The sequence below is a fragment of the Pteropus vampyrus genome, unplaced genomic scaffold (assembly GCF_000151845.1).
Source record: "Pteropus vampyrus isolate Shadow unplaced genomic scaffold, Pvam_2.0 Scaffold453, whole genome shotgun sequence".
In the NCBI taxonomy this organism is placed as follows: Eukaryota; Metazoa; Chordata; class Mammalia; order Chiroptera; family Pteropodidae; genus Pteropus; species Pteropus vampyrus.
The window spans coordinates 25,264-97,352 of NW_011889234.1; the positions used below are offsets into that span (position 1 = coordinate 25,264).

At 41.1% G+C, this 72,089-nt stretch overlaps 1 protein-coding gene and 1 pseudogene across 1 annotated transcript; both read left to right on the forward strand.

Moving 5' to 3' along the window:
- The first annotated feature begins 28,076 nt into the window (after positions 1-28,076).
- SPRED2 (sprouty related EVH1 domain containing 2) lies at positions 28,077-58,916 on the forward strand. Its single transcript, XM_011381851.2, has 5 exons — positions 28,077-28,328; positions 36,038-36,206; positions 38,310-38,374; positions 53,461-53,610; positions 55,701-58,916. Exons 1-5 carry the CDS (start codon positions 28,092-28,094, stop codon positions 56,364-56,366), a joined length of 1,287 nt encoding a protein of 428 aa, XP_011380153.1. The 5' UTR covers positions 28,077-28,091; the 3' UTR covers positions 56,367-58,916.
- Positions 58,917-61,213: 2,297 nt separating this feature from the next.
- On the forward strand, positions 61,214-61,332 carry LOC111732397 (annotated as a pseudogene).
- The last annotated feature ends 10,757 nt before the right edge of the window (positions 61,333-72,089 follow it).

The window sequence follows — 72,089 nt, forward strand, 5'->3', positions numbered from 1 at the left end:
GGAGGAGGATAAGGATGGAGTGTGGCAAACCTAAATAATTCAACTCTGTGTCACTCCTCCACAAATATCTATTAAAGTGTCTACCCTGTATGCGTCATACCAAATCAAAATCTCTAAAGCAAAAAACCATATTTTTGCTTTAGAAGGGCTTTGTCCTGATTTCAGATGGAATTGCAGTTGCAAGGTTTTCTTCTTTATTTGATGTCAGTAAACAAGTATCTTGATATATAAAGGCAACTGGGATATATAAAGTTGTGTATCACAATTGTTTTCAATAGCAAAAGGTTCAGAAAATGTTCATAAATGTTCATTAATAAGGGACTGGCTAAGTAAATCATGCTACAGTCTCTGAGTGGAATATTGTACAGATATGAAAAGGGAATGAATTAGTTGTCTATTCCAATATGGAAAGATCTCAGGGATAAAAAGCAAGGTCCAGAACATGTGAATAACATACTACCTTTTTTGTGACAGGTTGAGAGGAGAATGCATATTTATATTTGCATAAACTGTAGAGAGATGAGAGATACACACAAAACTTTTAAAAGATGGTTATTGTTGATTGACTTATTGATTAAAGAGAGAAGGAACAGGACAGATGGGATGTGGTAGGAGTATACCTTGAGTGGAAAAGAGGAGGGCAAGAGAATCTTTGGGCAGACTTGAAACAAAAAGCATGTGGGAATGACCATATTTAAAAGTTTTCTGAAAGACGAAATTCAAGGGCACTCAGGACCTATTCTTGGTTCTGCCACAAATGTACCTTTTATATTTTATTTGTTTGTGTATTTGGAGCTTACACTTTGGTTTTTAGTCAATAAAATAGGTGGAGCCCACATTCATTGTCTATTCCCCCCACTGTTCCCTCTTAGCCATCTGATACTTTAGTGAAATTTGAAGGCTGTCCATTTAAGTGGCAACTAAGAAGAGAATGGGTAAGCCCAACCTTCCTTAGTCCCTTCTTGTCCTTGCATGAGGACTACAGTGAGTACTGCTCTAGGGGTGAGTCCTGGCCAGATTGAGGTGTGATCAGGGACTTGTTATCTCTCCCACAGGTGTCTTCCTCTTTTGAGTAGAGCTGTACATACGATGAAAATTTCATGTGGTTGTAATTACCCTTGACAGTTCTGTTGGAGGCCAGCATACAATTTTTCACCTCTTCCTCCAGTCTTGGGAAGAATTACTGTTTTCATGGTGGAACACCAAATGAGGTAGTTGGCTAGCACTTAGAGTTCATGTTGAAAGATGAACATGTACTGCATCTTTAAATGCTAAAGTCACATTAAGGATGGCAAGGAACCAGGAGAGGCACATAGACAGTGGGTCCTCAAATCTCAGCCAACTCCAGCAGATGATTATCAGGAAAGAGCCTCTTCTCTCTTTAAATGGACTCAGACTCTTGCTTCCCTTCACTTGCAGAGCAGGTAATGTTGAATTTGGAAGGTTAATAGTGCATCTGTGAGACTTCTCTGTAAGGTACTACCATGAAGAGCAAGGTTCTTTTCTTGGTGAAGTACTTGGGGTTATCCCCTTTCTTCCCTTCTCCCTGCAAATTTTACTATGACCACTCTTGGGGGTCCCTGAGATGGGGAGATTCTTGAAGCAAGTAGGATGCCCCCAGCTGTGCCTTCAGATGAACCAAGGGGAGGAAGTTGACGCCAAAGTCAGATATCTGTAAGCCTTATCTGATAGTTTATCTATTGACACACGAGCCCTAACTTAACTTCACTGGCGCATTTTTAAAATTTTTGATAGAACTAAAATGTTTACGGCAAAGTCAGAAACGATGTTCAGAGTAACGAGGGACTTTGGTTGCCCTTCTGATGACTTATTTAATCTGGTGCCTGAGCATTTACTTTTCTTGTTCTAGAATCATGCTTTTCAGAAACCAAAAGTTAACTGTGTAACAGAATTTAAAGGTCATTTTGGTTTTAGCTAAGTAGGTAATTCTTAGTAAGGAACAATGGACTTGGAGTCAAAAGTCTTGGGCCCAGTTCTGGCTCCTACTACTAAATTTAAGCAAGAAACTTGACCACTGGCCTGAGTTTCCTCATCTGTAGAGTGTGGTTGGTCTAGAACTAGTTATTTCTGAGCTTCATTTTAAAATTCTAGGCCGTGCTCCTAATTTTTTTTAGTTACTCTCTAAGGTCCATAAGGTGTGAAACCCATAAATTATTTATTTGCTCCTCTTTGGTGCTGAACTAAAGCAAGGGAAAAAACATCTTGCTAAGCCCTACACATATTACCTTTTGTTTTTTATCAGAAATCAATAAATAGGATAATACTTTCCAATTATTTTTTAATGAGATTCAGGCAGTGGCAAATATATTAAATTAGCAAGCATGCATCAGGTAACTAGGGTACCTGTAATGTTAGATTCTACAACCTACATGGCGTTTCAAGTAACTTTTTCTTCGCATTTCCTAAGTATTCTATAATAAACGTATCACTTTTTATAATGAAGAAAAAAAAATACACATTAACAAGTTTTCTACTACCTTTCTGTCATTTCCTCCCTTCATTTAATCTTCATCTCTGTACCCTATTTAAGCCAATAAAGATTAATCTGTGTTTGTTGACTGAATGAAAGAAACTCAGTCTGCCAAGAATTTACCATTAGCCGGACACTGACCTACAAAAGTAAAAAAGGATAAAGAAAACCTTTTCTTGAGAATCTCGAGTCCAATGGCAAAGGTGACATGCAAGTCATAACAAAATACTGTAATTGTGGTATTTATTGCCACAAAGATGGAAGAGGATGTGCTGCACCCCGTTTCTCTGTCTCCTGTCTTTGAGATAAAAGTCCTGTGAGATTGTAAGCACAGTGCTTGCATATGATACAACCATGTGTTGACATTAGCTGCTACTATTGACTAATGGTTGTAAGGAAAAGCCAGTTTTAACTTTGGGGTATGATCTGCATCTTTTTAAACTGGTGTTAGTTTTAAGCTGACCTCTTAGATCCAAGGTCAGGAGCATAGCTTTGCCCCTAGTCTTGATCCACCAGCATTGCCCAGCTTTCTTTCCACTTTTCTCTTTCCTGTCTACTTGTATTATTAACAGTTTTCTCATTTAGCTGTTGCCAGTCCATTCCCTAGGAATTTTGAAGCTTCAGGGACTGAACTAGTTTGAGCCCTACATTTTCTAGACAAGGAAATTGAGGCACTAAGAAGATAAGTGACTCTGCCCAAGGTCATATAACTAGTGGCAAAGCCAGGCCGAAGTTACTGCCTCCCAAGAGAATGAATTTGCAGGATTTCTAACTCCAATAATGTGTGCTGTTTACATAAGTGAATGATTAAAGAGTATTATGATTTCTCAGAAGAGATTTCTGTATCCACAGCTGGATATCTGCATAGCCATCTGTCAAACAGAGGTAGCTTCCATGTGGAAGGTTTGCCTAGCTAGGAAGCTACCATTGTCTTGGATAAGTTTTTTTGTGATCAACATCAAGGTGAATAATAGATTTCTCTTCCAAAGAGTATTCGTAGAATTATACAGCCTTTGAGCAACTTCAGGGCTAATTCTGGCTTGAAGTTAGGAAAACAACAGAATGGGCTGTGCTAGGCTGATGGCAGATTTGAGTCTAGCATGCTCAATCTGTGCAGTGATATTCATGACATGAATGTACCTTGAGCAGACTTCAAACACAGACTTCGCTTTTCAGCCTGACAAATAGTAAATATACTAAATGGTCATCCCTATATTCCTACTTCAGGTCTCCAGGCAGACTCATCCCCTGAACTTAAAATTTCACCCTTAGAACCAGGTTTGGTTTTTATCTGCAGCCCAAATCTCTAAGGTCAGGCTCTGTTGCCCTGTTTGCTCTCTCGGCTTGGAGGGTAGAGTGGTCTTGTAATGTCCACCCAGGCTCCAACTCAATGATGTATAGGCAGTCCTCGGAGATATTGCAGATTCGGTTTCAGACCACCACAATAAAGCGAGAATCGCAGTAAAATGAGTCATCATCTTTTTGCTGGTGGAAGGTCTTGCCTTTGACTTCTTTATAAAAAACAAAAAACGCAACATCTATGAAGCACAGTAAAGTGAATTGCAGTAAATTAAAGCACAATAAAACGACGTAAGCCTGTACGCAGAACTCTGAATGCTCTTACCTTTTCCTTGCTAATCAAAGTCTTGGCTCCTTCCATAATTTCCCAGAGTAGCTTTCCCATATTTCTGATATATTTTGAATTCCTTCTTCCTCTTTTATCAGTTCTGCCCTGTTTGTTTAGCATCCCGTGCTTAAGGGATTCATACTATCGAGACTAAATCGACCCGGTAATTCAGCCACCTTGTTTTCCTCCACACAATCCAGGAATAAAATTGTGGGTGCATTGCTAGAACCATACGGAGCACCCCACGCAAGTGGTTCCTCGGTGAATGTGAGTTCCCCTTCACCTTTCTCTAAAGAAACCTGGTTCAGTCTACAAGCATAGCTCTGAAAGGTCTTCACATTATAGGGTCTCTTATTTATTTTTTAAAAATCTGCTTAGCATAATAACCCATGTGTGTTTAATCAGTGCAGGTCTTCTGACTCTGGCCAAGCTGAGCATCTCCAAATTAACCATGAGCTTTGGAGAGACCTTTATTTTACAAACCCTATGCCAGCCCCATTACACTTTAAGGGGACATGGCTGAAAGCTGACTTGACTTTACATGAGATTTCTGTACCTCTCTGAAATCTTGCTCTCATAGGTAACAGTAGAAATCATCTGCCTCCCTGCTCTTCCTTGATAAGCCCGGCCCTCGTCATTCACTCTAGTATTTCACTTAAAACAGACAATTTCCTATTGGTTTGACTTTGCAAAGATGTCGATATTTGCCAGTGAGACAACAAATGACCACCAAAAAGATACTATATGTCTAAGTAAACTCCAGATTTAATCTCTGTGCGAACAGCTGGCTAAGACTTTTTGGGGGTTGGGGTGGGTAAGAAAACTAACTGAAGACAGTTAGAATGGTTTCTTTTGTTCAAATTTCCTCTCAGAGACCAGTCCCAGGAGTCCCTTCACCTGCATTATCCATTAATGCTGTTGGGTTCATTTTCCCCAAATAAACAAGTTTTCCTGCCAAAGAAAATAGGCAGCACAATTGGATTCAGGGATGTGTCTTGGGACCTGCATTTGAGGCGTGTTCTTCATTTTTCTGGGTTGGCCCCCAGTCTTATTACTCTGGGCTCTTGTTGGCAGTGATGGTGTTGTAGCAGCCCTCATTTCTGAAGGCCCCTCGTGCTATATTAACCCTGCCCATAGCTGTCCAGCCCTCTTGAAAGCATACTTCATTTCTGTTTGCTCAGTTTCATGAATGTCTCTTCCAGATCATCTTTCACCTCTTGCTTCAAGCTCTGGGGACACATGTGGTTTCAACATAATGCACAGATGTGACTTGGGGGAGGGGAGGCGTAGCTGTGGACTCACACACAAAAGCTGGGGTCACTGGACTCAAATAGGGGAGGTCATCCTCTTGAATGAGCAGGTCAGAATGAGGGGAAGCAGAAAGACCAGCAGACAGCGATAGGCTCTGTAGATTTCTCACCATGAGACAGCGCTGTGGTGTATGTTTTGTGTTGTGAGGGAAGCATGAGCTGCAGCTTATGTGGACCACATCACCATAAATAATGTTCGTGTATCTGATTCTAAATTGAGACATTAAGCAGAATAAGGGACCAAAACTTCTATAGGGAAAAGTACTAGTTCTTTATCTACCCAGATGTTGATCACCAGTGGTCTATAGACTTTTCTATAAAGGTCTTGATAGTAAATATTTTCAGCTTTAGGGACCATATGATTTCTGTTGCAGTTGCTTAACTCTGTCTTTGTAGCTCTAAACTAAACCATCTATAGATGATATGTAAACATACTGGTGTGGTGGCTGGCCATAATTTGCCCACCCCTGACAGTCTAAGTTCATAAAACTTACAGACATCCTTATTGCTATTTGCATGAGTTAATGAGTACTCTGTACATGGTCAGGCCCTATACCAAATACTGTGAATGATCACATTTATCCCATACAGAACAATTATCTGAAGTAATTAATAGCATTGTACCCATTTTATAAACGAAGAGGCTTAGAGAAGTTAAATAACTAACATAAGGGTCAGGCCAGGTTTTGAACCAAAACAGCCTGACCCCAGGCTCATGCTGTTTACCATTACACAGTACAGCCTATAGTCCATCACTGGTATCCATGTTTGCTTTTAGATCTTCACATTAGCTATAATTTGGACTTTAGCCCAAGAAAGCATACAGACAGATAATTGCTTTAAAAACAAAACAAAACAAAACAAAAAAACCCTTGTACAAATTAATACATGGCAAGAAGTTTTAAAATAAGAGTCCATTTACGAGTTAAAAGAAATTGGAAGCTGTATTCTCCTGTGCTTCCAGGCTCGTTTTGCTTAACCCCCAAGGATCAGTGCTAGGAGATTGGCCTGGAGAGCATAGAGGCCAAAGATATTGGGCTGGTTTCCAGGTTCCAAGACCCAGTGCTCTGAAAATAGTAAGGTGGAGCTGGGCCTGGAGTATACTACTGCTCCTAGGGATGGCCTCGCCCACAGCCATCTGCCTCTTAACAGAACAGCCAGCACCAGCATGCGCTGTCCACCCATTGTACACACAGGTGCAAGCTCCTTGGCTGCCATTGATGGTGGCATAGGCCACTTCAGCGTGGGCAGGGAAGACTGATTAATCACATAATACAAGTTGTTTGCTGATCTACCAGTGGTCCTAGTATGCAAGGCAACCAAATATAAGTGTCTTTTAAAGATAGCAGAAACCAAGTTTGGATGTCTTTTGTTGTGATAGTAAATAAAGTGTATTCTGAAGAAAACTTAGAAAGAATGAAAAATCAGAAAAAAAAAAAAAAGATATCCTGTATTTCATCACCTACATTTCCCAAAGTGCTTTCTTTAGCTCACCGGGACAGTAATAGAAGTGAGAGTTCCTGTGGTCAAATAAATTTGTGAAATGCAAGACTAAACAAATTTAAACAATATTCTCAAAGATATAGCATGTTTTTTTCCCAAAATGTTTGGGATTTTTGTTTTGCTTTTGGAAAATCTTTTATAAAATTGCAAGGAATACCATTTTGAGAAACCATAACCCAGAGGCATTTCTCAGTGTTTACATTTTGGTAAATTTCCTTATGGTCCAAGATTTTTTGTGTAAATGGGTGATGGTGGCAGCAGCAACAACCATGGTGGTTATTAAACCATAAAAGGTTTTTTTTTGGTAGCAGGAATTATGTATTTGCTTATTTTGAAATATTTTAGCTTATGGATAAGTTGCAAGAATAGTACAAAGGGCTCCTCTGTACCCATTTCGCCATTTAACATTTTACCACATTGACCTTATTCTCATTCCTTATATGTGTGTATGTTTGTACATGCACATCGTTGCTATTACTTTCGTAATCATTGCTATTTTTTTTATGAACTATGGATTTATTTCCTGAAAATATCTACAGACCATTTCATTGCAATGTATAAATGGTGCCCCACTCACACGTATGGCAGGTTCATACCTGACTAGAAAAGTGCCTTGTTTGGGTACAAATTAGATAGTAGGGGCTGAAAATACTTATTTCTGTAAAGAAACTCAAACTAGACTAGAAGTTTAATTCCCCTATTTGTACCTGTTGCATTAGGTACATTATGCTTTGCAAGTGTGTGAAAGGTTATTGTTAAATTGCCAGAGAACATTTTGATAAGCCTGTAGCTTGCAGTCTTAAGAGGGAAGAATTTGTCAGAACCAAGAAAGGCTTCACTTCAGGCCCACACATCGTTGAAAACTCTGAATTTGTGAGGTTGTCATTTGATGTTGTGTAGGGACTGCCATACCATTTGCAGCTTGGTTTGCAGTCCTCTTGGGCAGTGTCCTTCAAGAATTGGGCTTGGCTTTTGGCTGAGGCAGAAGCCTTGGCCTGACACACCCTCCTGTCCTTTAGTTTCAGAACAAAAGGAAGCAGTCCAGAGGACCTAGGCTTTAGAGAGACCTTTGTATTTCAGGTGTTGTTCTATGGCAAGTTGTCATGCTTTCAGAACACATCAGCATAATATCAACACAGATTTTTTTTTTTTTTAAATGACATCTAGTTTCAAGAGTGGTTTCATTTAACATATACTGGAACTTCCATATCTAGGTTTTTTCCGGCCATGATATCAAAGCTTTCTTCCTCCTACATGAGTTTTAAGTAACCCAGTTTGAACATAAAGTGAGTCGTGCAAACACTGTACCACCTTACGAAGAGATTTGTTGGTGTAAGGGGATTGTGGATGTGACTTACATAACCTCTCATGGAGCATTTCCAGAACCATATAAGGAAGCTGGAAATAGTTATCTCCTTCTGGTTATGTCAATATTGAGCTCACGAATGAGGCTGGGGCTTATGTCCTCAAAGAAAGTAAAAGGAACAACCACCAGACAATCTTGGGAGGAGAAGGCATCAAGCATTTGTTTGTGGGGGTGGGTACAGCCCTCACAGTGGCCTTAGGACACATATCATAACTTCAAGCTGGATGCTCCCACATCCTCAGGGCTACTTGATTGCACTGTGTAAACAGTGTTCCATTCACAGACATGGCAGGTTCATACTCAACTAGAAAAGTGCCTTCTTTGGGTTCAAATTTGACTGGAGGGACTGAAAATATTTTTATTTTGAAGAAACATTTTATTACGAAAAGTTTCAAAGATACAAAAGAACAATACAGCCAATCCTTATATACTCACCACACAGATGCAACATTTATCAAGATTTTACCATATTTACATTTATCCCTCACCCCCACCTTTTTTTGCTAAAATATTTCACAACAAATTCCCAAAACCCTTAACATGATGCCACTATGCCACCTCAGAAAATTAATCCAAGGACCAAAATTTTGATGTGTAGTTTTTACAAAGCTTCTGCAACTAGGTAACCTTACAAAATAAGAATTGAAGGCCGTGCCTATTCTGATTCACTAATAGCTTGAAAGAGGGATGTCCTTGATCTCAACTCAGAACAAAATTATTTGGATTGGGGATGAGGACAGGTGAACAGTTTGCACTTGTGGTTCTACAGACTATAACCTCAGATATTGAGCTGTGCCATTTGCTTCCTGGGCATTTCGTAGTATCATTAATGATTGATAATTGTAACTTACAGGAATTTTTTTAAACAATATTTTAATTGGAAAAAGCATCTGTCAGCTGTCAGGCTTCCAGCTCCCACTTTTGAGAAGCAGGATGTTGGATGTGAGTAATGACACAACAGGCCTATAAAATGCGGACTAGCCCTCGGATGACTCATCCAGCACGATGCAGTAATTTGTCAAGGAGACTGAATCATATATGGGGGAAACCACTTCTCAGGCAGCCAGCTGGTTCTCAGGTCCGCAAGAGAGGATCCATTTTTATCGGAAGCTTTATAGTAGCAATAATGCTAATACCCAGCACTTGGGCTGTACAATGTAGAGGAAATGGCGCCGCCCAGCAGGTATGTGCTTACTGTTTACATGAACTTTATTTTCTCCTTCTGCTTAACCTTTCCAGTGTTTGCTTTCAACAGTTTTTAAGAGAGGAAAAATATTCTGATGTAAAGAACTGAAGTGCGTGTGTTTGTGTATGTATGCCCACGTGCAAGGACACATAGGTAACCGTGATCTTTTGATGGACACAATTCTTGTCCACTCATCCCTCTTTCTGAAAACAAATTTGCCCTTAGATATTCAGATAAAGATGGTCTTAACTCATTCCCTTTATTAAGCCCTGAGTTTAAAGATGCTGCCTGGAAAACAGCTTGCAGAGGTGGTGTACATTTTGGGGGGCTAGCTTAAAACTTAAAAAAATGAACTAAGCAGAGGTGAGCTAAAGAAAAATGGTCTAATTATAACTATTATATTTGTTATGTTTGATTTTTTTCAATATTGTGCTTTTCCTACCCTTCAAGATGCATGATTTAATGCAAGAAAGCTTTATTCCCCTACAGAGTGAATACTCAGTATTTTTTTTTTTTTTTTACAAATTATAATTTGCTCATACTAAATTCATGCATTAACTTTTTCTAGGTAGGGGAAGGGGGAGTGGGGGTTTGGTATCAACATTTAATTATAGCTTTCACGTGATCTGAAGGATTGTTCTGCATAATTGGTAGGCTGTGTTGCCTGTCTGACCCTCTCTCTTTCTTCACTCACTAAATTTAAACAATGCCTGGCTAGTTAAGGCACATATCTTGTTTATTTGAGTATATTAAACATTCCTCTGTGTGTTGACAGCCCATTCAGTGTCTCATTTTTTAAAAATACTTTTTGTATCCTATTTATTAGGGACAGAAGCATTACTATTTATGCTTTTCTGGTTTGTCTGTCCAGAATGGCTGGCTCAGGACCTATAACACAACTGCCCATAATTTCGCCTAAGGTTTAGTATTTGTGAAGCAGCCCCATCTATGGTGGTAAATTCTGTATCATTCAGACAGAATTAAACAAATCTGAGGTTACCAAGCTGGAAAAATAGGCAGTCTGTTTCTCTTCCCCTTTCTTGCAAAGCTCATCTGTATTTTAAATTGTCAGTAAATGTATTAAATTTACTTGGTTAAATACATTTAGAAATTCAGATAATATGGAAAGCCAGTATGAAGGGAGTTTGTTTGGTTCTTTTGTTTAGTAGATTAAGGAGTACACTTTTTTTTTTAGAATGGCCAATTTGTTTTTTGGAGACAGGACCATCTCCAAATTTCATTAATTTTGCATTCTATAAATGAAAGCCACCTGTTATGCTGTAACATTGCTAATTATGGTAGAGGACAGTAATGAGGAAGAATAGTATTTGAAATATGTGGGGGTTTTGCTAAGAATTTTCCTGCCCACATCTGTAGTGCTTATTTTTATATGCGCGTATACATACATAGTACATATTTAATAATGACATTTGGTGATATTAAAAAATACTTCAGATTCAAAGTCAGGGCCCTTTTTTTTCCCATCTCAATAACATTTTTAAGTTGCAAAGGAAAAGCTACTTAAAATGTTAACTTGAAATAAAGTATGCATTTTGTGACATAGTAAATGGAGTTAACTATTGAAGCTTTGGTGACTGCCACACTCAACTCAGGGTTCACTTTGTCAAAAGTTATCAGAAAAATAATCTGACTTTATAATGTGGACTAAAGGCAGAATAGCTAATTTGCTCTGATTTTGCTGAAATATTAGGCTCCATTATATATTTTTTCTCTTGAAGCCTACAGAAGATGACTACAGGCAAGTATATAAAAACATGGCTTTTAAAGTTCTCTGTTGATGTTTTCTGTGAAAATGCTTTGCTTTCCTGTGATTTCTGTAGTCGAGACTATCTCAGATCCTGTCTGGATTATTTCAGGGCAGCATAGATTTTGTTCAGCTTTGGTTACATTACACACTCAAGACATATTGATCATTGCAATTCGGCAATGATAATCACCTCTACGGTTGGGGCCATGGCTCCTCAAAGGCCCCTTTGCTGTTAAGCACCATGAGCCATCAATCCAGAGTGACCACGTGGTTTTTACATTCCTTCTTTTCCTTTTGAGGGAAAAGGAATACAGAGCCACAGCCAGTACCAAGGGTCTCGTATTATTCATCTTGGAAGCAATCAATAGATGTTGACTGAGACGCTGCCTATGTTCAGAGCTTCGTGCTGCATAGTGTTAAATTAAAAAATGCTTGCAATCCAGGCCCAGCCCTGTCCTTGCATTAATTCCCTCTTCAGCGGGGATTTATCGTTATTGGCGATAGATTCGTCCTGGGTTTTCTTTTATTCATAGATTTACTGGAGTCTATAATCTGAAGCCACGAATTGCTCTGTGTAGAAGTAACTTTAGCTATTCCCTTTTGGTTCTCCTTACTAACTCTTCTTGGGTGGATATCAAGAAAGAACCAGCTTGCTCAAAAATTCATTTGATGGTTTTGGTGGCCATGTTTTCTGAGCTAAGTAGAGTAACACAACCTTGGACAAAGGATTTTTTTTTTCCTCTTCTTCCTTAAGGGGTGTGGCAGGCAGGAGGAGAGAGCATTTGAATTCTCAAAGCTTAGGGAGTCCAGGATATTTAGTAAAACAGATTAGTAAGCATCAAGGATAGTTTTTCCCAACCTTCGAGGTTTGAAGACCTTCCCCGCCTCTTTAGCATCTATTGAAATTACATTCTAATGACACAAAGCTATAATAAATTCAGTAACCATTTAATGAAAACAGGTTTACTGGAATATTACTTAGGTTGTCTATCAACATTTAAAAATACTTATTTGTATTTAAAGAGACCTGTTTAATGAGTCCATAGTCTATTCTTGCTGTTACCGGTGGATGATTTATGGATGTGTGGTAACTATAGCCCCCTGGGGGAGGGCTGGACCTGTCCATAGCCTCTTGTCCATTGCTCACTGTTCTGCTGTTACAGTGTCCTCCCCACATCCTGGGCTTATGGTCACTCTTCCTACACAGTGGGTGGGATTAATAGCACTCATAGATAAATCTTGTAGCATTATCTGGAAATATCGACTTTCGTGTATAGCTCAGAAAAGCCAGAAGTACAGGACAGCCTTCTTAGGGCATAAACCCACTCTTAAGAATACATAAATAGGGTGAATGACCACTCTCTTGTCAAACCAGAATAGACTTTTATTAGTCCTGAGCATTCTTCCAGATATGTTTGCTGACAGCTTGTTTGCATTGACATCTGTGCCCAGATTGTCTTAGGGCACATGTGAGACAGTTGAGGAAGCTGTGCCCATTTCCAGTTGGATTCTTAATCACCAGAGTTTCTTCATGACTAATGACCACCATAGAGAGAGCAAATGCTTCAGAAACAGGCTGGCACTTAAGCCCTCTTAGAAAGAGCTTTTGGCTGGCGTGATAGTCTATACCTTCCTTGCTACACACTCTGAGAGCAGCTCAGAGAGTTAGCTGCATCATCTTCATGGAGCTCGATGTGCAAGGAACCACAACAAGATACTATCTCTTTCCAGATTTCAACCCAAGAGATGACTTTCAGCTTTCAGTGTTAATTCATAGTTGTAAAGATTTTCAGATTAGAGGTGTCCAAGCTGGGTTGGCTTTTTTGTGGTTTTCTTTTAAACACATGTTCCTTGTACCCATCCAGTGGAAGAGAGGAGTTGCTCTGACCCCTTGGGGCCCGCTGTTTGACTGGGCCTCTTGAATTCCATTAAATGGAGTGCAGACAGCATGTGTCATAAAGGCTGCTTGGGAAGGGTGAAGAGCAAAATTAGTGTCTGTGGGTGGGCATGTGTTCTCATCACATCGCCAAAGAACTGCAATGTGCAAAATCTGGCAGGAACTTGTTCCAAAGAAAAATAAAACGGCCCCTTTTTCCTGCTTTGAGAAATATGGAAAAAACATTACTGACCCCCATGTTGAAGAAATAGAACTGCTAGAAAATCTTTGTGATTTGTTTTTTAAATCTTAAAACTGAAGTCAGAATAGAAAAAAATAAAAGGGACTAATCATAAAAATATTTTTAGGGATTCTGTTGCCTATAATGTAAACATGATAAGCATTCTATTAGAATATAATTAGCTACGGGTTAGAGGAATTTTTAGAGCTAACAATTAGGAGAAAGTCTATTATGCTTAACTTATGTTCTTTAAGATGATTTTGTAAGAAAAGCCATTTTTATCTTGGTAAAACCCATTACAAAGGAAATATTTGTTTTTCATAGATGCAATTTGTCTTGTATTCGAAAGAACAGAGCCTAGGACACATTTAAAGCACAAGGTCTCCCTTTTATAGATACCTTAAAAAGATCTTGCAAATTTTAAATTGTTTCTTAGAATGTAGAGGAATATTTCTTAGCTTAGTGGGGAGAGTTTTGTGGAATTTTAAAGTGATAAAGTTTACTTCTTAGGACTGTGGAAATGTTCTTTTGTCAAAGCCCAAACTTTATGAAGTTGGGGTCCTTGAGTATACCTATTTGGCCCCTTTTTCTCAAGTTGTTTTTTGTGCATGTGCATATGGCAGAAAACACATAACATAAAATTTGCCATCTTAACCATTTTTAAGTGTACAGTACATTAGCATCCTCTGTATGTATATTGTCATGAACAGATCTCTAGAACCTCTTCGGCTTGCAAAACTGAAACTCTACACCCATTACACTCCCCATGTCCTCTTACCCCAGCCCTTCACAACCACCATTCATTCTACTTTCTGTTTCTGTGATTTTGACTATTTTAGATAGCACAATTTAAAAGTGAAATCTTTTAAATCTTTTTGTCTTTTTGTGACCGGCTTATTTCACTTAGCATAATGTCCTGAGGGCTCATCCATATTGTAGCATGTGAAAGGATTTCTCTCTTTTTTAAAGCTGAAAGGTTCTATTGTATGTATTTTCTTTATCCATTCATCCTTCAGTGAATATTTAGGTTGTTACCACCTCTTTGCTATTGAACGTGGATGTGAAATTAATTGTCTTTTGAGATAGGAGTTGACTTTCAATGAATGTTAGGGTAATTCCCTATATGCAAACACACAAGAAAAAGTGCCATCATGTCATAGCATCTTGTATTTATCTAGCCTTTTCAGTTTATACAAGGGCTTCCCTATACCAAGTTACTCACTGTAGGAAATGGCTAGGTATATAGCAATTTTCAGTCCAGGTTGTTGTATTTATGATACCTTCAGAGATCACGACTTTCCTAGAGGAGAACTTAGTCCTGAGAAGTGGCCGGAGCACACTGGTGAGTGAAATGGACTGTGTTCCTCTTGATCATACAATAGGACAAGGCCCTTTTATTCTTTCTTCTAATACCAAATGGCAGCCTACAGTGACAGCATGGTTTCAGAGTAGTGTAATTGCATCTGTTTGGCCATACAGACTGCCACCTGGTCAGTAAAGCTCTCTGGTGGGAGAAGTTGGCTGTGGCTACTTGGTTGTCCTGCCTTGAGCAGTGGGCAGTGGTCTTTAGCCACTGTTGAATGTGCGACCTAAAGCTTGGTTGGACTCCATGGTGCAAGTGTGTTGGTGGTGGGCAGGAAAGCCCAATTTGGTCAGCCCCCAAGGGTCTCAATTATCTGTGAAGACCAGTAGTCTTGAAATCAGATGGCTTCTAGTCCTTCCGCAAGCTGGCAGGCTTCATTATGTGGGGCTAGGTCTAGTGTTCCCTGGAAGCTCTCTTTGAAATCAAGCTAGAATACTCTCCTACAAATGAAACAGTATTTTGAGAATATCATGTTAAACTGTGAGTAAGCTAGTTGGCCTACACATTCTCCATACTATTCAGCTCTTATGGCAGAGAAGTCACTTAATGGAAGCACATGTACCACGTGGATAGCTCTGTTTTGTAATAACTCAGAAGGAAATTGCCCTCGTAAGTCAAATCCTGTTCTTCTGTGTAGTCAAGAACTAGTCAAGAACCCACTGCTACCTGATTATCCTGTGAGCCTGAACCTTGCCTTGTTCCTGCCCTTCTAATTGCTCGCCACTAGTTGATGCCACCACAGAACAATTTCCTCAGTAACACTTACTTAGGGCTCCTAACTGATAGCATCAGTACTGATACCATTGCCTTAACTTAGTGGTTTGCTTGCTTGCTTAGGTGTAAAGATTTCTAAACCTCATTAGGAGATCATCATCAGGTTGACTCTTTTTAGAACTATTCAAGATCCAGTGGTGCCAAATTTCAGGGACCCCAAAATGAAGCCTACCTTGGGAGTTTAAGAATTCTTCCTTGCTTACTGACCCCACACCCAGGTAGGAAAACTCCTAGCCATAGCTGATTAGAACTGGCTGTTCCCACTGGAGGCGGGAGGGAAGCTTCTGTTAAGGAGACTGTCAGTGAGCAGTAAAAACCATTTAGGAATAGATCTGTGATTCAAGTATTTTAGGAATTGATTAGGCTTTCATGGTCTGGATTGGGAATCCTGCTGCTCACCATTTTATGCATTTCCTGTGGGTAAAATACATTCCAGTTTCAAACAATTGATTTACAAAAAAACTTTTGGACCTGAACTCTCATTTGTGACATTGAAGCAGCCTAGACCCAATATGAAACTAGAAACGCAGAGTTGCTTTATCACAGGTCTGCAAGTAAATGTCTCTACCCACTTTTTTTTTAAGTCAAGTAATTGCTTCATTACCTTTTCCTAACAGTTTTCTCTTTTCTCTCTGAATGTAGTGAAGATTGGTACAACCTGGAGTGGCTGTCTTGAGTCAACTTGTACAGCATTTAGGGTGAACTATTTGGGAGAAAAAAGGAATATCCCTCTTCTCTTTGCCTGCTTTTGCTCCATAAATATGTCTTGGGGATTTTCTTCCATGTGGCTGAAAAGACTCTCACATTTCTGGGTGCGTAAACCCAGCTGGATGGCTAGCTCGTACCTGTTTTATTCAAAGGACCTTATTAAATGTATCACAACTCAATTTTCATCATTTTGTTTTTTTTTTCAAAATACTTTGATAGATCATTTTCACCCCTAGGAACTTCATAATTGCATAATAACACTTGGACTGAGAGAACATATCTGTTAGTTTGTCATGGCTTCAGGTCTTTGTGGTTTGGGGTTTTTTTTCTATTCAAAAGATGTTTTCAGTTGCATTTTACTGCTGAAAGTTTTCTGGTCTGCTTTTGTAGAATATTTGGGTGGCTTAAGTTTGCTAAGTCCTCTGGCACAGCTAAAGGACGTTAAGGGCATGTTGTTTTTTTGTTTGTTTGTTTGTTTTTAACACACAGTTTAAAAAAGGCCTTCAAAGGTCATCTGGCCCCTACCCCTCATTTTATGTACGAAGAAATTGAGGCTGGCTAGCAGAGTCTGGGGTGCCACAACCAGTACTGAGAAGGAGATGTGCCATAGAGTTTTAAGTCTGGTAACTTATGACACAACTTACACTGATGGATCCCCAAATGAGACCTTTCTTGGTGGGAAACTTTGCCGAGCTGAGCAAGACTTCCCAGCCCCAGCATTTTTTTTATGTGGCTGTGTTATTGGGGATACCTTCTGGATTTTTCCTTATGATTTCTTTGACAATTGGTTGCCCATCCAGTAAATTTTAAGAGAATAACTTCTCATATCCTCTAGATCACCTAGCTTAGATATGGGGACGCTTGCCACAACACAGGACACCTTTAAAACAAAGTGTCAGGGGAAGGGACAGTTTAAAGAGAGACTGAGTGCTCGCTTTGGCAGCACATATACTAAAGAGAGACTGAATCTTAGTCCTTTATTTGTCCCCGATGCCAGTGACCTTGAACAAATCTCTCTTCCAGTCTGAATTTTAATTCTTCCAACTAAGTGAGGGACCTACTATTCTAGCTTAAAAAGTTGTATAGCTAATTTGTTTGGGTAGTTCATCACTAGTCCTAATTGAAGACCTAAATTCCACCTGCAGGCCTACCTCTGTTCCCGTCGCTACCTGGGAAATAAAGAGATTAGAATTCTGCAGGGAGAACAAACGCGTCACCTGTACTTTATTTGTTTGTGTGTTAAGCTTTTCATCTCTGATGAAGGAGGAGGCAGAATCCTAGAAGAAAAAGAACTAAATGAATTGGTAATTTTTGCCAGCTGAAAGGACATCCACGTCCGGTGGATCTGTCAGGAATATAAGTAAGCAGGCTCTTAAAATTCAGTCAGCCTATTGCTAGCACAACATGCTGACTTTCTTCCCTGCGGGCAAAATTATCACCTCATTTTGTTTGAGAGCAGGTTTTAATAAGGGCTGGCTTATAAAGGATTTTGTAGGTTTAGAATTTAGTATTAACATACTTCGGTAAAGTAATTTCCTGCCCTTTTGACCATGGTTTGCTTTGGGGATCAGAAGGAATGATGGGTGACAGGTAAAAAATGAGAAATGTGTCCTGGATCACATGAGATGTAACCAGATTTCAATACCATTATCATCATCTTCTAGGGTTAGTGTTGATCTTCATTTAGAATGTCACACTATAAATTTTGCTTCTTATGAAAGTATTTAATTGTTCAGAAAATGTTGTTGCAAGAAGCATACAGTCAATACTCACCAGCTCCTGTTGGTAGCATTTTGCTATTATTGCTGTATCACACAGGTACCTATCACTCCATCTAACCCTCCATCCAAGATACCATGTTACTTTTATGCATTTCGAAGTAAGTTGGGCATTGGTATGCTTCTCCTTCAGCATTTCACCATGTGGATCATTAAGTAAGCTCTTCCTTTGTTTTCTCCAGTTCAATGGGAAAGAAAAGGAAGATATTCTGAGAAAGGCACAGAAATTCAAGGGCTGCAATTTAAAGACCTGAATTGGAGATTATTAACTTTAAACAAACTCTCCTGCCATTTGTGTTTTGAAGTACTAATTTTTCTATTACATGTATACTTTAATATGGTGAGAGTTAATTTTGTTTAGTAATTTTTCATTTCCATTAGCTGGCCTTTGGAGTTTAAATGTAGATTGTAAATGCCATTTTTGGAAGGGTATATAAAAACAGGGAAAGTCAAAATTATTGCTTTCAGAGAAAAAATTAGGAGAAGACAGGGTTCTTTAGGGATGGGTTATTTTGTTTGCTTGAAGTTGGTAATGCTTTGATCTTGATTAATTATGAACTCCACTGAGCTCCGGGCTCAGCAAAGCAGCAGACAGTAAAAGCAGAATCATAAACCTGGATTCAGACTTTGGCCTCTACCTTCCCGGGACTCTCTTGTCCCCACTTCACACCGTGTGATTACCCTGAAACTCAGCCCTTTTGGACAGAACCGGTTCAGTCTGTAAGAAGTAGATTCATTCTATTTTGGTTTGAATAAAATAAATTTTATTTTTTTGAAGTAGTTTCTTCATGTCAAAGTTGTCTGTGTTTGGGTGATTTTTTGACAAAAACTTGGAAGTCTCCTATAGATACCTTGAATGTTAATGAACTATTGTGATCAAATGTTACCATAATTTCCTAAAGTGTTTTAGTTGATCTTAAAATATCCATGTTAACATTTAGAGAATCTGTATAATGCTATGATAGAATTAATATTTTAATGCAGAGAATTATTTGATACTAGGTTTAAAAAAATTTTTCCAAAAAACTTAAAATTTTGTTGAAGTCAGTGTAATTGTAATTTTAAAAAAAATTTTTGTTTTCAATTACATTTTATTTACTTTGTTGGAGGGTAATTTGAGCTGGTTTAATTTCCTGGAGCCAGTGTTTTGAGACTCGAAAATAATTTAAAATGTATTCTTCAGCCTACTCTTCAGGTAATTACACACTGTATAGATACTTGACAGATAAGGATATAGAAGTCCCAAGTGGTTGACCAGGAAACCCACCTAGGATTTAAGGGGCATATAAGCTCAGGAATTTCTAGTTCCCTGGACCCCCAGGGTGGGGAGGAATTAAGATTACTGCTGTTAGTAGGAATTAGAACAAATAGTTCTCAAATTTCATGAAAAATGATTACTTTCTTCACTGATTGTGTATCTCCTACAATAAACTACCAATCCTGCCCTGTTCATCTCCAGGCTTGACCTCAGCCGGGCCTTTCTCTTCCTGGCCCGGGTGTATTACTCACCTCAAGAGGTACTTGCTCAGGAACGATATATTGACACAGGGAGGATTGCCCAAGAGTTATGGATTGCCCCATCCTAGACACAACTAAAATTGCCTTTTTGGATGCTGAAGCTAAGATTTACTTAAACAAACATTTCATTGCCCAGGTCTAAAACTACCCAATGTTATGGTTTTAGGTTATACATTAGCAGAACAGCCCCAATGCCTTTATCTTTATTGTGCCCCAGTTATAAGTGATCCATCATCATGGGTATTTTTATATTATGGTTTCTGAATTTTAAGTGTTGAATTTAAATGTTGGTAGGAAAGGTAGTTTTATAAAAAAAAACAAAACAAAACTGTAGTTCCATCCTTAAGACATTTGATATATTAAGTCAAAAGATTTTTGTAAAAAGATTTTTACAAAAGAAAAATTGAGAGTAATATAAGTAGAATCCAACTGTATCACTCTTTTCCTGTGGAAGATTTATGCTTGTTCAAACTACAGGCCATAAAAGCTTAGAGGTTAAATTAAAATTTTCAGTTAACAATACTCCAGAGTGGAGTGAGTCCAATATAACTTGTAAACCTTGCTGAGAAAACCCCAAAACTGGTGTTTTATAAGGTAATTTCCAGCATGCCCAGGCGCTGTCATGGGCATCATCACCTTCCATTCATAATCCGTGAAGATTTGCCCCTAGAATTAGGGCTGTCACTGAGATCAGGGCAACCAGAAACTCTGACTTGCCTCTGCCAGCTGTAGATTTTAGAACCGTAGGTCACTTCTCCTCCCAAGCTGTGGCAATTTCAGAGGATCCCTAATTGCCTCTGGTATTTCCTCAACTGTTGCCTCAAAGGCCCCTTAAGCCTCTGTAAAGCTTAGGAGTTTAACTTCCAGTCCCATTCTTTGTTCCTTTGTGTCTTTGCTTCATTTCCTGTCTTTGGCCACTGTGGGTTGCAGGGCACAGCAGCAAAGAAAGAGGGACCCTTAGAGTGGTGAATGGCATACTACCCAGTACCCTCAACTTGAGACAGCCCCTGAAGAGCGTCTGTTCCCAAAGACATCTGTGAGCAGATGCCTTGGCCCCATGTGAAAGACTGGGGATGGCCAGCACATACATGCACTCTGGCTCTTGTGACCTGAAAGTGTAAGTTAGCACTTGGGAGATTAAAAAATGTGTCTCTATACAGTGCCTTGTAATTTAAAGGAAAATATTAGAAACATACAGCATGCTAGCTTAGCACTGTATGTTAAACAAGGTCTGGGTGTTTATTTTGAATCACAGTATCACCAGCTTATAAAAAATAGGAGTTTACAATAGATATTTTTTCTAATGGAGCATTTTTTGTGTGTGTTAAAATTTCAGTAGGAAAATCAAAATACTAGAGGCCCTGTCTAATAAACTTTCACTTGCTAAGATTGGTTCTAAAGAATGATTTCTAAATTATTACACTTAATAATCATGCCTACTTCAAAAATCAGTCATGTTGGCGGTGTCCTTCACAATAATAGAGAAAGCGACCCTTTCTAATATGTGCACTAGAAAATGGTGTGTGGGTGCATAGGTCTATTTATATGCTCCAGTGTAGCTAGGGAGCATCAACAACAGAGATGCTGGCATTAAACATGGCATGCGAGGATGAGACTAGGCATGCCCCTTCCTTAGCTCCCCCTCTGGGTAAGGGTAGAACTTGGACATGGAGGGCTCTAGTGACCTTGCAGCACAGCAGAACTTACTGGCTTATGGTACAAGACTAAAGTGGGGATTCCTAAAACATTTTCATGGATTCTGAGCTCAGCACACAGTAAAGGAGGAAAACCTATTCACACCCACTCTGGGGCTCCCACAGTATAAGCAGGATGAAGGTTATATCTCATTATTGCAAGGCAAGCACCCACTGCCACCACCACCTTTTGGGTGCCACATTTTATATACTGGGGTTCCATTCCAGGAAGCTCATTACCGTTTAGAAATACCGAAATAGATTATGAAAATAACACATATAAAAGCTCTGTTATAATCTACTGGGAAATTACTCTGCGTGGGCAAGATGAACTGCAATACCTCGGACTAGCAGGGACACAGATGGGATTGCTGAGGCTGCTTTCCTCTCGATAAATCTGGTCGCTAGCAGAGTGTCTTGGCACCATGAGTTCAAAATCATAGTGTTAGGACCTATGCAAGTACATAGATTCTTTTCCTAGCAGTTACTGAGGTAGAGCAGTTTCCAAGATGACTCTCCATCAAGTGTAGGTCATGACTGATTTCACAGATGTTAAGTTACTGTGTGGAGGCTTTTTTCTTTCTTTTTTTTTTAAGTGATCTTATCCTACTTTTCAGCTTCCCCAACTCTATCATGCAAACCAGTTCTCTTTATGAAGCAAATTTCATGTTCACAAAATTTCTTCTCTGCTTTGCAGTGCCTTCCCATCAGCATTTGCTGATGCCCTCACCAGAACTGACTCCTGCTGGGTCTAGGATCTTTAGGGTTTTCTTACCACTGTTTTCCATAACAGCCTAACCAATACAAGCAGCAGACACCTTTTGGTAGACATTAAATTAAGCGGGCAGAGCAAGTGTTCTACCTTCAGTGGCCCTTACAGAGCTGAAAATCATGTTCCCACCATTCACAAAACTACATAATGTATAACTTTCCTTGCCTATAAAGTTCGGAATATATAAATTTCTAAAACCAGGCCAGTCCGCTTAAAAAAAAATTCCTAAGTAGTTGATACTTAATATAAAACAGCCATTCAGGAAAACACCACTCACTTAAATAGAATATGACCAATATCTTTGGCTTCTCAACACATTTGATTCTGCTGAAATATTTTGTTGATTCTTTTTTAAAAGATGGCTAGACATACATTTCATATGCACATATATACACATATATACATATAATTCAATGAAATCAAAGAGCCTTTAGAAATCTTAGGCGCAAAGAATACTGGGGGTGGGCGGGGGATGTGATTACAATAAACAGTGTGTGTGGCTCCCCTGGAGGACTTGGGGTTCTGTGTGGCTCAGCTGGCGGCCAGGGGTCGGGCTGGGTGGAAGAGGGAGCCTGAGAGTCTGGATCTTAGCTAATCTCCCCTCAAGGTCTGGTAAAGTGGAAAAGGGTGGACAAGAAGGCTGGGAGGAAGTGAATGTAATGTTTAGCATAATGTACAGATAAAGGAGCCATGTAATCAGATAAGGGCTAGATGAGGAGGGGGCTGAGAAGTATTTATGGGGGACGTAAAAGTTCCAGTCTCCCTCCCTGAAACAGAGGGGGAGGGTCAGGAGCAGAGGGCCCATTCACAGATGACAGATGGGATTATTTTCCTCCACAGGTGTGCCTGAAATGTAGGCTCCTGCCTGGTCTTTATTAATCTGACTTACATTGATAATTGCTGCAGGTCCGTTGTGGATTTTTTCCTGTTGTCAAGGGCATGACAGCCTCCTTGCCACTCCGCTCTCTGACAGCTGAAAAAGGCAATCGGTGGTGGCGAGGGAGGCTGGACCTGTTTTTGTAATCAAAGCCAGCCTTTTAGCAAAAATGATCATGATGGCTACAACTTAACCAAACTTCTCTGTATCAGACACTTGACCTCTATCACTGCTTTTAACCTTCAGACATCCTGTGCATCCTCTCTTCACGGTTTGTTTTTGATGTTGTTTGTTTTGCAAATGAGGAAACTGAAGCTCAAAAAGAGGCTTCTTCAGCTAGTGAGGAGGTCAAGGCACTCCTGACCTGTCCCTGGCCCTGAATATTATTTATAGAAACAGTGCTGCCACAGCACCATTTCCTCCAATTCCTTTGTTTACTTCTGTAACGTGTCCCAGACAGGGCCTGCTTTGAATCTGGAGAGAACTTAGGACATTAAGGCCTGAGGTCCAAACCTTTCTGTGCCACTGTGGAATCAGTGTCTCCCATGCAATGAAAATCTAGCTTTGAAATTGTTCTTTCTCTGCCTCCCCATCCTGCCCTCGAATGTTACCTACCCTTTCTGTGTGGCAAACCATCACAGCACAGCAAGTCCCGTTTTTAACAATTAAAGCCACATATTGGGAACACAAAGCTTCTCCTTAAAGAAACCTCGTTTAAATGGCATATCCCCAGCCCAATCTGTAAGAGTCAGGTTTAGCCAGAATGTACCTAAAGAAGATGGCATCATTCGAGTGGCGGTGGTCAGACACCATTTGTGATGACATCGATTCTTTGGGACAGGTTAGCTCAAATTCAGACACTAGGGTTCTAGTCAGTTGGTGTTTGGACCCACGTCTGGAAATTGACCAGGTCCTAATCAGTTATACCGGCTGCAGCTGAAACTTTCAGAAGTACTTTTTGTTGTTATTTTTTGCAATAATATTTTTGGGGAATTCTCTAAAGCATACCAGCAGCATTTTCCTGGTGCACATTAAAAAACTAATCTACCCTTGCCTCCCTCCCCCCAACCAACCCCACATCTGGTTTAAACATGTTTAATTCTTTCCAGAAAGAAAGGAGGAAAGGTGGGAAGGGAGTTTTCCTTCTTTGTACCTTTTGGTAGTAGAGTTCATTGTCGTTTCTGTTCTGGGTGGGGCGAAATGCCTGAGTAACGTAAATACAGCACAGATAGGAAGCAGCTGGCATGCAGCCATGCAGCTGGGTTATCCAGACATCCTTCGCAGCTTTTGCTGCAGCACTTTATCCCCCTGCCTTGTTTTAAATAGCCAGATGCCTCAGTTAATTCTGGCTGTTGGAGATGTGGCCAGAGGAGATGGCGGGGGTGGGGGCGGAGTTTCTGTCCCTCTAGCCCCAACACACGTACCCCTTGGGAAGGGGCAGAGGAGGAATCAAGGCAGGAAAAATGATGCTGTAGATCGACAGCAAAGGCCAAAATAATAGCCCCTGCAGTCTGGAAGCCAAGCAGGTTTTTTTTTTTTAAGCCTCTAATAAATGAATACTTTTTGGAAATAAGTTGATGGCACTAACATAAGTCATGCAAACTTCCCTTTTTCATATTTACTTAATCATTCAAAGGAAAGGAGACCAGCACACAGCTGCAAAACAAAAAAAGTAAAAGCATGTTTTACAAGAGGTGTGTAGAGTTTCAGTTATTCACCTTGGCCATTTCCTGTTTGGATGAATCTATAGTACATTCACAGAAGATTTGAAAAAGCTGTGTTTCATACCGGAAAATTATATATCCTGAGGACCCTTAGTTTTTCTAGACTAAAAGATATGGGAGGATAAAAGGATATTCTCAAGTTGGTTCTATGTGACTAATATAAACAAATGTTAGAAAATGTTCTTAATCTCTATAACCTAAAGGAATATGCATGTTGAATTCTGAGATGAATGGATTATTGATAGAAACCATGTGATTTTTTTTTTTAATTCAGTTTTTTTGTTTAATGAAAAGGAAATCTTCACACTATCTCATTTAAACTATTGTGGCTCATAAGCAAATGAATATTGAACACTTTATATTTTCTCAGGAATCCTATTAGCAACAAATAATTTTTTAAAACCTGTTTACAAATATTGTGTATTTAACCCAATCACTTCGCAGCCTACTGCGTTTAAGACACAGCTCTATGCTCTGTGTATATAGCAATGATGAAAGGGGCAAAGTCCCTGCTCTCATGGAGTTTACATTCTAGTTGGGGAAAGTGGGCAAACAGATAAAGCAGATATTGATTCAGTAGTATGTGGAAAGACAAAGGGCAAGAAGATTTAAGAGGGGTAGTCAGAGAAGTCTTGGGCAGAGACCTGAATGAAATAAAGGAATAACCCTAGTTGGTGTGTGGGGAGAAGAGTGGGGAAAAAGGTGTTTTAAGTGAAAGAAATAGCATGTGCAAAGGCCCTGAGGTGGGAGTGTGCTTACTGTGGAGGGCCATCAAGGACATGGGGACTGAAGTGGAATGAGCAAGGAGGAGAGTGGTAAGACAATAGCTATTTTTTGACTTTGACTCAGAGCAATATAAGGAATCTGTTGGAGGGTTTGTTAGAGTGTCACAACCTGAATACCTTTCCAGTGTTTTATTTGGGCAAGCATGGAAGTAAGGAGGCCAGTTACGAGGCTGTTGCAATAGTCTGAGAGGTGATGGGATCAGGGCAGTGTCGATTCTGGTAGTAAAAGTGGATTTCTGGATATGTTTCAAAGGGAGAACCAGTAGGATAGAAAGATGCTGGGAATCAAGAGTTCAACCTGATTGAGGTGTCTACTAGACACCCAAGCAGAGAAATCACATAGGCAGTTGATTTTACTGATCTGAAGCTTAGGGAAGCAGTCTGGTAGAAATGTGAACTGAGCGTTGTTAGTACATAGAGAGTATTTAAGTTGTAAGTTGTTGGCCCTGGCTTGGATCATGGATGGTTTATCCCCAGTTACAAAAGGAGAGGCAGAGAGTACTGGTACAGAGCAGTAGGCATGCTGGTGGGCACAAGAACAAGGTCTCTTCTGATTGTGTCTATTTGCTCAGTGAAATGAAAGCTAACTCATCCAACACCTGAGAGGGAGGGGGTAGAAGGACATGTAAAATAATCTTGGGGAAATGTAGCAGGATACTGAGTGGCATTTAAGGTCGCATTGAGGTGAGTGTTTATGACTTTAAAACTAGACCTATAAGCAAAGTAGACTGAGGTTGTTTCCTCTCAACAACAGCCTGAGTTGGGAGCATGGAGTTAAATATTAAGTAGATGGTAGGGTTTCACCAGAGTTGAGGTCTTGCCAATTACAATGAGGAACAAACATGTTAAAGTTTTGTACAAATGAGTGTTGTGATAGACCACGAAACATAAGTTGGGTAGAGAATCAAGTGAGAACATGATGGGTGTAGAGAATAGGCAGGGGAAAGGTGGTCATAACACCAGATTGTTGGCCCCATTGGGGTGAAGACTTACTGGAGTCTGGAGAGAGTTGCACAGTCGGGAGGTGGTGGCTAGAGAACTGGATACTTAAAATTATGAAGGTTTTACATGTGTTGGTAATGACAAGGTCAAGGTCGTAACCTAGGCATGGGTGGCTGAAACTGGATATAAGACAGAGGCATTGGAGGAGAAGAGTTCCGGAAACTGAGAGGCCAAAGAATTGACTTGGAAGGATCCTCTGTGTAGATAATGAAATTACAAAAAAAAAAACAAACCCATATAACAGTGATCATGGTGGAGAGATGGAGGGCCTGTGAGCCCACGTGCTAATGTCCTCAAGGAATGAGGAGGGGTGACCCAAAGGTCTGGGGAAGATTGAAGAAAGGTAGTGGGGTATGGTCAGACTTGTGAGTTTCAGAGGAACTGGGGAAAGGGCCAGTAGCCTGCAGCGAAGGTGAATACCCTACTCCACATCTAGGCTCAGCGGGGAGAGGTGTAAGAGGAAGAAAGCAGCCCCATGTGTGAGGGCCGCAGAGGCTCAGCCCAGAGCACATCTGCATTGAGGTTAAGAAAGTGAAAGAATCTGGAATAGTCAGATCCATAAGAGACAAAGTAGGATGGTGGTTGCCAGGGGCTGGGGAGAGGGGAGAATGGAGAGTGAGTGTTTAATGGAGTTTCAGTGTGGAAAATGAAAAAAGTTCTGGAAATGGATGGCAAGGATGGTTGTAGAACAGTGTAAATGTACTTAATGCCATAGAATCGTACACTTAAAATGGCTAAAATGGTAAATTTTACATTATGTGTATTTTACCATAATGATAAAGTGAAAGGAAAAGTCTGAGGAAGGGATGAGGAAGTAAGGGGGATGTCGGACCTTGAGTCTTGGGAGCGCAGGACGAGGGGTATTGGGCCACAGTAGAGGGTGAGCTACAGGGAGTCCTGGAAAACCCAGGTGGCTTTGCCTTTCGGGGTGAGCGGGGCAGAGGGACTGTCTAAATGATCTCCAGCAGACTACGTGGCCAGGCTCTGAGTGCGGGGCCTAGGGGACGGAAAGAGAGAGTTCTATGTTACTTTTCATCTTTGTTTCCCTGGAATCTGGCACAGTGTCTGACATATAGAAGACAGGAATATTTGTTTGAATGAGTAAACAATAAATTTTATCCAAAGATAGAGAACAGCAAGTGAGAATTTAATGGCCTTGCTGAAAATCCAAGTAAATTTCCCGCAAAGTGATGAAGAATGAAAAGAAGCAAGAGTTGGTCTCTGGAGGAGAAAGAGGGTCGTTGGCAAATGTGCAGAAGAACTTATTGTGAAATTAAAGTTTAGACTGGAAAAAATAAAATCATAAACAGAAGGCTACACATGTGTAAAGGGTATTTGAATTGAAATATTTTCTCACCTATGTCAATGAAATTATGGTGAACTTGTAATTTGAAAGTGGATTTTCCTGTTCTTATGCCAGATCAGAAGATTATTAGCTTTATAAAATGTTAAACCTTGCTCATTCACTGTAAACTAAGTTTAAAGGATTGAAACTATAATATCTTCTTAAGTTACTAGATTTGTCTTTCCTAACTCATAGATACCAAACCATAGAGATCAGCTCATTCGTTTTATTAATACCACCTAGAAATTGGAGAATGTTTTATCTGCTTTTTCCCTAAAAGTTGAGATGGGTTAGTTACCTTTTAAGATTGCTGCCAGGCATAGATTTTCTTTTGACAAGTCCAGAAAATACTGGCTGGTGGTCATCTTGCATTGTGAAACAACATGTCATGCAGCTACCAGACCGTTGTCATGCCCCATTGTTCTTGTTGTTGTCGTTTTAGTGACAGCTATATTGTGCGTGTCAAGGCTGTGGTTATGACCAGAGATGACTCCAGCGGGGGCTGGTTCCCACAGGAAGGAGGCGGGATCAGTCGCGTGGGGGTCTGTAAGGTCATGCACCCCGAAGGCAATGGACGAAGCGGCTTTCTCATCCATGGGGAACGACAGAAAGACAAACTGGTAATGGCAGACGTGGAATGTTAAATCAGCAACAACTGATTTCTTTAAATTAAGTTGTAGCCTTCTTCCTGTAGGTTATTTTTTCCTTCTTTCTCTGGCTTCAAAAGTTATAACTCTGGAGCTGGTACCAAATTGCAAAATGTAACCCTGGCTTTCCAGCAAAGTCACTTTTTACCACACACCATATAACTCTGATGCTAAGAAATCATATATTTGGCTATCTTGTTTGCATCTTTGATTAATTAAGCTATCTTTCTGTCACCGTAACAAGAAATTCAAAACAAAAGTATGTTCTTATGAATCAGATCGTAGTGATCTGTGAAGTCAGAGTTTTTTAAAATGCAGGGTTTATTCATGGAGCATGCCATCAAGGTTTGGCTGGTGAAAGGTAAAATGCAAAGAAAGGGTCATCTGACATTTGGTTACTTCTAAATGAATGTTTATCTAAAAGACACCAGCTTTTATTTCAAAAGCTATGAATAAAATATGTTTGGAAAAAGAAAGGAACAAAAAGTAGCGATATTACACTTTAATAATTTTATATGCTTAAATATATACACTTTGAAAAAATATATATGCACTTTGGAGAGTAATCATGATCTCACAGGGATTGGGCTTGGATAAGTCCAAACAGTTGCATGAAAGAACTTGGATGTCCAGTTCTATGTTATGAAAGAATCCATGAAATGAAAGAAGATTGAATGTTTAAATCTACTTTTAATTGGTGGCCTTGAACCTAGAAGGACATTGCTCCTATCTTTATTTGATCATGGAATATATACTAGAAAGCCATTAGATGGTTTAAAATTTCAAGATTATATAGGACCTCAACAGAGAAAATATAAAGACACTACAGAACTATGTCAATGTTAGGTTTGAGACCCTTAATATGGTGGCATCTGTTGAGTTTTATGTGCTAAGTGTACAAATTTAATTTTCTCTTGTAATCACTTATTCTTTTTAAAAGTTGCAAAATAGAACAGTTTATAAATGTTATATGTGGATTTACAGAAATGCTATTTTCATATTTGATTCATTTCTGAAAATTAAATGAGTGAAAATTTAAAGGGTGAATATAACTCATTTTAAGAAGTATGTCTATTCAGGAAATTCCCTACATAATGATCAAATAATTAAAACATTCCAGTTTATAAGATATTCACAATAAAGGCAATGGTGGTAGTTATTTTACCAACAAAAAGTAAAATAACAACCACCATTTATCTAGCATTTACTCTGTGCTAGCCCTTTAGTTAGGTTGTATCATTGTATCCTTACAGCAGCCTGTATAATTAATTATATGTGAAGAAATTAAGATTCAGAAAGACTCCTTGTTCTTGGTGACCGATCTTGGGAGTCTGAAACTAATATTTGATATCCTGTCACTTTGATCCCAAAACTGAGCCAAAGTCACATATGCACAACCACCTTTAGCTCTTCTATGTAGTTTTTTCTCTTCGTGCATATTTTTATTTTAATTTTTTTTTATTATGGTGACATTGGTTAACAAAATCCAGTAAGTTTCAGGTGTACAATTCAACAGTAAGGTGTGTGTGTGTGTATAAATATACATATATATATATATGTATATATATATATACATACATACATACACACACTTACATACATACATACATACACATTGCATTGTGTGCTTACCGCCCATAGTTAGATTTCTTTCTGTCACCATAGTTTTATTTTTACATGACTATAATCAGAGCTCATAATCAGTTTTGTATCTCGTTTATTTTGCCCCCACATTCTCATAAGAAATTTCTCATGTTGCTGGTATCAAGTTGATGTTCCACTGTTTTTATGACTCTTGATGCTTGTACAAAGAGCTGCTACCAGCATATATGAGAATTTCTTTTAACACAACGAGGGTCAATTATTCTACATCTTTACCAGTTTGATAGAGTACCAGTGGTATCTTAATATTGATTACTAAGATCAAATGTTTTTCCGTTTGGTAAACAGTGATAGCTAAATTATCTGTTAATGTGCCTTTGCATATTTACCTATTGGGGCCTTATTTTTCTCCTTCATATGTATGTTCTTGTATAACAAGGATATTAACCTACATCTGTCATTTGCCACAAATATTTTTATAACCTGTTGCTTGCCTTTTTAATTTTAGTTGGTGTTCTTTTTCTACAAAAAAAAAAAAAAAATTGAAAGAAAAGTATTTTGCCTTTTTGCCTTTTTATTACTTTTGTTTTACCAAATTATCTTACCTGAATGGTTATATCTTTTTAGATCTGTTTTTTCCTGGTATTTCTATGGTTTGTCATAGAATATGTCATTCTAAAATGGCCTTTAGATTGTTTCATCTAGCTCCTTCATTTTATAAATACATTTATAAATTTGTATATTACCACTGACTTGTATAAAATAATTGTACATTTTTACCATTTTGTTCAAGGCCCTTTATGTAAATAACCTCGGTTAAATTCTTGCAATTTAGGAAGGAAGATGCTATTTTATCTCCAATCTATAGTGGGGAAACTCAATGCTCAGTGATCCATTTCCTCTGTCTAGAGCACAAATTCTTAGTAGAGCCAACATTGGGAACTATTTTGCTGTGAAGCCAAAACCTGGTCCCTTCATATTAACGCTGCATAGTAACAGGGCAGTCCTAGTTGTGGACCAGCGTCTATTGTTTGTTGCTATTGCAAAAGGATTGTGTACCACACCCTCTCCCCCATCACATTTCTCCATCAGTCCGTCCCTCTTCCTGACCCCTTTGCATTCTGTGACTCTACACTTCTGGACTTTTACATCACTAGTACTTAAATCACACACCCATACATCCAGTTGTGTTTTTCCATCTTTCCATCCCTCAGCGTGTCACACACTGGAACATTCTGGATTCCTATATTTAGTGGTAGTTAAACCTCTCTCTCCACCCTGTCCCAATGTGCACGCGCGTGCGTGCATGCGCACACACACACACTCACTCACTCACTCATTCTGGAGCTAAGGTGATTCATTTTGGCCTCCCAGGCTTCAATAATGCCGCACTTCAATCTATTGGAGAGTATGAGCCCACATGGGAGCTCTGTAAAGGCCTGGTTGTTGAAGGAGCCCCCCTCTAAATGGTGGAATTGTGGAGAAAGAGTGGAGATCGTTTTTGGAATACAGTAGTTGGATGGTATCAGAGTTCCCAGTGTTCCAACTAAGATATGAAATGCTTTTTTTGATGGAAACCATGTTGTCAGTAGTTTTTCCAATATAGAACAGTTCTAGATTTCAGCACATTAGTTTTTGTTGTTGTTAGATGAATTATGTGTTGAAGTCTGTGCACATAACTCCATTGTTTCTATGAGAAAGTCTGTATTCCAGACATCCATTCACAAGTCATTATTTGGATGATTTTTTGTAAATTGGGGACAATCAAGTTTTCCTGAGCAATTATATGTAAATTTAAAATTTTTGAGTTCAATCTTATTTTAGATGGGTTAGAGGAGTTTACTCCTGAAACAAATGCTGTCAGAAACCACCTGATGAATATTAACCACAAAATCTAGAAGGTCGATCATTCTAGTCGTTGCCCGTGTACAAATCTGTGAGCACATGCACACACACTTGGTGGGAGTTCCAGCTGGCAAAGCTCTCTGAAAGGCAGTTTGGCATGATATTGCTTTTAAATGTACATACCATTTTACCTGGCAGTTCTACATCTAAACCCTATTCTATAGAAGTACACACAGATTTATGGACAACTATGGTTCTCAAACATTTTTGATCTCAGGATCCCTTTATACTCTAAAAATGTAATGAGGACCCCAAAAAGCTTTTGTCTTTATGGATTAGAGCTACTAATATTTACCATATTCTAAATTAAAACTGAAATTTAAAAATCTTAAATAATAGTGTTAGCATCAATGACATTCTTTATGATAAATAACTATATTAACTATATAACTATTTTCCAGAATGAAAATAGTGAAGTAAGTAGCATTGATTTACTTGTTTTGCAAATCTCATTAATATCTGGCTTAATAGAAAATAGCTGGATTCTGATGTCTACTCCCACTTTCAATCTAGGGCAATATGTCATTTTGGTTGAAGTATATGAAGAAAGTCCAGTCTTACACATATGTAGTTGGAAAAGGGAGAAGTATTTTAATAGCCTTTTCAGATCATTGTAGATATATTTCTTTGATGCTATACCAAAACTTGGCTTGTAGTAGTTTCGTAAGTGTGGAATCTGAAGCCATATCAATGAATTTTTCATAGTCTATTACATTAAGATCCACCGATAGTTTATCTGTCACTTCAGAATTTCTACTGATTTTGTAAATTATTAATTTACAAAATTCCTAATTTTGTAACATAATGTATTGGTCACTTGACCAAATAATGGTTTACTGAGTTAAGCATACCTTCCAAATATTGAACTATATAGTAGAAAAAAAGTCACATTTCTTAATATCACCACTAATCTCATCAGAAAAGTCTTTCAGTATTGGGAAGCTGTCCACAGTTCTAACTTTCACTTGAAAGTTCCAATTTTATTATTAGCTACAAATACCTCCAGTTTTTCTTAAAATGACAGGCTTACTGTATTTGTATTCAAGAAAATGTCTGCCAGATATACAAGTCTTAATAACCATAGTACATCTGTCAGTGGTACTTTCAAGTAAACCTGGTGATCCATGAGAAAAGCAGGTACTTCAACTCACACAATTGCACAATTGCTGAAACAATTGCACAAGTGCTTTTCCTTGAGACAATCGTCATTCTTCTGTTTGCAGAAGTGAAAAAGCTATTAGAAATCCTCTTCCTTTTTCCAGCTATGCATTTGTGCAAAGCCAGAGTTTCTTCATATACTTCATCCAAAGTTAGATATCATAGCAGCTTGAATGCAAAAGCAGAGATGAGAATCCAGTTATATGTACTTCCCATTTCATCACACAAAATAAGAGATGTGTATTCAAGGGTCAAGATTTAATTTTTAACTGCTTCATCAAGGACAATTTTACATAAAACTGGCACTTTTTACTTTGACCATGTGACACGAGTCCAGTGACTTTAGTACAGTTTTGTGCCACTGCACTGCCTTGATTTGTGCCACAGCAGATCAATTTTACCCACCATTCGTTCCTTTTTGGCCATCCTTGACCCCCTGAAAGGGCCTGGGGCAGAGGGAAGGCTCCCAAGAGCCCACAGACCAGGTTTTGAAGACATGTATAAGCCTATTCTTTCCAACATTGTCTATAAAAGTAACCAATTAGAAATAACCTAAAAATGCCCATTAGTATGGAGAATGGCTGAATAATTCTAATACATTTATAGTGAGGAATATCATGAAGCCATTAAAGAGAGCTCTTTTACCTTCCTGTATTTCTAAGACATGTTTTTAAGGAAAATAAAAGGCAAGTCGCAGAGTAAGTTATAGGTGTGGCTATAAATTACTCCCCCACACACAACTTATATACTCAAGCCACAGGCAGGGAACCTGAATTGTGTCCACCAGTGGGTGACTCTGGAAGTGGAGAGGCGTTGAGGGCGAGGAGGGAGAGATAGGTAAGAATGAAGACTTCGTGTATTCAACTAAATTACTTAAATCCTTTACTACTTGTATTTCTTCTGTGGATAAAAGCCTTCGACAAGAATATATGATTACTTTTTTCTGCCAGTGCATCTTATTTTAAAAAGAAATTTTAAAAAGCTTTCTCAAGTTTTAAGTTAATGCCTAAACTTCATTAGAGGGTTTATACATGTTATGCCAAACTTCACTAGAGAGTATATACCTGTTAGGAACCTTTTCATTTTTGTCGTTAAACTTAGATATATAAAGATGTTATTTTATTGAAGAGGACGTAGAGATGGTATCTGATTCCCTCCCCATCAATTTATATGTCTGAACTTTTCTAAAAATTTAAACTTCTAAGGAAATGTACCTTTGGAATAATCTTAAACTTGAAAAATGACAACCAAAGACCAATTTTTTTCACCCTAAAATATGGAGAAACTGGAAGTCTTTGTTTTCACAAAAAGTTTATTTTGAGACTTCGAATTGAGACTATTAAATTCTAAAATAGATAACATTTGTTAGTTAAAGCCTTGGTTATTTGGATTTCCCCGATTTGGAATGGGGCTGGGCTGACATTTAATCATTGTACTATTCTTAGGAGAAAATGGCCATAATAAGCAATTTAATCATAAATAGAACTGTATGAGGGGACTGTTGTCCTCTTTCAATACAATGTAATAAAGTTAACTGCTTGGGACTGCTACTTGATATACCAATTTGACTTTTATTCTCATCTGTTTATAAGTTAGGGGACATTTAGTAGGCAGCACTTAATTTCTGTTTGCTTAGATGTATCCTTGAAACCTGTACTCATTTAAAGATATTCTGTATTTTGAATTTATACTAATTTAGGCAGGCCTTTTTTACTCTTACCTTTCACTTAATCTAAAATTAATAAGATTTCATTTTGTTAAATGCAGAGCTTTACCAGAACAAAATCAAAGCTATTAACACTTAGCAAAATTATTCTGGTATGCATATTGAAGCCCATAGGAATAAATATTGTCGATATTTTAGAGTTTTTTGGTGAAGAATGGAATTTACTTTCATATGATTACATTGCTTTTATGCTGTAATATTAAACTCTGATATCTTTATCAACAATAGCACTATGCTAGACATGGAGGGAGTTATTTTATAATACATATTGATCTTTCACAGTCTAATTGGGAATAAAATAAATGCACATAAAATGTTAGAGAATAATATGAAATCTAGTACTAAATTGTGAAGGTGACAAGAATTAGAGTAAATAAAAGAGCAAATATACTAGAAAATGAGTGTGACCCTCTTCAGTTTCTCATTATTCATTGTTTTCAGAACGTGTTCATGTATACGTTCTCATTGATAACGCTGGTCACTGGTGTTATTTCCATTTTATAGGTAAAAAGACTGAGGGTCTGAGACAATCTACTCAAAGTTGTAACTTAGTCAAAGGCAGCTCTGAGACTGGATTGCTAGAAACTTGGGAGATCGTTCTAATAATGCAGAAAAAAAATTAATAGAGACCTAGATCAGAGTGGTAGCAACTAAAATGGGTTGATATAAAAGATGTTGAAGGAAAAATGAAATGGACATGGTGATTAATAATACAGGGGATAGAGAAAGCGGAAGAGGCAAAGATTGCCACGGAGGTTTTGAGCCAGAGAGAATGAAGAGAGAGAGGCTGGCTTTGCTAGATATGGGGAAGCTGGGAGAGGAAACTAATGGCCGAAATTTCAGAGCGGGTTAATTTTTCAGCATATTGAATTTGATCTCACTGGGAAACACCCATTAGGACAGAGGAGGGAAGATTGAAAGCCACTAGTACAAAGTCCCTGATAGTAAACCTGGAATAGAGCAAAGCCCCAAGACCTGGACCACCGCTTGGTGGCCCCCAGTCAGGGAGAGAGGAATAGGAATGAGTGGTTAACTGTAGTTAAGGAATACCACAGTGCAGTGGGGATCACCACGGACAAAAGGGGGTAGGGTGAGGAGGTCAACAAAGGATGGATGGTCCACAGAGACAAGCAAAAGCCTTTCAAGATGGAGACTCATTACCACATGAAGGCAAGGGTAAAGGGTTTTCATAGTTGCCACCAATGTTGGATGGTTCCTAATTAGATTTTTGTAAACAGACACTGTCGTGACTGTTTCACAAGTAACCAGCCTGTGTGTTTCAATCCTTCAGGTGGTATTGGAATGCTATGTAAGAAAGGACTTGGTCTACACCAAAGCCAACCCAACCTTTCATCACTGGAAGGTCGACAATAGGAAGTTTGGACTTACTTTCCAAAGTCCTGCTGATGCTCGAGCCTTTGACAGGGGAGTGAGGAAAGCAATCGAAGACCTTATAGAAGGTATTGAATTTGTCACTGCATTTTTAATGGAACAATCAATGGGACTGTTCTGAGTTCTTTTTATTCTAGTCGTCTGCCATCATGTATTTGTTGTTTATTTGCAGGAGCCTTGGGAGCCAGGTCAGTAGATGCCAATACTTTAGGATCATCCAAGGAGAGCAATTATAAAGTGACAGTATAGGGGAAAAGGGATATGGATTTTAGAGCAAGGAGTGGTCCCAAGTGGTTTTTAGACTTTGCGCTAAGAAGACAAATTCTAGACTTCTAGGTGAAGGATATTTTGATGGATTTCACCTTTCCCTGACTATTGAAATGGCTTTGATCTGATCAATATTTTGGCTCAGAAGCAGAGAATGGATTCTAATGGCTCAGAAGGCTCCAGGCCTACCCACTGCCCTCCTGTAATCAGAGCCCAGGTATACACCTGCCACTAAAAAGGAAAGGGATCTGTGATTCCTGGAGCCCTGGTTTGGTTTAGGCCTTAGTATGTGCTGGGCTGGGTTGGGTAGTAGACGTGTTACATTTGATCCTGGCCAGTAGGTTCTTAGGCGATCAATTTTCATGGGCTTTTCTAGAGTCCACAGATGCAAACACACAAATTCTCCACCTTAACACACTCAGTTATCAAATCAGAAGGTTAACGGCGCCACAACTCTGTGAAGAAAGAAAGTATGTTTCATTTGTTTAAGAAATAACAGTAACCAGAAGTCATTTTCCTCATTGTGAATTTGAGGAAGAGAGAAAAGCAAATCTTTAATGAAAAATTGCTTAACATCAGTAGTAAGACAATTCTAGCATGAACATGAATCTGTTAACTACAACCATATATTAGCCAAAAAGATAATAAAAACCAGCATTCACACATAGATCTGACATAGTGGCAAATGTCTAAAATGTTGTTATTAAACATAGCTTTTATAGCTCCTATATTACTGATAGAACTTTGTAGTATGCCCATGTACTTAATCGCTGAAGCTACACACAAAATTTGATTCTTGTGATTTTTCTTCTATATATACTCTACCTAGCTGTTTTTTTATCAAACCTGCCTTGAACTTTGATTGACTAGAATAGTTCAAATGGTAGAGAAAAATCCCGAAAGATCGATAGGAATTGCACAAAGGGTATTATGGGACTTATTTTTCCTTCTGCAATTACTCATTGGATATTTCTCTTCCTTTTCTGAGCAATTCTTTTAATTTCAATTTTATATAATAGCAAAATATCTTCTAAATGCACATTTTTAAAGACTTGATCAAGAAAAAGAGAAGATGGAGAACAAATTTCCCTTTTGGTATAGCTTTCTCTTATGCACATTTGACTATGTATTTCCTTTGAGCCATTAACAGTGCCAGTTGAGTTGGTACCTTACTGGGTACTATTAGAGAAGAGGGAGACTTTCTACTGGTTTGCATACCAGAATGAAGCAAGAGGTGAACAAGTAAATAAATTGATCCCAAAATTCATTCCATGAAGGAGTAAACTGAGTTTACTGACATGAGTCTAAATTTTGGCCTGCAGAAACAGAAATTCACTGATGCGCAAGTATCATCTTAGAAGGTGGCTCCCATAATCTGGGTTTTAGAGTAGTGTCTGAATGTCAGAATAGGAGGCAACTATTCAGCTATTTAGTCACATACCCTCTTTGGTAGATAATAAGACCAGAAAGCTGAGTCCAGTTTACACAGTGAGACTGTGGCGGGTCTAAGCTGGTGGTTCTCCAACCGGTGCTTTTCCCACTATGCACTGTGGCCCCCACCTGGGGCGTTGCTGGTGGAGGGTGGTCTCGATGCATGCACTTCAGAGCAGGGCAGGCTCTCCTCTCCCCTTCTACGTGGTACCTCTGTGCTTGTTCTCTTGTGGCCAGTGCAGAAGTTGGAGGGGTTACTTGCAAACAACAGTAGGCAAAGTTAATTTGGGGAGCATCCTGGCAAGTGTCAAAGTAGAATAAATTAAAAGCATTAATTCCCAAGTAACATGTTTCTGCTAGTGATCCACATGCAAAAGGAATGGAATGTCGTTTTATTGAAATGTACTTTTTAAATGATTGCATTCGACTTGTCCTCTTTGGAAACACTTTTTATTACATTTTTGTCTTTTTAGGCTCGACCACATCATCTTCCACCATCCATAATGAAGCTGAGCTTGGCGATGATGACGTTTTTACAGTAAGTTCCCAATCCTTTGCTTTGCAGCTTGGTGAATAATCAGGGAGAGGTTCTATTTAAGCATCTGAAAGACACTTCACAATTTGGCAAGAGCGGTTGCTATTGAGAGGCCATTGGTGAGATCTCTGTCTTGTCACAATTTTGCCAGTGCTGGGTTTGCCTTTGTTGTTCATGTTGCAGTGGTACCATCCCCCACATGGTATGGTAGTATCCGCTCTCCTGGACCTGTCCCAGCTTCTCTCAGAGTCTTCCCTCAGATTTAGGGTGATCAACTATCTGGTTGGCTTAGTACTAAAACCGTCCTAGTTTTAGTACTCTAAGTCTCTCGTCCTGCAAAACACCAGGCAAACAGGGACAACTGGTCACCCTACCCAGAATATTAATACAGCCCCCTCCCTGGCATCGAGGGAGCAAACCAGAATTAGCCTTGCTACTGAGTAATTAAACATCTGATAAGGAAGGCCTACAGGCTGAGTTGAGGTTAGGCCCAAGTGTGCTAAGACAGGAAAGGGCCTGGATATTTTGACACAGCTTGAGTTAATGGGATGTAACTGAAGAGAAAATGATTTCTCAGCTTGCTTCTTAATTTAAGTCCTGGGCTTCTAGAAGTTAATTAACAAGTAGTTAATTGCATGCCTGCTGTGTATTTGGTGCAGAGTGAAGCTACAGGGCAGCATTTTCAAACTCTTGGCTTTGACCTATAGTATGAAATGCATTTATTTACCTTGTAAGCTAGGACACACACACATACATCCAGACACACCTGAAATCAGATCATACTTCATGATCTGCATATTGGTTTTTTTTCTTCATTCTCTTCCACTTTTTATTATGAACCTTCTCAAGCATGCAGGAAATTTTAAAGAATAATGCAGTGAACACCTGCATACTCTGCACCTACATTCAGCAGTTGTAACATTTCGCCCCATTTGCTTTTTCTATGTGTGTGTGTACTTACACACATGTACACACACATATTTTTTTGCTGATCTAGTTGAAAGTAAGTCACCACTAAATAGTCCAGCATGCATCTCCTAAAAATAAGGCATTCTCTTACATAAGCACATTATAACTTATACCTAAAAAAATAGGAATCTCATATCATCTAATAGTTTTCCAGTTGTTCCTCAGTTGTCCTAAGAGTATCTTTTTATAAGCTAGTTTTTATTTCATATTTAAAAATATTGGTTGAAACCCTTTAAACCTGCTTCCCAGTGGACTCATCATACAGTTAGTGACTTGAAAAATACTCTTTTGGGAATATAGAGGTGTGTAAACCATGGCTTCAGCCCTCATAGAGATAACATAGGATGGTTTGGACAGAGATGAGATTGACCATGAAAGGCTTAGAGACCGAATCAGAGTGCTTTACAGGGAAGGGTGTGGGGGTTGGAGAAGACCACTAGGAGGTGAAGCTGAACTTGACTTTGGTGGCATTTGAACGAGGTTCAGGAAGTGGCTTCGAGGCTGGGAACCACAGGGGCAAAGGCAGAAGCAGGGATGTGCATGGTGAGTTGCATGAGCATTGCGGATCCCAACCTGATGTGAATAGAGCGTGCGTAGGGGTTTCAGGAAATGAACTCAGTTGTCCTTCCATGGAGCGGCTGGTGCGATGTGACTCTGAACAGGCTTCCTATAGTGCTCCGAGCAGATCCTCTCAACAGTTGGCATGTTGCTTACATCTGTTCCTTTGTCACGTTTCGAGAGACAAACAACAGCAGGCGGGTTAAAAGGTGGCTTCCTGTGCTCCAGCGCAAAACTGTCATTCGCAGCTGCTTCCCAGCTACCTGCCAGAAGTGATTTATATAATGTGGAGAGGGCAAGAGGCAAAGGGATGATGGAAGCCAGCATCCCTCCTGGTTTTGCCCTTTAATCCACAGGGGATCAACATGCCGCTCTAGGGTAACGCCAAATGCCTGGAAGGAAGTGTAGAAACAGCCCTGCTGCTTCCAGACACTTGGAACTCAGTGGAGAAGGAGCTCCACTTATTTGCATTCCGTGTAGGCCCTGATGTATATATGATCAATTGCCTTCATTCCATTTGTTTACAACAAGGGCCTATAAGTAATAGTATCTCCCTTCCCCAAAATAGGCCCAGTCATTAGGCCATTAACTGTTAGGAACACATCCCATGTCAGGATGGACGGGTCATCAGGACCTTATGTACCAGGTTTCCCATTTGTTCATGAGCTCTCTATCACTAGACTTTCTGTCCTAAGACAGTAAATGAGACGTCTGAAAGCTGGAGCCAAGGAAGTGAGCAGCTGCATTAACTCCTGTATAGTCTTACTGTTTCCCACAGTTTGTTGCAGTCTAAAACGTTCATTGGTAAGACAGATGTGTAGAGCTTGGAACTCATTTATTATAGAAAGAGTAGAAGTGGTGATAAGATCCTCTTCCATCTTATGATGAGCCAGAATGATAAGAATTTCCTAAGAGAACAGCACATGTATGGGAACCCCTGTAGGGGTATAACGTGGAGAATAAGGAGCATATCTTCTGTTTCTGCCGCTGGGGCTAGGGGCACACAGGATATTGTGGACAATATATTGATGTACATTCTACGTTGAGGAATGAAGTGGAGGAATGTGTACTTCCATCTCCCTGTGGAGTGGTTATCTGGCTAGGCACTCACTGAGCATGGACTATTTCTAACACTTCTCAGCCCTTATGGTTATCCCCCAAACCAGCTTGTCCACCTGACTTCTCAGGATGGTAAAACCATGTTGCAGTTCCTCAGAGTAGAATGAATGTCCTGCTTAGTGTGCACATACATACACACCTGCCCTGCCCATGCATCTGTTGCAGTTGCCAACACTGTTGCTTCTGTCATGTCCCTATGCTTCTTTCCATTTCACTACCACCAGCCTGGTGTGGGTCTGCATCTTTCCTGCCAGAACCACCACCAGAGAGTCCTGATTAGCAACTCTTCTGCTGACTTTCTTAGTCTGAGCTGCTTGCATTTCCATTCATGTGTTCTGATATTTCTCCCTTGATCAATTGATTGTTTTCTCTTGTTTAAAATCTTATAGCACTCTGTTGTTATTTCTTCCTCTCACCGCTTGAAAGCCTGCCCCTTTTTGGCTTTCATATTTCATTTGCTGAATGAATGAATCTTTATCCATTTAGAAGCAAGTTATTCATCATTATAGTCTCTGCAACCCTATAAAGCTTTGTTCTATAAGTGTTCGATAAATGGGTGATCTGAACCCCAGATAACAGCAGGTCCTCAAATAGTGTCATTTCATTATAACATTGATGAGATGCTATAGGAACTTAACTCTTGTGGGTATCGATTAGCCTGTGTTAAAATCGGTTTTATTATCTGTCGTTTTGCTTAAAGTTGCAGAACCCGTCAACGGCATTAAGTGAAGATTACTGTATTGCGTGTAAAATCATAGGTTGTCACATTTTATTAATTTGCTTTATTGCGGGACCATTTCAAAGCAGGGGATTTTGAGGAATTCTCAGTAGCTTTGTGTCATGTTTTTCTAGCTGAGTTTTGTGCTCAATCTCTAACTAGGAGCTCCTAGCATTGTTACCCATTGTAAGCTTTTGACAGCTCATGCTTCTAGCCCTCCCATCAACTTTCTCCCTTGCAACACAATCCTTTCACGGCCTCCCTGCTCCATGGGAGACCTCACTTATGATGATTGATCCAGGTGAACACAAATACCCAGGTGGCAAGGGTGTGCCAGCATTAAATATGGATGTATGAGGGAATTCCAGTGCCTGAACCATTTGGTATAAATTTATAAGATGAGTAATAAAAAGAATATAAAACAACAACAAAAAGATTAGCACTCTGTAAATTGCTAAGAGCGTACTCTCAGTGGCTCTGATGGACAGCTTTTCATTTCTTTCACTTCCAAGGAGAGAAGACTTGAGAGAGACTGAATGGAAAGAACCTCAAGTCTGTTCCCTCTGTTGTGCTTTTGTCTTTGTGGAGGAGGCCCATGTAAACATGAGATATGAACAGTTTAGCTCTGTGGATAAGGTGAGCTTGTTTGCTCCCCAACTTAGAACTGACTTCCTCCTAGGTTCCTATAGGTAAGGACTCTGAGGCCAAAAGGTTTAGAACCTGCAAGGAAGAGGGTTATTCGGGGGAGAGAGTGAGTAGAGAAAATGAACTATTACAGAACTCAAGAGAATCTGGGTTTTATAGTCATTTAATAAATAATTTTCCAAATTCCTGTTTTATAGGGTTTGATCCATTCAAACCCAGTGGTTTATTTATGGCTACAGAATTATAAAATCATTTTAAACTGTTATTAGCATCTTCATAGACAAACAAGGATAATTTTAATGTGATCTTGGGAGAATGCAGCTGCAGTGTATACATACTTCTAGAGCTGGCTAACCTAGACTCTGGTCAAGTGTTGGTGCTTCAGCTGTCATTGTGCTGAGTGGCTAGATTCTGGCTCTAAAGCTGGGGGATTAGGGAAATATTTGCTTTATAGAAAGATACTTGAAGGTGTATATAATAGCCATATCTTCATCTTCCATAATAAGAACTCCTTAAATAATATCTAAATCTGCAAATCAGGAAATAGTATAAACATATGGGATTGAAAAACTGGGGAGAAATACAAGAAGAGCCACAAGAGTTGAAACTGTATTTATTTCTCTAGAGGGTGAGAAGCTAAGATGGGGAGGGGTGAGACTATTTGAGGTATTAAGTGATATATGTACATGTACTGATTAAAAAAAAAAAAAGAAATGGGGGGCAGGTTTTCAGAAGGGGGATGAGGAGTCAAGGGAGAAGAAGGAATGGAGAGAGACAGCTTAGCTACAACAATCCCGATTCCCCCATCTGGGCGTTTAAAGGGATTAAAGAAAAGCAGCAGAGTGCTCTAGGTGCTCTTCTTCCCACTGTTTTCTCTGCCTCGTGTTAGGAAGCAGGATGTTCACTGTGGAAATAATGGCACATTAAAGGTAGGATAACTTACAGGAATTAGCTGAACATTTATTTGCCTCGTTAGGTGACAAGGATAGCTCTAAACAAAGCAACTCCTTAGAATGATAGATCTTGAGGTTGGAAGGGATTTTGAGTTCTTATCAGCTCAGTCAGACAGGTGACTTGCCTAAGATCACACAGCTAGTTCATAGTGGAGGAGCAGTGAACACTATCCTCCCAACCTTTCTAGTTCACCACTGCTTATTTTTCTCTTCCTCTGTTGAATAATTATATTTATGGTATTTCAGCTGTTCTATGTTTTAAACAGCCACCAAATACAAGAGTTACATTGTAAGGTTCTCTTGGACCCAAGTTGGAAAGGGGAGAGATAAAAGGATGACTGTGTAACCGTGTGGCCCCTTCATGTGATGGACTTGGAGCCTCCTCAGCAAGTGTTACAGCCTGGAGGTCCCCCAGCACCTCCAAGCTTGGCCTTAGGAAGGTCTACCCTACATGTACAAAGTTTTGACTTTTCCCCCCACCTTCTAGGTTTATACTACCATCTAAGTGTTGTTTCTGGATTTGGGCAGCCTTTCTCAATCAATTATTCCCAATTAAGCCCTAGCACCTTAAGGTATCTATCCTTATAATGAGTTGACTTCTCTCCTGTGCACCTGGAATGGTACTATGTACCGTCCTTTGCAGAACTGAGCAGAGCCAGTCACAACATTTTGTTTGGGTCTGAATTCTCTCCCAGAACCCAGTTGAAAAGGCTGGTATTTGGGTTATGTTTTCGGTGTTTCATTGTATTTTATTTCTTTAGGTAGGCAGTCCTCCTTCACATGGGAAAATCCTCCTTCACATGTCTTTTATAGCATCAGCAGCTTCTAGTCATGTTTCGCCCAGACTGGAAAACTTGGTCCTTCCTCGTGCCCTACGTTCAAACCCTTGACATCCTGTTTATTACAAGCTGTGTTTTATTACTTTCTGGCTCTTCAGAGCGTTGTTACTGACATCTCCTACCCCTCCCACCCACCCCAGGTGCTTTCTAAAGCGTGGCTAGAGCAAGTGCTTGAAACCAAAGCAATTTTTTGTCCTAGATGAGTTTTTGAGTATTTGCAAGTTGTACTTATTTTCATTCTTGATTAAATAGAAAAAAACGAATTCATTGAATTTTGTAATTATCAAAGATTTCATTGATATAGAAGCAGAAGAGTGCAGAATACCACAAAATTTTCCTATTCTTGGAGAGTTTTCCACCTTATCCGTTTCCAACAAACATTAAAACAGAATGCAAATCTACCAGTTTTGTAATAAAATGAGGTTTGCTTACTGACTTTCCAAGAAAGAGTTTGTAAAAGCTAAAGTGGTGTGTGACCCCTGGGGTCGTGGAGTTTGGAAGTGAGGGAGAGCCCTAGATTCTAAACTGGGATCTGCCATTAAGTAATAAGCTGTGAACATTTATCCTTTGAACACAAAGCCTTCTCAGGGTGAACATATTCCCTTCGAGTTTATTTGCTGGCCCAAGAGAGGGGAAGGAAAGGAGCTGGGGTGTGGAGCGGCCCCTGACACTGTGCCCTGCACTTCTCACATATGTTACTGGATTTGGTCCTCAGCCACACCGAGGTACATGTCGGCGCTGCATTTCTGCTGATAAGATCACCAAGGCTCAGAGAGGTGAAGTGACTTGTGCTTGGTTCCACACCGTTCACCCAGAATGTAAACCCTAAATCTGCTTGTTGCCTTTCAGAGAGCTTTAAGAAAAGGAAATATTTATTCAATATGTTTTACTAAATTTTACTTATCAAATATACCAGAGTCCCTTTATTGCAGAAGAACCACCTAAGTGGTGGACTTTTCAACTAGGACATTGGCTTAAAACCTCAGCCATCTCTTCAGTGGAGGTAGGAGGGTCCCCAGTCGCTCTTTGAAAGCCGCACCCTCCTTTTAGAAGATCAGTTGATCAAAAATGTTTTTGTTGTCTCCCTTTGGAATTAAGGGATTGGGATAAAGTGGGGTGAGGTGTGGGGGAGGATGAGTAAAGGGGAAATTGGTTGAAAGTGTAAATTCTGTAAAGTTTAACTAGTGAAACTGATCTATGGTGGTTTATTAAGAAAGGCAAAAAAGTCTTGGGAGGGGCAGCCCTATGTTTGTGGTTGACACCAGGGAGCAGTGTCCCATAACTGCTGCTGGCTGAGACCCAGCACTGCGTGGGTGGCATGGAAGGTCTCAGAAGATGGATGGGAGATGCTTTATCTTCTAAATGACAGCTATCAAGCTCACATTACATAGTAAGAGGAGGATCTTTTTATTCTACATGCAGTACCTTAACAGTGGCTAAATTAAAGCAATTAAATTGTCTAAGGCTCATAGAAAAGCTTTGAAATGCTCTCAATTTCAGGAAGGCCAAAGAAAGGCATTTTGTTTACCCTCCCACTTAATGTCTTTCTTCATTTATACATACCTCATCTTTTTAAGCTGCAGCTAGTAGGATACTATTATTTCCATTTTACTAATTCACATAGAGTACACGTTCGGTGTTACCTGAAACCTGGCCTTCCTGCTCCCAACCCTCAGCCCTTCCAGTGAAGCTAAGCTGTGGGCTTATCAGGGTCCTTTCCTTTCATATCAAAATTTCATCTAACTTCCAAAATTAGAAACTTTTTTTTTTTCATGTGTGGGAATTTCATTTTTGTTTTCTCTCAATGTAAGAATGCTCAGTTTATCTATCCTCTGGGTCTCGGAGAGGGTGATGCCTTAGAGTGTGGGACAAAGTTATCTCTTTCTCCCCAGAAGCTGCCTCTCAGACCCAAACTGCCTACTAGCTGGGGCCAGAAAAGAGTGGATGCCTGGCTGATTTCCTGCTCTGCTTGCCTCTTTGAAACCTGGAACCAATGTAGGCCCTTAAGACAAGTCAACCAGTACTACCTGTTCCCAAAGACATGTTGAAACAATGGGCGACAACTTCCTGTTTACCAAAGGAAAAAGAGTTGACCACAGGCCAATCGGTCTAATAGATACTGAGGGAAAGGTGTGCTTTGTTGAGGAGTTAGAAACAACAGTTCATCCAAACCACCTCAGCCAGGAGCCTTCTGAGGTGCTCAACCATCCAGTTACTGTCTCCTGGGAGGCAGAAGCAGCCCAGAATTATGTATGATCAGGCTAGTCTCCCAGCCTGAGGTAGAGAGGAATGGCATATATTTATATATAGTGCCTGTGTGTATACATACTTTTTAAAAATAATAAAACGGGGAGCTTGGCGATAGGAAGAATATTGAATATTGCTTTGGTTGCATCAGCTGTTGAGATCTATTTTGGTGGTAGACTGCAGTAAAAATAATACAAATTGTGGTCATAACTACTAGTAAGCCATCTTCAAAAACTCAAAATAGCAGCAGCATCTACACAGGACAGAAATTCTACTTAATCATCTGAATTAATCCTATGGCTTTTTTTTTTTTTTTTGGAGGGGGTATGGTGATGGCTTTATTTAGTATGTATTATTTAGCATTTTTTACATACATCCTGTGACTATCATATGTAAGTAACAGTCTTAGTCAAACCCCTTTGTCCTGTAATATTCTTAGGAGGAAGGAAGAAGAATTACACATAAAATTTTAGGGCTCAGACAGACCTTGGAGATTATCTAGTGCATCCCCCTTATTTTTCACAAGTGGAAACTGAGGTCCGAAAAAGTTAAACAACTTGTCCAAGACATGCGGCCAAGCCTGGCATCAAGGTTTTCGATTCTTTCTGGATAGAGCTATTTTTGATTAACATTGCTATGTGATTCCTGGATAATGTGGTCGGGCTTCTTAACTTTATTTCCTGTGCCTTACTGAAAACGTGTAGGCCTGCTGGCCTCCTGAACGGGCTGCTGAGTGGGCTTGGCTCCGAGCACTGTGTGCTTTCTTCTATTAGCTCATGTGTTCCTGGAGACACAGGGATGATGAACTGACCGTATTTGTTTGCTTGTGCCTCTGGACGTGGGGTTCATTCCTTTTGTCTCCATCCTGAAAGGGAGAAAATTAACAGAAATTAACAGTTGTCTTCCTTCTCATAGTCTCACCAATATACCCAGTAAGAGTCCTACTCCAGAAAGCTGTAAACCCAGTGTCCCTTCATAATTCCAAGTGTCCTTGAAAAACAGCCCTGGGCACCCTTTCTCTCCGATAGCCACTGTCTGCCAGCTGCTGCCACGTTTGTTTTCTACCCCACCCCCTTTTGGAAAAACAAAAGATTTAGCAGGAAAACCCAGGGGAGTTGAAGGGATGCATATAAATCCTAAAAACACTTGTTTCACTTTGAGATGCTTAGTCTGACCCACCCTGAATGCCCCAAAAAGCCCTTGGTCTGAAGCCAGGATTTCATCCCAGGATGGGTAACTTAATTTAAGCAAACTGTCTCCTCAGCTGGTCTGGCCTCTTGGTTCTTTCCCTCCTTCCTTGAGCTTTTCTTAGTCAAAGACTTTGGCCTTCCAAATGAAGAAGGCTCATTCCCAGCCCTAGAGCATGTGGACAGATGCATGTGCTTTTTCAAGAACTTCCAGGTAAACTCAAGGAACTACTGTAGGACAGGGGGAAGAATAGTCAAGTTTCCAAGAGTAAGAAAGCATAGTTTACAAAATATGCCCATACAGTCGGAGAGAGCCAGCCACAGGTGTTAGCATTAGGCATCCATCTTTCAGTCTCATTTCTCCATTCAGACAAATTCCTACCCAAACCAGACAGCCTCGGACAGTGTCTTTTGTACTTCAGAATTTGATTTACTGTCAAGATATCAACACTAGAGTCAGTTGTTCAAAGGAAAAGTATCAACTCTTGAAGCTCTTTGGTTTTCTTCTCACTTGTTAAATTCTGGAGAATTATAGGAAATATCTGAATACTCAAGTACAACTTATGCCCGAAGAGGCCAACCATTGGAAGCTTACACTTTTCGAAGAAGTTTGTTTATCAGATGTTCACTGGTGAACTTAGGCCTCTGTTTTTCTTCCTCTGGGCCTTAATCTGGGTTGTCCAGTCATCTAGAATGCCCCTCCTCAGGGTGGCCACCTGGCTTTGGCCCCTGCCCATGTTACCTTCTGTGTCTGTACCCATATCCCATAAAGCCCCAGCCCAAACCCAAATACCCTTCAGGGAAGGAATGGGTGTTTGTACTACCAGAGTGGATTGGGTCAGGCTGGTGGAGGCCCTGTTTTGTGTTTTTAAGGTTGGCAGTGCCCACTCTTTCATCTCAGTACACTCTGACTCTTGCTTCCACCTCCCCTCCCTCACCCTCTTCTTCCCTATCAAGGCCTTGACTCAGCTTACTGCCCTGTTAGAGGGCTTTAGGGCCAGGTCACACACAGCGTGTTACCATTCCTGTGAAGTTTTACAGTAACCACAGAAATTTGAAAATGTCGTCAAAGGTCTGTCCCTCACAAAGAGACCAAACTAGGTGGAAAAACACAGCCCCCATGTTATATTGTTCCAAAGTTTAGAAAATGGTGGAAAGCTGCCTGGCTCAGTATACAAGACTAGCCTAACCTCACTGTTTAACTAGGCAAGGACAGCTCAGGTATTGAACAACAGAAGTCAGACTCACTGATGAATCTACATGCAACGTTTCTAAGTAAAATATAACAAAATACATCAAATATTTGTAAAACAAATTTAATGAAAGCCCAGTAGAGTATCTCCTAGGCATGCAGAGGTGTTTTATATTGGAAAAGATAACTGTTTGATTCATACATTAATAAAACAAAGGTAAAAGATTAATCATGTCAATAGATATACAAAAAAAAAATCTGGTGACATCTAACAGCTTTTGGTAAATAAAAACCCTTCGCAATCTAGAATACAAGGAAACTTTTTGGAATTTTACTTTATAATCACTCCACCTATCTAGAACTATATTTTGATAGAGAAGCGTTAGAATTTCCATTAAGGTCAAGCTCAAGCAAGGCCACCACCATCACCTCTGTTTTTTCACATCTTGCTGGAAGCCCTGGCAAAAACTGCAACGAGAAAAAGAAGGTATAAATATTGGAAAAGAGACCAGACTATCTCTTGTGAGTAGTATGATATACTTAGAAAAATCCAGAGTCAGTGGATAAAAAAATATTCGAACTTTTATAATGATTTAAGGCGACCAGATAGAGGATCAACAGAATCAGTGCCTTTTCTGTAATCAGCAGTAACCGTTTGGAAAATGGAACCGTTTAATCTCATTTCATTTATGCAATAACCCTGAGGATGATTTTAGCTCCATTTTGCAGATGTGAAAACTGGAGTTAGAGGTCAACTTGACCACAATCACACAACTTATAATTAGCAGAGAATGATTCAAATAGTTGGCCTGAGCTGAGACCCTGTTATTTAACATTACCACACTCCACTGCATTTGTTGTTCAGTGCCTCATAATAGGTTGCAAACTTCTTAGACTTCTTTTTAATTGTGGGCCACTGATGTTGCATCAGTCAAACCTAAACCCAGAAGCAAGTTTTGAAGGGTACATTTGCGTTTACTGCATCACAGAGCTGGAGACCTCCCACGAGTTGACGGCAGTGCCCAGCCTTGGTGTCCCCAGTGGGCGACACTGAAGTCTCACTCTGACTGCTCTTTCCAGACATGGGGAAGCCTGTTGTCAAAGCCACCCCTCTTCGGAGCCTCAGGTCCCCAAACACAGAGTAGCTGCAGAGGACTTCTACTTTTGTTCTTTAGTTCAAACCCGCACCAGTTCTAAGACACCTTCCGGAGAGCAAGGCGAGTTTAAAACACGGCCAGAGCCTTTCCGAATTGAAGGTGAAACTGTCAGATTGATAGGTGTCTTTAGCTTGTGCACACAAATATCAGAGAGATGTTCAAGAATCTTGTTTGTGAATGCGTGTGCACTTGCACACACAGCTCAGTGCTTTTCTCCAGCTGTGTGTGGAAACCAAGAGCAGAGTTAGGGAGAGCCAGTCAGAGATAAACGTAGGTAGGAGGTATTTCTCCTCTCCGTTCTTGGAGATGCCCTGATAGTACATTCCTTTTGTTTATAGGTCACACTCACCACCACTTTGCAAGATTTGTCTGATAGTACAGATCTGAAATAAGCCTCAGCTTCCAATGGAGCCTCTTGCATGTTCTTTCCAGAGTCTAAACCAACACAGCAGTTTGGCAGAGAAGGCTCTGGTCTGGGCCAGACATGCAGGAGGCCATGTACTGTAGGCACGCCTCAAAGTTTTCTGGCTTTCTTGCTTCTTTGTGCAAATCCATCAGTTTTGGAGATCTTGAGAGGCCTTTCTCAGCCTCACATTCTCTGACAATGTCCAGGAAGCTTTGCACTTGACTCTGTGCAATGGAAAGGCTGTTCGGGGCTGGGGAGGTTGGATGGGTGCATCAGGGATGGCGTTTCTGATTGGCTCGGGAATACTAGGCAAGCTGGGTGTGCCGCATTGCTTAGAACGACTTTCTACCCATTGTTTACCCAGACATGAGATGGATTAGGGTGAACAACTAACACAGAGGTGACCACGATGTGTTCACTGGTTTCTGATAACTAAATGAGTGCTTATTACCGTGTTCAACACAAGGGTAACTTTTTTTTTCGATTAGAGTTGACGTTCAATTTTATTAGTTTCAGGTGTACACAAGGTAGCTTCTAACCTCAAAGACAACTGTCCTGTGGGTGTTGGATAAGAATTTAACCCTTGAAGATTGAATCACACAAGGGCCCTTACTTGCTTATTCAGAAAGTATTGAGATCTTTAGAAACCTTTGTATTGTGAGACACCATCTCCTCATCTTTTGTGTCAAGCAGGGTGTACCTTCTTGGAGAAGTTGTGTTAATCTCAACAAAACACCTCCAGAGTGGGCATTGGAATGGGTTCGCCTGACCAGAGAAGCAGCATGTGGGGCGTTGAAATCCCACTGGGCTTGGTGGTCAGGGGCTGCGTTCTAGCCCAGGTGGCACATCCTCCATACTCACAGGAGACTATTAAGAGTTCTTGGCTTTGTCGTTTTGTCTGATCAACAACCACCATGTGGTAAAGAGGGAGAATACAGTACCTCCGGGGACAAAAGGAAGGAGTGGGTCAGAGTTGGAGGACAGGTGGAATTTGGAAAAAAGTAAAAATTCTTGTGCATCAGTTCGGTCTCTTAGTTACTGGGATTTAAGGGGTCAATAGTAATTCTTCCCTATCCGAGTTCTGAACCAACTGAGAAGAACAAAAGTTAGAAGACCCTCTATGGTCTTGGCTTACATCTGTGGGCAGTGGACGACGTCCCAGGACCTGGCCCGCCAGGCACAGAGGCGCTGGAGTGCTACAGCCTCCCCACAGTGGGGCAGGCCCTTGACCCCCAAGTGGACTTCACAGTTCCAAGAATGGTTGCCAGCATGTGCTATTTGCCAATTGGGTGGCTTTCAAGAGGCAGAGGAGTAAAGTAGCGGACTGCAAGCCTAGTTCCACTCCACTCGTGGAGATGAGTGAGGGCCAGAGAGAGGCCAGGAATGTGATGCGGTGGAACTGCTGCCACACAGAGGGATCGGGAGTGAGGAAGAAGTGCACCCAAGTGATGAACCCAACCCATCTCATTTGTTACCAAAGGGAATTGGCTCATGTCATTGAAACATCCTATCCTAAAGTCGATCAGAATTCAGGCTTGACTACATTCAGAAATTTATGGTGTCTGTGGGGGCCTTCTTCTCTTGGTTTTACTTGACTTCATCTTCAGAAGGTTCTTACTCTGTGCCTCCAGGCTTATGGAGCCCTTTGATCTTAACTTCAGAGATAAAGACAGCATCTTAAAAAAAATCTTTTTTCTGACCTGTCAAAAATTCATATTGCTTGAGAGGACCATGTGTCCATACCTGAATTAGTCACTGTGGTTGAAGGATTGGAAACAGGTATCAGCCCACATCACTTGAACCAAACAGAGAAAAATCCAGGAGGGGTCGGGTCCCCAAAGGGATGTTGCACATGTCCACCAGGTTTTAAAAATTAACAATAGTTGTGTTGCACAATGAGTGTCTTTTCTTTTTCCTAAATACTTGTAGTACCATTTTTCTGAGCATTTATTACTTTATAAACGGGACGGTGGGGGGTAAAAATAGCTTTTATAAGTCTTTGTTTTAACCTTGCCCCCAAAAGGACTTATGGCACTAACAAAAAACATAAAATCAAGAGATAAATAAGCAAGTAAGATAAGAGGAATATAAGAGTGAGAAGCAACGGCCAAGCAGCAGTTCTCCATATTTGCCAGAAATAAGATACCTAGAAACAAGAAAAACCTTGTTTTCATTTGTTGAAGGCATGGAGGGTCGTGACTCTGTGGAGATGGAAGGTGGGGTGGGGAGTGTAAGGGGCCCTGGTTTTAAAGATGGTTGCCACCTGCATTTAACAAAGCCTTTTGTGTGTTTGTGGAAAGGCGGGGGGTGCGGGAGGAGTGGTTGTGGGGTCCCTTTTCATTGAGTTTTCTGTGGAAGCATTAAGCACCTAGGTGGTAGGTATATTAGGAGGTGGTGGGGCCCCCTGTGCTCTGGCCACAGTCCATCCCAATATCTGATCACCTTCCAAAAGACACTGTCATGGAGGCTCCAATCTGAACTTGTCCCTACTGGGAAGACAGCTCTGTACTCACCCCCACAGATGCTGACCTTCATCCCTCTGTGCAGTCATACATCTTGCTTCATTAAAGTAAAACCCTAAATTTGCTTCAAACCCAAAGATTTCTTCTTGGAAAGCAAGTACCCACAACACCCCCCAAGGTATCTTTATCTGAGTCTTTCTCAGGCCAGGATTGGCCCCATATACAAACATTTGGGTTTCGTTTTTGCCTGTTTACATCGCCCCTGCTTGCTTGCCAGAGTACCTCGCAACCAGGGTTATGAATGGGGCAACCATACTTGATCAAACTGGGATACACAGTGGGAAGCCTGGTGTAGTGAGCCAGAACCTGGTTGCTGCTCCCACATTTGAGAAAAGCCAACTTTTTAGGGGCTGGGGCCTGGGTTTCCCTGCCTGTTGAGCCGGCCACACCATGTGTAGACAGTCTTGCCCTTCAGGGGTCCTCCCACCTTCCACAGCCAGGATAAACTCAAGATTTCCAGCAAGAGAAGTCCAGCAAGATGCCCCAAGTGGGGTAGACACATGTTAGGGTTTGATGTGTGGGTTTGGTTTTTATTTTTATTTTTTTAATTAACTCTTGGTTACCTCTCTCTAAACAGACAGCTACAGACAGTTCTTCTAATTCCTCGCAGAAGAGGGAACAACCTACTCGGACAATCTCCTCTCCCACAGCCTGTGAGCCCCGGAGGATTTATACCCTGGGCCACCTCCACGACTCATACTCTACGGACCACTATCACCTCGAACAGGTGAGTGGCAGTCTCCTTCCTCTCCTCAAGCCCAGGCCTCTTCCGTTCTACTTTGTACCATCTCATATCAGAGGTGGTGGGGGTGGCTCACCCTTACTCAGAGTTTTCTGTGTGCCAGACACCTTGCTAAACCCTTGTGCTTTATCTCATTTAATTCTCTCAAACTGCCACACAGGGCAGGTCCTTGGCCCAGTTTATAGATGAGGAAGCTGAGGCTTAGACAGCATCCCTAGTGGAACAAGATTCAGATGCAAGTCTGCTCGCAGGGTGCTGTGATGCCTCCCGTGTTCCTCTGGCTTTGGGGGAAAGCACAGGGCGACGGTCGAGACTGAAGAACGCTGCGCTGGGCTCATGCACCCTGGAATCTTGGGCTGCAGGCCCAGGCTTGCTCGGGGAGATGTAGCTGGAGTCTGGAATTCAGTAATTCAACAAATATTTACCAAGCGGCTGTTTTGCAGAGCAGGTTCCCAAACTGTGGGCCATGGACTCATGCCCGTGTAGGGTGATGTGGCCATTAGTCTGCTTTGAAAAGAAAAAAGGAGCATGGTTAACATAAAAAGTTAGATTTTTATGACTTTTTATTAAAAATTATTTATTGCTTCCTAATATTTTGGCATTAAACATGTTCTTTTTAAAAATCACATTATGGTAGCAGTAGATGGGAACTGACTTTGATTCTCCTTACTTTGCAAAAATAAAAAGTTAGCAAAGCCTGTGCCAGCTTCCAAGATTTGTTTGTAGGACTGTGATTTTCCAAAGTCTAGGAAATTCTGATGTCAAGAATCTGACGGGAATTAAGGCCAAGTGTGTGAGATGTGGCCTCTGCCCTCAGGGAGCTCACGGTCTGGTGGGAAGTGAAGGGTAAATCTAGTTACCGGGTAAAAGTTCTCTAACTACTATAACGATGATAATGGCAACAGGTATCAAACACATCCCGTGTGACAGGCTCTGTGTTGACACACCACATAGATTCTTTGTTCTCACAACAGCCCTATACAGTTTGATAGTCAGAGAAACTGAGTCTGATGCTTGGTAACTTGCTAAATTCCACAACCCAGATTTGACTCCAGTGGGTTCACGCAGAGCCATTATCTTCCCCCCTTTAAAAGCCTTCATTCCCAAAAGACTTCTAAGGTGGAAAATCTCTACCACAACTGAGATATCCTTGTGAGGCCGGCTTACCTGCATCTAGTCGGGAACTGTTGACTTAGCACACCTGCCACTCTGGACGAGGCACTGTTGTGAACTGTAGAGGGACTGCCTGCAGAAACGACTCTGCATTCACCCTAAGGGAGAACGCAGTTTGGGGTCAAAGGCCAGAAGGGTTAGTTCTTTGGCTGGCCTGCCTCTGTCGGATTCCAGCTCTGCCACTCAAAATCGGTGAGATCCTGGCAGAACTTGAACCCAGGCAGTTGGCCTCAGGGACCTACACCTTCACCCTTTTCTTATCTGGGTGTCTTATCTTTGCATCCAGATTACAAGGTTCTTGTGCACCTTATAGTGCCTGGTATCTCCTTTTGCTTTTTTGAACATGATCCATAGTGAGAAATGCATTTTAGACTGTGAGTCAGGATACACATAATGAAAAGTATTTACCCTTATAACATGCAGTGGACTCCAGTGTTGGTCTGTTTCACTGAGGGAAAAAAAGTTGTCTTGCAAAAGAGAATGTACTGTACAAAACCAGGCAGAACTAATCTGTGAGAAATCTAGCTACTGGTCACCATCACCCTTAGTGCTAGGCAGTAAGTGAAAGGGAGATGGGGGTTGTCCCAGGGGAGACCGCTGCCTTCTTCTTGGTCTGGGTGTGTCCAGCTTCTGAAAATTCAGACTCTATTCTTACGGTGTACACACTTTCCCCACATATATAGTAATACTTAAAAAGAGGGGGGAAAGCTGGTCTCGACCCATTAAACGGATTTCCTGACCCAGCAACGAATGGGGACAATTTGAAATATATCTGACCCACAGGATATTCACTAATTAGAGGATGGGTCAGTTTCTTCAAAAAAATGCCTCTGTCAAGGCGAAAGGTGCACATTGGATTTTTTTTCCCCGGTTGCTGTAAAATACTCTTTTCTCTCGGGCAGCCAATGCCCAGGCCCTATCGCCAGGTGAGCTTCCCGGACGACGACGAGGAGATCGTGCGCATCAACCCCCGGGAGAAGATCTGGATGACGGGCTACGAGGACTACCGGCATGCGCCCGTGAGGGGCAAGCACCTGGACCCCTCGGAGGACGCAGACTCCTACGTGCGCTTCGCCAAGGGCGAGGTCCCCAAGCACGACTACAACTACCCCTACGTGGACTCCTCGGACTTTGGTCTCGGCGAGGACCCCAAAGGGCGCGGGGGCGGCGTGATCAAGACCCAGCCCTCGCGGGGCAAGTCCCGGCGGCGGAAGGAAGACGGAGAGCGCTCCCGGTGTGAGTACTGCAGGGACATGTTCAACCATGAGGAGAACCGGAGGGGCCACTGCCAGGACGCCCCTGACGCCGTGAGAACTTGCATCCGCCGGGTGAGCTGTATGTGGTGTGCGGACAGCATGCTCTATCACTGTATGTCGGACCCCGAGGGCGACTATACAGACCCGTGCTCGTGCGACACTAGCGACGAGAAGTTTTGCCTCCGGTGGATGGCTCTTATTGCCTTGTCTTTCTTGGCCCCCTGTATGTGCTGTTACCTGCCCCTTCGGGCCTGCTACCACTGTGGGGTGATGTGCAGGTGCTGCGGGGGGAAGCACAAAGCGGCCGTGTGACTCCGTGTCTCTCCCTTACCCTCCTCCAACCACAGCCACAGGGACCTTGTCTTCTACACACTCTCATGTTCTCCCCCGCCCCCTGGGACCTGGAAGCGCCCTTCCAGCCCGGGCAACCTGCCTGGTGGACTCTGCACTCCCCCAGCCACCCATCCATCCACACACGCGCAGTGTTCTAAAGAAAGGAACCTCCACCTAGATTCTCGTGTATTATTAACAATCTGTAATCAAGCTAACTGTCTTATACCTGTGTTGATTTCCTGCCTTTCCTCCCCACCTCTTCCAGTTCAAAGGCACCTGCACTCAGAACTGCTGATTTTGGTGGGTTTTGTAATTGGTTTTTCCAAGAGCATAGAAGACTATTTCTCTTGGTTCAGCTTACCTATTGCTCAGCACCACTGGGTTCCTGCAGAAATGTGATGTCAGAATGATGAAACCCAACCAGAAGTATTTTAACCTGCAATTATTATGTATAGGAGGTGAGCTAGTTAACAGACTTCTACCACGAAACAAGATCGCTTTAACTTTTCTAAAGCCAAATTTCCCATGTAAGCTACAGTTTCTGTCTTGAGCCCGTTATCATTTTCTGCCCTCCCCCCTCCCAATCTGTCAGTTATTCACAATGCAAAATACGCACCGGTAAAATGACTGAGAATTGAGCCTTAACTTCAGATTAACTTGTGAGAATCAGGAAAATTCTTTAAACTGCATCACATCCTCTCGGGCCAGGGCTAGAAAGGGGATTTCAGGTTTCTCTGAGCCTCTCCAGTTACCCCCTAAGGTAGAACTTTTTAAAATTGTATCACCGCCACTTCTAAAAATTTAGCAATATTGGAAGAAAACGCTAATGAAGAAATTTTGCTCATTGTTTTGCAAACCAAATATTCTCTTTACAGTGATCTCCAAACAAGTTCCAGTTGAGAAACACTACAGATGTAGTTAAAACTATAGGAGCTTCCCCGACACACACACTGGCTATTTTCTATTAACCAGGGGAAGTTTTAAATGTCATAAATTTGGAGTGGTGGGTCGCATTTTGTTCGTGGGTTTGTGTTTTCATCTTAGATTCAATTTCACGTCAACAGATTCTTCATTTATACTTGGGAAAAAACAAGGCCATATGTAAAAATCCTTCCAATGCCTAAGTGTCTTTCTCCTGCAACTCCAAACCCAGACTGGCCATTTTGTGTGCACAGATGGCCAAGTCAGCAGACTGGGTCTACCTGTCGCCTTGCCACGTAGGAGGCTTCTAATTAGCTGGAAAAGAGTATTTTTCTAATCCGTCGCAAGGAATAGCCAAATCTTTAGGGCAGAAAGAAGAAAGTGAAGAGCGGTTACCTGGACCTAGCATAGTACAATCAGAACGTCGTGGAGAATGTAGGGGGCAGGCTTGTCAACACTGGCTGTTCTTCCTGCTGTGCTCTTCCTGTGGTAACTGCCAGCTGGGGGCATGGCCTAATCCCTCTCTCCCCACTTCCCCCATTCCTTCTTTATTGCACACAGGACATCAGTCTTCAAGGAAAGGGACTTTTTTTCAGTCTGCCCATCGTATTGGGAAAATGCTAGCCACGCTTACCTTCATGGGAATGTTTTCAGCTCGTCTCAGAGCCCGTCGCATTTCTTTAGTCAGATCATTGGTGTAAATACCCACTGTGCTTAGGAGCGAGTTGGTAAACGTTTTCACTTGTCGGAGTGACTGGTTTGGGCCTTTCAGTCTGAAAAAAGAGTAGAGAGAGCTGTCAGTGTGATGATGGGGAAAAAAAGAACAGCCTCCCTGCTTGGAGAACATCTAGGAAACCTCAGCCAGCCTCCCAGCGTTGTCGAGAGACCGTCTTCCCCCCCAGCCCTGAGGCTTTTCCTCGGGGTCCTTCTCAAGGTCTCCTCTCTACAAAGCACAACACTAATGTATGTTTCGTTAGACCTCAGTTCAAGTGCCCCTATTTATTTCAATAAGAATACGCGTATTCCAGCTGCTTTTGGTTTGTCGTCTCTATTTAGTTGTTCCTATCTTCCTTCACCCCTTGTGCTTTTCTACCCTTTGAGAGTTATGCTAGTGAATCTTGCTCCGCGTATGCTTTTTGGTTTGTGAAGGCAGCGGTTAAGGGCACAGGGACAGCCATGGGGACATTTATGTAAATACGTCTCTAATTGCCACACTGCAGCTGAACAGTGTGCAGTATTTTCCCAGTCAGCTTTGCCATACTGACGTCAATCATTTGAGAGAAATTATTCAGATTTTATTTTTGTATCTGTGGTAACAAAACATTAACCAAAAGATTGTCTGTTTGGAAGCTTCCCCCTCCCCCCTAAGCTGTTTGCTCTCATTAACAAATTAAAGTGCCTGAAGCATAATTCATTCTTTACCTGTATACTAAACACCCTGTTGTATTGATTTTTTTATAACCCTTTTTACCTCTGTGTAAAAAATATATATACAAGTGTATGATGTACATTTTAGTTCTTAACTTTTTTTTATGGTTTCTAATATGTATGACCAATGTAGCCATTGCTTTAAAATGTACCATGTAAATATAAACACATCCTATCAGATTGCTGACTTCAGGCTATTTGTCTGACTGGAGATGGGGTGGCCAATGTGAGCCTCCTCAGACATGGGAGTTCTTACACACAGGATGGGAAGGGGTTTCCTTTGGAGAAGGATGTGTGGATACTGGTCTGTTTTTGTGAGGCCCTTCCCGCCTATGGTTATGTCATATTCCCAAGGGGAGACTGCAGCTCCTCCAGCTCAGATGCTTCAAGTGAAAGGAATGCTGTATGTCACCGCCAGGGGAACACCCCCTCTTCCTAGGCCTGGCTGCCCGGTGTATGCTTCTCTGAGGGAACAGCTGTACTTCCTCCAAGTTGTTTTCCACCAATTCCTGCTGAACCTCGGGTGTGTGTTTGTGGAATCTGGAAGACCGTTTCTCACAAAACAATTGTTAAAACTGCAAGACCCTTGGTCTCCTCAGAGCAGTTCTATTTCAGTGGCGTTTGGCCCACTTTGCCTTCCAAACGAGTTCTTTGGATACTCAAAAGTTATAGTGACAATCTTCTGAGGAAATAAAGTGTGGGGTCTTAAGAGTCAGAGAGGAAATTTTCGACTCCTTTTCTAGAGAACTGAGCCTTTAAGAAAGAGAAGTGTAAAAGGGCTCCTCGCCTTAATTTTAACTCCTCCACAAAGAGATGACTGCCAGGCCACTGGCAAAGGTGAAAAGCAGAAGATACTGGAAGTTAGAACGTGAGGAGAAACAAGCCATAAGGATTGGTAAGTAAGAGATTACTAGAGAACTTAACGAAAGCTGTTTTATTAGGAGAGTAAATAAGCAGATTATGGTAGGGTGAACAGTAAACATGGAGGATGTAGAAACATCAAATGTAAAACATTTTTTCAAGTTTTATAGTAAAGGAATAATAGGATTGCTCTGAAGTAGAATTTGTGAATTAAATATTTGCCAAAACGACGTGTATATATTTACTTGTGATGACAATCTTGAATAAGTTGTTCTGATTTAAAAAAAAAAAAAAATGAGAAGAACTCGGAAGGTACCTCTAGAGCTGCCGTGGGGAAGGAGCCATAAAACCTTACTGGACCTTCATGGCCCCATAGGCACATCCCTCCCAGTCCATGTTTACAGTTGAACTGAAGATTAGAAAGGGAAAGTAACTAAGGTGACATGACATGCAGTCATGTGAGGCAAGGACTGAACCAGGCCTGAGCTCCAGTGACAGCAGAGTCCAGGTTCTTACTGGGCCTCAAACTGATACTTGCCTCCTTCCCTGTTTTAGAACTTGAAGAGCAGACACCAGTCAAGAGCTTTACCCTGTCGGCTCAGTTCTTTCAGGCCCCTCAGGAACAGCTCGTCGTCCTTGGTGCCCTGTGTGCTCAGCCAGCAGCCGGGCATACTACACATGTCATCTCCTCTAACCCTCTGCAGAGTAGATGCTGTATGTCCACATTAACGGGTAAGGAAGGGGAAATAGACAAACGTTACCTCAATCGAAGTCACTAGACAGTCTGCCCTTGGGCAAATGACCATCTTTTTGAGCCTCAGTTTTCTCAGGTATAACGAGTGGAACAACACTTACCCTCAGCACAACGCAAAGGTTAAATGACGAGCTGTAGTTAGACTGAAGTACACAGGAAGTCCTTCCAAACCGCTAATTTCTCCCTCCGAGGACAACCTCTTAAAGCACAGGAGGCCAAAGCCATTGTGGACATATTCTAAGTATTTAGGCCTCTATAACCTATATGCTGAGATTTCTTTTTCTTAACTTCTTTTAAATTCTAAGTTAGGTTTTGAGTCCTTGCTGACCCTCCCAGATACATTAAGGGCCCAAGTGAGAGCTGTAGAAATGCACTAAGCTGGCTAGAGTCCTCAGGAGCCAATAAGAGATAGGGCATTACATAATGTCAGAGGAGGCATCAATCCAAGAGAATAATATAACACTAGTAAATAATTATACACCCAACAGAGACACCTAAATATATAAAGCAAATACATAAAGGGAGAAATAGTACAATAATAGTAGGGGATTTTAATACCCCACTTTCATCAGTGGGTAGGTCATTCAGAGAGAAAATCAATAAGGAAATAGTGGCCTTAAGTGACACATCAGATGGACTTAACAGACATATAGAATATTCCATCCAAAAGCAACAGAATACATATCGTCAAGCACACATGGAACATTCTCCAGGATAGATCATACTACAGCACAACCAAAGGGTCAAAGAAGAAAAATACTTTGAGACAAATGAAAATGGGAATATATCGAAACTTATGGGATATAGCATAAGCAGGTCTAAGTTCATAGATCTAAATATCTACATTAAGAAATAAGATCTCGTCTTCAGCCATGCTACCCTGAACAAGCCCGATCCCATCTGATCTCAGAAGCTAAGCAAGGTCGGACCCAGTTAGTACTCGGGTGGGAAACCACCTGGGAAGACCAGGTGCTGTAGGTGTGAAAAAAAAAAAAGGGATTGTAAGCTGACAAGGTCCTTGCAATCTGTGGTCATCCAAGGGTTGCCTCGCCTAAAAAAAAATAAATCTCAAATGAACAACCTAACTTTATACCTCAAGAAACTAGAAAAAGAATAAAACTAAGCCTAAATTAGTATAAGAAAGGAAATAAAAATCAGAAGAAACAAATGAAACAAAAAGGCAATAAAGATCAATGAAACTAATAGCTGGGTTTTTGAAAAGATAAAATATACAGATCTTTAGCTACACTCACCAATAAGACTCAAAATCAGAAATGAAAGATGTTACAATTGATACCATAGAAATACAAAGGATCGTGAAAGTACCATGAACAATGATCTGCCAACAAATTGAATGACCTAGAAGAAATGGATAAATTTCTAGAAACATAACTTATCAAGAAGAAAGGGGAAAATCTGAACAGACTTATAAGTAAAAAGACTGAATCAGTAATCGAAAAACCTCCCAGCAAACCAAAGTCCAGAACCATATGGCTTCACTGGTGAATTCTACTAAACATTGCCAATTCTCAAACTCTTCCCCAAAATAGAAGGACACTTCCAAACTTATTATTCTAGACCAACATTACACTGATACTAGAATCAGACAAGCTCACCACAAGAAAAGAAAATTATAGGCCAATATCCCTATGAACAATATCCCTATAGATGCAAAAATCTTCAATAAAATATTAGCAAACCAAATTCAATGATACATTAAAAGAACCATACACCATGATCAAGTGTGATTTATTCCAGAGATGCGAGCATGGCTCAACATACACAAATCAGTGTGATTCACCATATTAACAAAATGAAGGATAAAAATCATATGTTCATCTCAATAGATACAGAAAAGGCATTTGACAAAATTCAACATCCATTTATGATAAACAAGAAAATGGGTATAGAAGGAACATTACTCAAAAAAATAAAAGCCATACATGACAAGCCCACCGCTAACATCATATTCAGTGAGGAAAAGCTGAAAATTTTTCCTCTTAAGATCAGGAACAAAGCAAAAATGCCCACTCACCCTATTTAATCAACATAGCAAAGAAGTCCTAGCCAGAGCAATTAAGCAAGAAAAGGCATATGAATTGAAAAGGAAGATGTAAAACTGTCACTATTTGCAGATTACATGATATATATAGAAAACTCTAAAGACTCCACCAAAAAAAAAAAAAAACTTAGAATAAAAAAACTCAGTATAAGTTGCAATATACAAAAATCTGTTGTATTTCTATACACTATTAACAAACTAACAGAGAAATTAAGAAAACAATATCATTTACGATTATATCAAAAAGAAAAAAGTACCTAGGAATAAATTTACCCAAAGAGGTGGAAGATCTATACAATCAAAACTATAAGATACTGATTAAAGAAATTGACACAAATGGAAAAATATGTTGTGCTCATGGATTGGAAGAATTAGTGTTATTAAAATGGCCATACCACCCAAAGCAATCGATAAATTCAGTGGAATCTTCATCAAATTCCAATGACATTTTTCACAGAAATAGAATAATCTAAAGTTTGTATGGAACCACAAAAGATCCTGAATAGCCAAAGCAACATTTGCGAAGAACAAAAAAGCTGGAAGCATCATACTTCCTGATTTCAAACTATATTACAATGCTATCATAATCAAAACAGCCTGGAATTGGCTTAAAAACAGGTAAATCAATGGCACACAATGAAGAACCCAGAAATAAACCCACACATCTATGATAGATTAATTCACAATAAAGAATATACAGTGGGGGAAGGACAGTCTCTTCTATAAATGGTGTTGGGAAAACTGGACAGATGCAAAAGAAGAATACACACAAATGAATAAAATTGTACCACTATCTTAGACCAACACAAAAAATTAAAATAGATTAAATACTTGAATGTAAGACCTGAAACCCTTAAACTCCTAGAAGAAATAGAAGAAAATTAGCAGTAAGCTCCTTGACATTGGTCTTAGTGATAATTTTTTGGATTTGACACCAAAAGCAAAGGCAACAAAAACAAGTGGGGCTGCATCAAATTAAAAAGCTGCACAGCAAAGGAAAACATCAACAAAATGAAAAGCAACGTACTGAATGGGAAGAAATATTTGTAAATCTTATATCTGATAAAGGTAACCCCTGATAAGGGGTTAATATCCAAAATACATAAATAACTCATACAACTCAGTAACAAAAACAATCCAATTTAAAAATGGGCAGAGGATGAATAGGCTTTTTTTTTTAAGATGACATATAGATGGCCAATAGGCACATGAGAAGGTGCTTGACATCACTGATCATCAAGAAAATGCAAATCTAAAACCAAAATGAGATGTCACTTCACACCTGTTAGAATGACTATTGTCCAAAGGCAAGAAATAACAAATGTTGGTGAGTATGTAGAGAAAAGGGAACCCTTGTGCACTGTGGGTAGAAATGTAAATTGGTACAGCCACTATGGAAAACAGGATGGAGGATCCTCAGAAAATTAAAAATAGAACTACTATATGATCTAGCGATTTCACATCTTGGCATAACACTAACTCTAAAAGATACACGCATCCCAATGTTCATTACAGCATTATTCATAATAATCAAGACAGAAACAACCTAAGTGTCCATCAATGAATGAATAGGTAAAGAAATTGTGGGATATGTATATGTGCAGTGGAATTTCAGGCACGAGAAAGAAGGAAATCCTGCTATTTGCAACAACATGGATCACAAAGGCATTATGGTAAGTGAAATAAGTCAAGCAGAGAAAGACAAATACCATATCATCTCACTTATATGGAATCTAAAAAAAAACAAGGTCCTAGAAATAGAGAGCACATTGATGGTTGGCAGACGCAGGGGTGGGGGCTAGGCAAAATGGATGAAAGTGGTCAAAAGCCACAAACTTTTAGTTATAAAATAAGTCCTGAGGATATAATACACCACATGGTCACTCTACTTAATAATACTGTAGTATATTTGAAAGGTGCTAAGAGAATAGATCTTAGAATATCTCATCATAAGAAAAATAATTTGGAACTGTGTGGCGATAGATATTAACTAGACTTCTGTGGCGAGCATTTTGCAGTATATTCAAATATCTAATCATTATGTTGTACCTGAAACTAGTATGTCAATTATATCAATAAATTTTTTAAAAAAGCAGGTATCAGAATACAGCTATCTTCTATTAGGCGGACATTAAAGAGATTTGCAAATTTTTTTAATTTTTTTATTTGGAAAATATTTTTTATTAAAAATGTTATGTTAACATGCAAAGGGTTTATTACTTTTAAATGAATTTTTTATTTTCAATTTCTGATACAAGCATATTGATAGCTATAACCTGCTTGAACTAAAGCTCTTTAGGGTCCTCAATAATTTTTAAGAGTATAAAGGGATCCTGAGAACAAAAAGTTTGTGGCCTCTTCCTCTCTTTGGTTAATGGGCTGTTTCTTAGTCAATTCTGCTCTTACTCTCTTCAAAGGCAGCTTTGACTCTGGCTCTTCTCTTTTTAGGTTACTTTATATTATCTTATTTTAACTAGCTCTCTTTGTACCTCTTCCCTCAGACTGTGTTTTCCTCCTGGTTCCTTGAGCCAATTCCACTGAGGCCCTATATTCCTGCAGTTTTCTTCCCTTGAGGCTCTACTATCCTTTTACTGGCCCTTTGTTGGTATTTTTCCATTGAATGGAGAGCCCTCTATCCAGGCTCAGCCTTGGCCATCAGACAAGGTAAATCCAGTGTCCTTAGCCTCTCACTTGGGTGCTGGCAGCTTCCTCTCATGGATCTAAGTCTGCTTAGCTCAGATATTCTTGCCTGGTGAACATTATCTGGGGTATCTCTGAGTCAGCCTGTGGCTGCTCCTTCCGCTCGGCTCTTGGGATCTCTGATTAGGCTGGGAATCAAATGTAGTTTGCAGACTTTGGGGCAGCCACTCCCAGCAACGTTCCCTTTCCTACTACTGTTGATACTTCCTCTAGCCATTAAACATCTGAAGATGATGCACAGCACACCTTCAGCCGGCCTTCCTCTCAGTGTGCCGTGTGCTGGGAATTGCAGTCTTTGTTGCTTTGGAGAGAGGCAGAAAAGGAAGATGAAACTGTCTCACCTAGAATATAATTCCTGCCTGTCCAGGTGGAAGATCATTGCTGACAAATGGGCCAAGTAAAACAAAACTATTTCCTTCCTTCCGGGTGGGGGCGGGGAGGGGGGGCTGTCTGTCCTATTCTGGCTCGGCAGGGGTGGGGTGGGAGGCAACGCAAATGGCATAAAACCTAAATGCATCCCAGTGGACAATGTGGTTTGTGAAAATTCTGCCAGGATTTTGGCTGATGGTCTTATCTTTTTGGCCATAGAGCTGTTGCCAAGTTTCACATCTATGTGAGACTTGTCTGGGAATCTTAGGGGATGCTGTAAGGGGTGTCAGGTGTGTCTGTCCTGCTTCTGCTCTCGCCTGGGAGTCCTTGGCTCTGACTCTCCTCTTTTGGGGTTACTTTATATTATCTTATTTCAGCCAGCTCTCTTCGTATCTCTTCTCTCAGACTATTTTGTCAAATAAATATTTGTGGCTTGATGCAAAAACCATCCCACATTTTTTCTTCTTTTGTCGAGCCTAGGTAATAACTTCCTCTGTCCCGTGCTTGCCATACTCCATTAGTAACTACGGTTGTCCCTTGAGTGTCTTCCAAAAAAGCCTTTCTCTGTCAAAAGAGAAAATTGATCATGCCTGCACAGCCCTGAAAGCTGACATTGTAGGCCATCACAAAACCATCCTGTGCACCAAAGGAGAAAGGGCCAGAAGGAGAAACACGAGACCCAGGGCCAAGATCTCGTTCTGAGTCTGGGTGCAGGAAGTTGTGGTGTGGTTCCTGTATGCCGCTTTTGAATGAATGTCTTTGCTTCCTCACTGGCCCGATGCGACAAGCAGAAGCCACTTTGAAAATGCCTCGCCCTGCCGGGGCCCAGATGCCCCGATATTTACATAGTGGCCTTTCATTCTGCGTACACAGTATGTGCCTCTGCAAATATTTCAGGCCTCCCTGCATGCTTGCGGGGCCCCTAAGTGCCATTCACCAGCTTTTAAGTTTGTTTTGCAGGCAGTGAGCCACAGAGAGGGAGGCCTGACTCAGAGCACAGGGGGCCCTGCTGTCTGCCGCCGCCACCTCCTACCGCTGCAGACTTGGCAAGGAAGGAAGCAGTGGGTTTTACAGCTGGTGTTTTTGGTTTAGAAAAAGAGAGAGAGAGAAAAGAATTTTTTCAAAAATACCTTGGCCATGTAAAATGACACTAAATGTAAGTATATATGCAGTATTTTGGGACGAGAGAAATTGCCTGTTTTGCATGATTCATCATTCCTCTTGATGACAGCAAAGGAGGTTTGCGCTCAGCCTCTATATTTTGGGAGTTTGTTCCAAATGCTCTGAAGAGAGAGTGAGAAGGCCCAAGTTCCTCGCCCCTTCCCCAGAAAGGGTCGTGTCTGGGCTAGATTAGGGTAGCATGGCGTGTGCGTCCTCTTTCACCTGACTATGAAGATTCTCATTTTTCTATCAAAAACTGACCAGCTGCTTCCTGGGTGAAGGGGAACCAGGATGTGGGGAGGGTAGAAAAGCCATGCTTTCCCGAATCTGATATGAGCCTTGAAACATGTGTTGACAGACTAGATGGAAGGGCCCTGCCCAGTGCTGTCTCCCAACAGATGTGTCAGGCTCCCGAGTGTGGGGCGAGCGCCGCCAAGGTTGGACGGCTGGTGGCCAGGAACACGCAGTCTTTCTAGGATTCGGCCTTTGCAAGTTCTCAAAAAATGGTGTGTTGCTCTGAGGCTGACACATACCTTGGCAGGGGGTGATGGGGCTTCTGCCCAGAGCTGGGAGTCCCCAGGGTCAGGCTGACCTCGAGGCCGTAGTTTGGCCTGAAGGAGGGGCTGCATGGTGGGTGTGGTGGCCTCTCTGGGCAGATGTGTTCCCTGGAGCACCAGGACCACAAGAAGCAGGCTGACCCAGGGACCAAGTGCACAGTGAGGGCACACGGGGAGAGTCTGGCAGCGCTTTCCCTGGCTTCTGGCTGGCCTGCCCGAGGCACCCCACATTCCTTCCCTAACATTCACTGTGAGATGGGAGGACTGCCTTGCACCCTCCGTCACAGGCATATTGCAAGTTCACTGTCTAGATTAGACAGCGCTTCGTAGAAAAGTGGGGGCATTAGACCTCTGAAATCCAAAACTTCAGTTTTTCAAAGCTGCGTTAGACTCAAGTTTGGCGAAATAGAACTCTGAGTCCAAAAATTAAAACAATTAACTCTGCAGTTAAGTCCTGTTTCTTGCCTCGGCAGGCCGTTTCAAGAGTATTTGCCTTATAATAATTTACCAGGGTTAAACTCTACAATTGTGTGAGGTTTTTCTGTATGTTTTATTCGACACTAAGATGGTTAAGAAAAATAAAAGCCCACTACAGATGAATTAGCAACTGAGTAGCACCTAAAAGCTAATATTGGTCCCCAAATCTATTATTATTAACAGCAGCCCCCACAGGCCTGTGGTCATTGCCCAGCTTAACGCATCTCATAGTCACCTGGCCTGACTAGCCTGTGGGCTTGGCAGAGACACTTACTACTCAGGATTATTCATGTGACATGTGTCCCCCACCCCACCCCCCCACCGCCGCCACGTTGCCCAGGCCCTTGCAATTCCGTGTGACCACCTGTCTAGTTCTGGCCAGCGAACTGTGACTGGAAATGACTTAGCATTCAAGAATCAGAGTGCGATTCCCCCCATTCTCCCCTCTCCAAGGGCAATCGTGACGGCCGCCCATTGGGACAAGCCACAAGTCGAAAGCAGATTGGGTCACTGAGTCACTGAAGGAGAACAGCTGACATGGGGAATGGCCTGAGTCAGGGATTGATGAATAAGTGAAAAATAAATCTTGGTATTATGCCAATTTCATTCTGGGTTTGTTAAAGCCAAAGACTGTCCTGACGGGTACAAAGAGCAGAAGCTTATATAAGAAACATCAACTTCAAAAAGCCAGCTTCACTCTAGTGAAGGGAAGGCAAAAAGGTGACAAGGGGATGACCCCTCCCCCTACACACGGGGCAGGAACCCCTAATCAATCCTGCATCCTCTCCCCAGGGCCCAGAGCACCTTCATGATCTTCTCAAGCCTTAGAAGAGGCAAAGCTCTGTTGAGCAGACCTTCTCCAGCCAGGAGGGGACAGAGGAGAGAGCGGTATGCAAGGAGACGGAAGCCCCCTCCCCAACTCCCCACTGTCCTCCCCACCATCTGTCTCTTGAGTGACCTTGAGCAAGCTGCTCCATCTCTCTGGAGTTCAGCCCAGGCCTCCTTAGGTAAGCCAGACATGATGGGTCTCCACCTGCCTAGAGCAGCAGGTTTGACAGATGAGCTTTACTGTTCCTGACTGCCCCAAGCGGGGTGTGATGAGATGGTGGCTGCAGAGAGGAACCTCTGCTGTCCACATTCTTGTTTTCGGTCAGAAATGTCCCCGGGGCACCAGGCGCTGCTGGAGTCTTGCAATCAAACCTGAAGGGTCGTGTGCATGAGATGTCCCAAAGCCAAGAACATGCATGGCCCTCTGGGAGCCACGCCCACCCCCTGGAGATGATAGAAGTGCAACCTCTGAGCCAGAAACCTAGTGAGTGATCCCAACTGTCCCAGGATGTCATCTTGTTTTTATGATTAAAAGCACAGTGTTGCTCACACACATTTGCAGAGCCATTTGTCTGAGGATGCTCATTGCAACATTGTTACTGACGACAAAAATCTAGAAAGGTTAAAAAAAAATCTAGAAAGGTTAAAAAAAAAAATCTAGAAAGTCCTAAATGTCCCTGAGGAAGGAGTGGTTAAGTTCCTATATGTCCGCACTATGAACCACTATGCAGCCATGAAAAAGTCAGGCAGCTCTCTTTGTCCTGACGCTAAGGGTTTCTAAGACATAGTAAACGAAGCAAGGTGCAGACAGTGTGGCGAGCACACGACCACTGGTAGACACACACATGCAGACACACGAGCATGGACACAGCTGCGTGTATTCTGTATCATCGGAAGGCAACAGAAAAAAAACCAGTAGTGGTGGCTGCACGTGGACTGGAGTCTGGTGGAACAGAGTTTGTTTTCACTGTGAACTCTTTCGCACTCTCTTTTACCACACGAGAGTGAAGGTGTTGTTTCCCTTTAAGTTTTTATCAGAGAGGCAAAGACCGGAAGTACTGCCTTGGAATCCCAGTCCTAGATTTCCTGCCGACATAACTGTGATCGTGAGCAAGCCTCAGTTTCTTCATCTGTAAAACGGAGATGATAATGGAGCCTCCCTCCTGGGACGGTTGGGAGGATTAAATGAGACAATGTGTCGGAGTTTAGCACAGGGCCCGGCACCCATTAAGCATTCTTGGCATCCATTCATGGCACCCATTAAGCTATTTTTGTTGAAGCCCAAAGCTCACTGTCCATTTGACCACAGGGCCCAGATACTTGACAGAATCATTAAGACTGATCCTTGAAGAGAGAGTATTGGTATTGATTTTAATGTTTTATCACCTGGCAGCATCTTGTGGAAAACACTCATTCGTAGCTGCTTCCTGTACCCTGCCCAGCCTGCTCTTAACAGTCCCCAAAGCCTTCTTAAAAAGTGTGCTTCTCCATACGGTTTCCCAAAACTCCTACTCGATAGTCACGGCTGACATACAGCTAGCTGAGTGAACATCCTTTTCTCCTTGAGCTTTTACGGAGGATGTGAAGGAAAGGGCTCTTCTTACCAAGCGAGGGAGAAAAAAATTCTTGAAGCCATTATGTGTCTGACACCAATTCAATTACCTGGTCCGTGCCCTTTTCAGCTAAGCACTTCCTAAACTTCGTTACCGCTGCAGGACCGCTGCCAGCTGACATCCATCCTGAACGTTGTCCACAGGAGGAGACAAACCTCCGGGTGAGCAGGTTGCTGAGGCACTCCTGCCTCCTGAACAGAGGGGACCAGGGGCCCTCCCGGGAAGAGTGGGGTGTCCGGGCACGGTTGTGGGGCCCTGCACTGTTCTACCCCAGCCTGATTCCCATCACCCAGAGTTTTCAGTGATTGAAAAAAAAAAAAAATCTGGAGCTTCCGGGTTGGTGGGTGCACCCACATGCGGGGAACGTGGCATATTCCAGGCCCACTCCCACTCTTGGGACTCTCCAAACCTCACTGTGTTTTTCATCTGGCTGCTTGTTCACCTATATATTTTATCGTGTCCCTTAGAATAAACTGGTAAATGAATAAAAAGGGGGGAAAGGAGGGGCAGAGAGTGAAGAAAGTAGAGAGAAGGAGAGAGAACTTTCCCTTGAGTAACTAGAGAATGAGCAAAGTGGAGCATATAAGAATAAAAAATGAAATTCTATTCAACCGGTTATTATTCCTAGTGAAGGACTAACTATATTCTCTGGACTGCAAAACAGAGAGAGGAGGCTTGGAGAAGTCAAGTAGCTTGAAAAGGCTAAGGGACCAAACCAGGTTTCTCAGATGATCCCTAAAAGTTCTCCTACCTCCAAAAAAATAATAGACCTCTTTCTGATCTGCGGTCATAATAAATTTAGCATTTCTCACAAGAATGGAAGCAGCCTGTTGTACACCTTTTCTTGTTACACAAAACTGAAAAGGAGTGAATAATTTTGTATTAATCATATTAGAAACAGAACTAAAACAACAACTTAAGAACATGAGTTGCGTAGCCTCCTCTGGCTCATCCCTTATAAGGAAAACATCTCTAGATTCTAACCCACTGCTCTGAGCCCAGCCTCACCAACCATAATAAACACTGGTTTACTTGTCTATTAGACCAAAATTTATAAAAGGCTTAAGGAAAAGTGGCTATGCCTTATGCATCCAAGCAACATCCATTAACGATCCGATTGCTGATAGTAAGGAGATACCAGGGAGACTGAGTTGTTATGAGCTGTGATCCTGGAACCAAAGGAAGGACCTTGGAAGCCCTGGTTGGTACAGAGGAATGGAGCTGCTCGCCTTTGAAAAGACCACCATGCTTGGACCATGAGCATCTTGGTAGCATCCATGACACTGGAGACTAGAGACCCTTCTCCCAGGCACCTGTGAGTTACTGAATTCATATGGAACCATAGAGGAAAGGAAGGACATTGCCTCCTAAAACATGACTGAGATGAACTCCTTGCCACCCTGACAAGTGGAAGCTTGGAGCCCTATTTCATTAGAGGGACAAAGTGTGGGGAGTTTTTTTTGTATCAAAAGTTGGGAAGTAAAAGTCACATCTGCTACATTTGTATCCCTGGTGCCAGCACAGAACTTGGCACAGTAGTAGATGCTCAATAAGTATAGAATGAATGACCAATCCTGAGGTCTTGTAAGAACTTCAGTTATGAAATGGAAACTCAATTTTTCTAAGCTGCATTATTTTCAAAGGCAGAGAGTGGGCTCTTACCATTTAGAAAAACCTCTCGTCGCCATTAGAAAGCAGAAATTCTCCCTTGTATCACATGTCACTCCCCTGCTCAGTCCTTCCAGTGGCTTCCTGTCTAGCTCTGATTAAAATCCAAAGTTCTTACAGTGACCCTCACAGTCCTACAAGATCTGGCCCTCACTATCTTTTTGACTTCATCTCCTAATAATCTCCCCCTCTTACTCCCATAAGCCACACTGGCCTTTTTGTTTTCCCTCAAACATGTTCCTGCCGCAGGACATTTGCACTTGCTGTTCTCGCCACCTGAAATGCTCTGTGCTAAGATCTCTG

Excerpts from the sequence above, each read along its gene's own strand:
- SPRED2 (XM_011381851.2), top strand. The coding sequence starts at position 28,092 with ATGTCATGCAGCTACCAGACCGTTGTCATGCCCCATTGTTCTTGTTGT. Across the intron at positions 28,329-36,037 it reads AACGACAGAAAGACAAACTG|GTGGTATTGGAATGCTATGT; the intron begins GTAATGGCAGAC and ends TCAATCCTTCAG. Across the intron at positions 36,207-38,309 it reads AATCGAAGACCTTATAGAAG|GCTCGACCACATCATCTTCC; the intron begins GTATTGAATTTG and ends TTGTCTTTTTAG.